The sequence below is a fragment of the Magnolia sinica genome, chromosome 1 (assembly GCF_029962835.1).
Source record: "Magnolia sinica isolate HGM2019 chromosome 1, MsV1, whole genome shotgun sequence".
In the NCBI taxonomy this organism is placed as follows: Eukaryota; Viridiplantae; Streptophyta; class Magnoliopsida; order Magnoliales; family Magnoliaceae; genus Magnolia; species Magnolia sinica.
Window position 1 is genome coordinate 99,760,323 of NC_080573.1, and position 72,089 is coordinate 99,832,411.

A 72,089-nucleotide genomic window follows, 5' to 3' on the forward strand; every position below is an offset into this window, starting at 1 on the left:
TCAATCAGCTCCCCCTTATGCTCTCCCGATAACTTATGCCGATGCTTCAGCTGCTACGATCTACCGTCTTATATATGATACTCCGATGAGGTGACCAAGGTGGTGAGAGGATGGCGGAATCTCCTACAACTATTAGATAGTCGATTTCCTAAGGGATTCACCTAGATGGGTGTTCTAGAGGGTTTAGATAAGGATTGTGCCTACAAGCTTGGGTCTAATCTCTAGAACATGGATGAGATCAAGTTTATCTTTAAAGGGAGCTTGGAATGCTCATTTAAGTGACAAATCACAAGGAAGATGACTTAGATCTCTTTGGTTTAAAGACTTAGGATGAGGGATATGAGTGGGGAATCACCTAGATGGGTGTTTTAGAGGGTTTAGATAAGGATTGTGCCTACAAGCTTGGTCTAAATCTCTAGAACATGGATGAGATCAAGTTTATCTTTAAAGGGAGCTTGGAATGCTCATTTAAGTAACAAATCACAAGGAAGATGACTTAAATCTCTTTGGTTTAAAGGCTTACGATGAGGGATATGAGTGGGGAATCACCTACGCTTCTATTGAACCAAAAACCCATCAAAATGCCCAATACCTGAATGCCCTATATAAGGAATCAAGTTCCAACGGCCATAAAATGGGCAGAAAATGGCACCTTCAACCGATCGATTAAGAGTTGTCGATCAATCGAACTCTATCGATTTAGACTGAAAAACTTTATTGGACAGTTTTAACCAGTTCGATCGATTGAGCTTGAACGTCAATCGATCGAGCTTCGCTCAAGAGTCGTCAAGATTGGTCAGAAATCTTCCTATATAATTTTGGCCAGAATCTATCGATCGAGCTTTGCTCAAGCTCTCCTATGAGTCTGTTGTTTTGGGCAGTTTGGTTTACAGCATCTTAGGACCTCTATAGCCTATCTAAGCATGTTCAAATGGAGCTCCTAAGGCTAAAAGATGATCAAATGAAGGTTTTTCTATTAAGGTTAGGATCATATAGAGGTTAGGTTGTTTTGGGTCTAAAGTTAGGGTCATCAAGGCACCTCAATTTACCTTTTTCTTCAGTCCTTTATATTTCAAGTCTTCATGTGTCTTTGGTCTTTAGCTTCCAAAGGCTCAACCGACTCACTAACACACATATGCACGTGATTGACAAATAGTTACACAAATCAATACACTAGCATTTACTTCTTATTTCTTCAATAATTTTAACATGGTGAGCACATATTTCTTTAGGATGGCCATTTATGGCCATTTTAGACATTTGCCTATTAAGGTCTTTCAATAGGTAAGCTCCTCCATGTCGAGTGTGAAATATTGCATATTTTTCCCTACTTATACCTTGGTTTTATAAACATGATAGTGCTTAATCGATTTAATTATGCATGTTTTCATGTGAGAGTTGATTTGGAGAGCTTAAGGTGAAATTGATGGCAAAAGAAAATTTTATGCTCAAAAGATTACTAAATGAAGATTTGAAAATTTGAAAGTCATTAATGAAGAATTCACATGCCAAAGATCCAAGAAAACCAAGTGAGGAATGAAGAAAATCAAAGATTTAAAGTGAAGAAAAAGAATCCTGAAATTGTCCTAGAAACAAACATAATTTGAAACTCTGGGTCATTTTGTGAAATCACACAGAGTGAAGTCTATTTTGGAAAACTGCGTAAAGTGAAGTCTATTTTAGCAAATTGCATAAATTTGAGGTAGTTTATAGAGTACGTAAATTTGAGGCGTTTTCTAGATTTTTTCAACTCGGTGCGAAAGTTGGAGTTCCACAACAATAAATAAGACTCCCTAGGATGCTCCACAGCATCTTCTAGGGTTTGGAAAGGTCTCAAGGAGCATACACAAGGGTGAAGCAGCCGCCAAAGAGTTTTTCTTCTTCCCTAGTTTATTTTTCATGCTTTGTTTAAGAGATTTGGTTTCAATCATGTCTATGGATGGTTAAACCTAGGGCTGAAAGTCGGGCAGATTCAACCCGACTGACCCGTGACCGACCCGACATTGGGTTGGGCTTAGACAGGATGTATCGGGTTTGGTCTCGGGCTTGGGCTATACAAACGCCAACCCGATAAAACTTGGGTTGGGCTCGGGTTGAGGTCTTGGGTTGCCCGACCCAACCTAAACCCGATCAATATATAAGTTCCTTATAAATTAATTATAATTGAGTGCGGAGTGTCTGTGTTGAAGCACGAGAAATTCCAATGCCATCAGGTTTTATTGGTCCACGTCATTTCCAATGACTCAAGCTAACCAGATACACCGGATTTCTCTCTCCCAAATAGATTGCTTGATGCGCAATATGACTTTTAAAGGAGTAGTTGTCCTATATTTTAGCTTGTTTGTTTAGAAAAAATGTTCTTTACAATAAATAATTACATATATAATTAATAAAATTATAGGTATAAAAAATAAGACTTGTATTGAAAATATAATAGATTAATGTAATAATGAAAATATTAGCATATATCTACCCGACCAACCCAGCCAACCCGACCGAACCCACTTGGGTTGGGCCTAGGTTGAGAATTCCCAACCCGAGGTTGGGTTGGGTTGGGCTAGGGTTGAGCACCAACCCGACCTAACCCGCCCAACTTTCAACCCTAGCTAAACTTCTTAGCTAGGGCTAAGAGGTGAAGCTTATAGTGTGTTTGGATGTTTATTTTTCCTTAATTCTTGTTTTTATTGAACTCCATTGATTTCTAGTTTGATATTAAAGGAATATTTTCAGTTTTCTATGATTTATTGTGACTCAAATTACAATAGATGCTATGATAGCTTTGGATATCTTCTTTTCCTGTTTTGAGATAGTGAGATTGGTAAATCCCGTTGTTCACGATCGTCTCTTAGGCATGGTAGGGTGATGGAATCCCTTCCAATCATCACAATTCTCTTCCATTGAGAATTAGGTCAATGAAAAGTTCAGATTTGATTTAATTGTTTTATCTTCCAATTGGATAGGATAGGACTCCAATTCCAATTGTGTTCCTTGAATCAAGTCAGGTAGCATCTTGATAGCTACAAGTGGATCCTTGGCACCCTAGTTCTCACCTTTAAATTCATAAGTTTTAATCAACATTATTCACCATTACTCTCAATTATTCAGATTTCAGTTTAGATGTTTTTCTAGTTCTATTTATTTTCAGAATACGTACAAGTTTAGTCCCAATGGATTTGACCTCGCTCTTACCAAGTTATTACTACATCGCGACCCTACACTTGGGGTTGTGAACACTTCATAAAGTACTTCTTTGACTCTATGCGGCCCATCCCAGGATCGAGACCACTTCCTGAATTCATGATTTTTCATTCTAATTAGAAGAATGGCTTCCAAACTAGGGATCCTTTGTTGAATGACTTCTCTTTAACCCACTTATTGTATGCTCTAATCACTTTTAACTTGTGAAGTTTTAATAAGTCCAAAGCCCTAAGTGTGGTTTCATCGAGTTCTTCTAACTTAATTAACATGGCCTCAGTGTACTCGGCTGGGGTCAATTAGGATTAAAATGCCACCCTTAGAAAAAGGTACATTTACTTTCATCAGTACTATGGCATCATGTCCAAATGTTAAGGTAAAAGACGATAAAGGACTAACAACATATCGAAGAAAACATGTGTGTATTAGTCAACAACCAACTCTGAGAGCTTGTAGCAGTCAAGAACCAACTTCGAGAGCTTCACCAGTGTTGAAAGGTGGTAAAGAACAAACTAAAGATCCAAGAAAACAAGCATGTTTCCTAAGGAAAGCAATCCAACAAGGTGTGTGACTTCCTTCAACAAGCCTTACATGAGGTCGTTCCTAAAAGCAAATGCATCAAGAAGCCTTTAGAGGGATAATGCAGGCTTCAACTCACTAACACTTCTTTTGGTCCAAGATCCATAACGAGTGAACTTAGACCCGATCATAGGGTGTTTCTTTTAATCGGCCTTTGAGGCCGTTAGGTTTTTTGTAATTATGTAAATATGATGAGTAAGCCATCTTTAACTTATCCTTTTTAAATATCTTGCGAACATATTTTGGTCATTCTACCAATCATTTTTGTAACTTTCCTTAAGTCAGATGTTTTAGCATGTTTATATATCTACATAGTGCATCACCGACTTTCCACTCTTATCGGTAGAAACAATAATTAGCCATTTTTTCTGGTGATCAGCTAATCATTCTTACGTACATACTTTGACCACATCGCATGCCTTTGCTTCCTATTTCTTTATTGATTTTCAAATGGTGAGCACATATTTCTTTAGGAAACGGTTGTTTATGGCCATTTTAGACACCTACCCATTAAGGTCTTTCAATAGGTAAGCTCCTCCATGAAGTACTTCTTTAACTCTATATGGCTCGTCCCAGGTTCAAGACCACTTCTCGAATTGATGATTTTTCGTTCCAATTAGAAGAATGGCCTCCAAACCAGGGATCCCTCACTGAATGACTTCTCTTTAACCCACTTATTGTATGTTTTGACTACTTATAAAGCTTCAATAAGTCTAAAGCCCTAAGCCTGGTTTCATCGAGCTCTTCCAGCTCAATTAACATGACCTTGGTGAACTCAACTAGGGTCAATTGGGATTGAAATGCCACCCTGAGCAAAGGTACATTTACTTTCAGCAATACTATGGCACATGTTCAAACATTAGGGTAAAAAGTATAATAAAAAACATAACTTTTTTATTGATGAATACTACCTTTTGGTATCGTTTAAAGTCCTACTTAGATAGTAGATTGCTTGTTCCTTTTGTTCATCATTTTCTTATGCTAATAATGTTCCAACTAAGTCTTCGTCCACTGAAATGTATAGTCAAAGTGGTCGATCTTTTGTGAAAAAATTAACACTAGTGGTTTCATTAAGAACTCCTTAATCTTCTTGAAAGCCATCTAATGGTCTTCCTTCGAATCGAATTCTTTACCTACTTTCAATTATACCAAAGGTGGCAAAGAAGTAACTTTTCCTGTCGAGTTAGAAAAATCGGTGTAAGAAATTAATTTGACAAATGAAATTCTTTCTTTTTTTAATGGTTAGGCTTTCCTTGATTCCAACCTTATTTTGGTCAACCTCAATTTCTGTTTAATGTATTAGGCATCCGAGGAAGTTTTCAGAAGATACATCGAAAGCACACTTGAGCGGGTACATTTTTAACCTATGTGGTCCTATATGCTCAAATGATTTTCTTAAATGTGTCAGATGATCGACTAAGTGAATCGATTTAACCACTATATCATCGATGTAGACTTTCATGAAATGGTCAATCATGTCATGAAAAATCACATTCATGGCCTATTACCAAGTGGCTCTAGAGTTTTTTAAACTAAAAGGCATGACAAGCCAATAGTATGTCCGTATCGCTCCAGGGCACCTGAAAGCTGTTTTTATGATGTCTTCTTTCGCAAGTAAAATTTGGTTGTATCTTGAGTGGTCGTCCATAAAAGATATCATCTTATGCCCAACCACTCTATCTCCCAATTGGTCTGCCACTAGCATTGGATATCCATCCTTCAAAGTTAGTTGATTTAGATTTTTTAAATCGATGCATATCCTCAACTTACCATTTTTGTTAATGATGAGTACTATGTTAGAGATCCACTTTAAGTACTTAATCGGTCGAATAAAGATGGCCTTCAACAACCATTCGACTTCCTCCTTGATCTTTAAGGTTACCTTGGCAGTCATCCGTTGCACGAGTTGCTTAAATGCTAGTAACCTTCCTTGATTAGGACTCGATGCTCAACTAACTTTTGTCAAGCCCTAGCATCTCATGATAATCCCAAGTGAAGTAATTGAAGTACTCTCTTAGTAGAGTAGTGATTTTCACCTGTACCTGAGGCTCGTTGATGTACATTGGTCGAGAATCATGTTCAATCCCTAAGTTGATTTCGACCAAGGGGGCATGAACGTCAACCTTAAAATCATAACTTTGCAGGTATCACCTCAAAGTCTTAAAAGACAATTCCATCATCAAAGATCTCATCCTTTTCTAAGACACATTTGGTCACATTTACAAGATAGTCGTGTTATATTCCTTCATGTTACAAATGGGTTTTTATTCTTTCAAGATGGTTGTGATTTGGCCGACACTTTAACTCGTGATGTTGCACCAATCATGGAATCTCCTTGATGATGCATTTCTTCGTCGTTGGCTGATAAGGGATGATCGCATTTTGTCGATTCAGTTTAACTTTCTTTTTTATACTTGCTGCAAGCAATAATGCATCAGTTCAAGCGGTAATACTGGTAGGTCGGCCATTTTTATCCTGTCCCATGAAGTATAATGATCCTATTTCATCTTCATATAAATAGGCCTACGCCGAATTGGAATCCACAACAAAGGGATGACTATCAACCACAACACTTCCACCTTATCCTTATTCCAGAATATTAGAAACCAATGCAGGGAAGAAGGGATGTAACAATTATAATGTATGAAATCTCTTCCAAGTAAAGCATTGTAACTTGAAGAAATTCAATAACAAAAAAAGGTCGGTAAACCCTTTATGTTGCTGACCAATAGCTCAATAGGTAAAACCCCTTGAGTATTGGTGACACCTTTAGCAAAATTGTTAACCATTACTTCAGTTGCAATTAGATTTTTTTTCTATTTTGCCTAGTTTGTTCATCATAGAAATCAATTGTATGTTCATAGTTGCACCATTGTAAACCGGGACTCTAGTTACAAGGCACCATCGAAATGTGCCATGATTTCAAATGATGAGTCATCTTATAAGTCAATTTCTCTAAGATAACCTTCTCAATCTTTTCCTAGCTCCATCGTGAGAGAGGAACATGCTTGCTTTTAAATGAATCAATAGGACTATCGATTTGCATGACCATTTTAGCCCATATTCCTTCACGTCTCCTTCCACAATATTAGGTTGGTCGAGTTCTGTTTAGAAGAATAGCAGAAGTGTGAAAACCATATTGCACCATGAGTGGTGGCAAAGTGCCAAATCTTATGTTAGTTTTCTCCTAGTTGGTTTTGGAAGAACTTTCTTCTTCATTTTTAATCAAGCCAATGGCTTCAGTCTCATCAACTTTCACCTGTTGGGGTTCAACATCATTTCCCAACAACATATCATTGGCCATTAGCTCCTCAATTAACAGTTCCTCGTCCTTAAGGAGTTTTACATCGCTTAAAAAGTCATTGAATGTGGCATCATCCTCGAACCCAATCACGAAGTCTTCTAAGCTTGCATCCATGTTTGCACATTGTTCCTTTCTATTTTCGATTGGCCTCTCTGGTTGTAGCTTTGGTTGAACATATTTTGGCCGGTCATGTTGTTTCACCATAGGCTCAAATTATGCTAAGTCTATCATTAGCCTACAACTCTTCCAAGATTCATTGTTGTCTACTTCTTGAAGTCTCAACGATGCCTGTTGTCTTTACCAGTGGCACTTGTGTTTATGTTATTTTGGTGATCTGCATAGGAAATTTTGGATGAACAACTCTTCTCCATCAATTTTCTCCTGTGTCGACCGGTTTGACCATTTTTGAATGGTCGTCAAAACAGTCATTCCTTACCATTGTTACTGCACTCCAATTCCTAGACCACCAAACACATGGTATTGAATGCGGTTGATAAGATCATCGGCATGATAATTGATTCGATCTCCACGGCCTTTCTTCCTTGACCATTTGACTAGAGTGAAAATACTAGTGACTCGTTTCAACCCCATAGCTAAAATTGCACAAGGCGATGGTGGGTCACTCGAGCTATGCTTGTGGAAGCTCGGCAGAGCTATTAAATGAACAGCTATGTCCTAATGGGGGGTGATTAGGACCAAATAAAATTTTAGCCATTTAAAACACAATTGCCTAAATTAAACTAAGGCAATCCAATTAACTCTAAGGCTTCCAATCCAATAGAAGGTCCAATCAAATTCATGTGAAGCAACTAGTCTATAAACAAGATAGTGTACATGTGTGTGTGGGATATGCTAACTATCAAATCCTAACATTCATCTAATCAAGTATAAATATAATTCATTAATTAATCATATAAGAATAATTAAACAAGTGCTCAAAGACAATCCCAAACACAAGCATGTATAGTGGTTCGGTTTTCCTACTCCACTCCCGGCAGACGCACTTAACCCATGAGTGTACTAAATTTCACTATCAGATGTTTTAAATCAAATTTACCTCTAACCTTTACAATCCTACACAAGGAACGGCTCCCTTAGAGACTTACATAGTTTTCTATAGGCTCGCCACGAACCTCAGTCCTAGTCCAAGGACCTACATTTACTCCTGCTGGAAACTCCCTTGGAGAATAACATGTACACACTTGTATCCAATGGCATGCACAAGGACTTTAATTTAGGTCCTACACAAGAACATAATCAAGTTTAGCAATCAAACTCTTACACTCGATCCTAAACAAGGAAAGAGTGTATATGAACTTACTCAATGACACTTGTCAAATTGAGCCCCATTAATGCACCATCTTGGGTTGCTTGATCGATCCTCTCATGTGTTTCAATCAGCTCCCATTTTTCTCTCCCGATCATGATGTTGATGCTTTGCCAAAGCTTTAGCTCCAAGATCAAACACGTTGCATGAAGTGCTCCTTTGAAGTGACTAAGGTAATAGGAGGTTGGGTGAATCTTCTACAGCTAATGGAAGGTTGTAATCCTAAAATATTCACCTTGATAGGTCTTTTAGAGGATTTAGACAAAGGGTATACCAATACGATTGGATCTAATCTTTTGAAAATGGTGGAGTTCAAGCTCATCTTCAAGATGGAGGTTGGAATCCTCATTAAAGTGTTAATATCAAGGGAGATAACTTAGAACTCAATGGTTTAGAGGATTAGGATGAAAGATATGAACATGGAATCACCTATGCTTTTATTGTACCAAAAACTCATCCAAATGCCCAAGAATCGAATGCCCTTTTATAACTAATTTGTAATGGTTAGTTAATGGCTCTATCGATATGATCGAAAGGGCCTTTGATGGGATCAAAGGACCTTCAATGAGATCGAACCCTCTGTCAATCCCATTGAGAAAATCTAAAATTTTCTATGATGGTTGCTGGTCACATCCTTTGATCTAATCGAGTGGAGCTTCGATTGGTTCAAGTCACATCAACAACTTGTCGTTGGGATAAAAGTTCACTCAAAAACTGTTGTTTTTGGCATACGATTTCATAGCAGTTTAGCACCTCTACTGGCCTTACTTATCACGTCCTAATTAAGATTCTAAAGTTAAGGGATGATCAACAATATTTACCTATTAAGCCAGGATCATTTAGAGGTTCAAAGGGTTATTTTGGGTCAAGGTTTGAGGTCATCAAGGCACCTCATTTACCTATTCTTTACTCCTTGATGCTCGTGTCCACTTGTGTCTTCGATCTTCAACTTCCAAGGGCTCAACTGACTACATGACACACAAACTTACGTGATTAATAAACAAGATGCACAAATCAGTGCACTAACAACAATTGCATTAGTCGCAAAGCAAGTACTCACATGGTTTTTGATTTAAAAAAAACTATGAGACTTCCTTTCCTTGACTCCCAAGTGTTTTAGGTGGCTTTGATCCTTCTCTCATGGTTGTTGTTTAGCTCATGAGTCACTAATTAGTAGTTGTTAACAAGTCAACCTTCGACCTCGGAGCATCTAACCTTCGTAGGTTGGGTGCAACGACATTTACTTCAGCCGGTTGTGGGAACTTTGATGGAATGAGGACGAGTACCAACTACTTGCATTAATACTCTATCTTTGTTAGCTCTTCGGCTGATGAAATTCTTTGATTTATAGGAAACTTAATGAATTTTCCTTCTAAGACATTATCGAAAATCTCATCAGAGGGAGCTATGTCAAAGGAGTTTTATTTTCCAACTTCAAATACATTCTTCCTTGTATTTTGGCCAAGAGTGGCCGTCTCTTTCTCAGTCAATGCTTCGTAGATAAATGGCTTTTTAGCCACTACTTTTGCCATGCCTAATTAAACATTTAGGTCCTAATAATAGGTCTTAAACGAAGAATTCTTTCTTTGGCTTTCCTCTCTAAGGAGCTACTCATATCTAGTCACTTGGGCAGATAAATTGAACCAAGTCTTCGAATGCCATGCCCTCGAACTTCTTTTAAAGCTCGATATTTAAGTCATTCTGAGCCAACTTCACGCATTCAGCCTTGGGCATGGTGACTAAGCACTAGTTCTTTTCCTTTTTGAAATGAACAATGTATTTATCAAACATATCTCCTAATAATTGTCTCAAATGGGACAAGTCGACTATAAAAACTTCCATCTCAATTCGAAAGAACACGGCATGGAATTTCTCCTCTATTTTCAACCATGTATCAATAGAATTTGTTGGTAAGTTAATATACCCCATGAAGGATGTGTTGGTTGAAAATTTTTCAAAGAGCTTACTTTCAAAAAATCATAAGTTGAAACTTTACCACATTGTATGGTGAATTGACTTATATGCTCAATAGTCAATTGGCCACATTCTCTTGAGAACAAAGTAAACTAAGGAGGTGTATATCCCATAGGCAGTTCATAATGCCAATCTATCCATTCTGGATAGGGTTCTTCAATGTTGGTTGGTTCATATGCCGACCTTGTTAGTGACCAGCAACATCTTGGATTAGGTTAATTGGATCCCCCCAACCCATCAGAGGCACTTAAGTGGGCACTTGATGTTCCTAAGTTGCCTAGTTAATCATTGGAGGAATCAAAGGCACAAGAGGTTATCCCCCAGGCTATTCAGTTCTTGGGCCAAACTGCCCCCTAAGAGTTCCATAATTAGGGGGCCTCATGGTCGTATTAGCCATTGGGTTGTCCATTTCGATTGATTATTCTATTACCAACCTGGGGTGGCAAGTTTTGGCTAAATTGATTCTGATCTAACCGATTGACCCGCAGCTCTGGAGGCATTGATTGATCTTGTGGAGGATCATTGGAGAATAGGATCTAGATTACTTAATCGATCTTCGAGAAACCTCTTAAACGAAAGGCCCGTGAGCCTATTGAGATTCTTGATCTTCTTAATTTTTATAATGCCCAGCAAACCTTCTACTCATGTTGTTGTACTATCGGATCAACAGCTACACACGAGTCCCATAGGGCATGCCAAGGAAGGTGTTTAGTTCGAATTTGGTCATGTAATGCATGTGTGTAGTGTCGGCCATGCCAAAGCCTGACGCGGCTTGAACCAAACAGAATGCCTTTGACCCCAAGTGCTGAGATAGATGGAGAGACTAAGAGCCTAGCGCATCGACCATCTATTCAGCCATATGTAATTGAAATCAGGTGATTTGTGAAGGAGAAGGTTCGTCCTTTTAATGAGTTCTTTTGCCTTGCAGCCGAAAGAACTTTTTCTCACCGCGATAGTAGTGGTCAATCAAGAACAAAACAGCAAGAGAGTAACAAAATAAAAGGAAATTGTATTTATAAATGTTATCAAAGATAAACACTTACAAATTATAGAGAAGCCCTCAGTGATCCGGCAACTGTAGCGTAGATTGCAAGGTCTTAAAGTTACAGTGGTCTTTGGTCCAATGACTAGGGCATAAACGAAGGGAATTATACTAAATGTCAGTCCAACATAATGGGCAAAATTACATTATAACTAAGCTACAGTTGGTCTAGCGTAGAAGATTAGATTGACTGGTTACACTATAATTAAGCTAAAGTTGGACCAACATAATAGCATATATGGACTGGATTACACTATGGACTAAATTAAGATAAGCATTGTTGCACTGTAGAATTGTGTTGTGTGGGGTTGGCAAGAGCTCAAAGCTCTTCAATCTTCCTCCTATTTATAAAATATATGGGCAGTTGCTGGATAGAGATCTTCGTAACCACTTCGCACGTTCACTGATGTATAAATAACTATCTAGGCCCGTAAATAGTTATGGCCTATCAAGCATTGCCATGTGTATTGGTTATTTCTTATGAGTTGATTATTGGTCGTGAACACGTCTTCAGTCCACTATATGGGTGAAAATTCTTTACATGTTGTCACATGTAGACAATCGTTTTCCTCTCTTCCACTTGAATGTGCTATGTTCACCGTGAAAATCAGCCAACTTTCCATTGATGTTATGCTACTTCATAACTCCTTTCTATTAAGCAGTTTCAACAGTAAGGATCTCTTTTGCATGATGCTATAGCACATTGGCCAAATCTGTCACTAGCCATGATTGTATTTCGGTCTTTACCCTTTATCGGCCATAAGGTCACTAAGGTTAGCACTGACTCTATCACATAAGTGAGATACTTGACATGTGTCCTATGATAGTAGCCAACCGAGCTTACTATTTTTAGGCTACTTATGACTTTTTTATTCTAATCAAATTTGGTCATCAGAGCAGCTAAAAAGATCTTTCGTTTGTCTCTTATTGTTGAGATATTGTTGCCATGTGGCATCATCTGTCTCATTAGATTTAACATGGTCAAATCAGGCGTAAACACACTCGTGGATCCGAACACAACTTTAAAATCTATAGACAACCACTGTATGACTCAATGTCATGATGTTTCCCATCCAGTGAGCATGATAGGTTGATTTTCATATATGATATCACCCACACACACAACGGGGCAGGGCTCACTTCTTTTGCTTTCTTCCTCTACTTCAGTTAGGGGTGAATGGAGTGTATTATTGACTCAAACGTGACAACGTATGTAAATTTGGAGTTGCCACTAGCTAATAAAGCTTAGAATTTACTACTTGCTAGAAATCGTAGAATTGCTTAAGGGTTAAGGAATTGTAAGACTCCTTAATTCAAGTGACTCTCACAATTGGTCTGTAGCAAAAAATTCTAGGTAAGGGCCTCGGTTATAGAAAATGAAGGGATTGGGCGCCCTTTTTTCACTCTTACTATGTCTGGTCTCTACTTTACAGGATTTTAAAAATTTTTTAAAGATTTGACTAAGCCCTAGAGATACTGAAATTACATCGATTGTCGAACACGACACCGCGTTACGCAGAAGCTTATGAAGCTTAGAATTATGGTTAAGTCCTAGAGTGGGGGGTGAATAGGAACACTTAAAAATTATGCTAATTAAATATAATTAACACTTAGGCTTCCAAGCCTAATGGGTCCAATTACATATACTATAAATAAAACAACAAGTTGAGCCACTAGTCTATGTGTGAGATAGATATCTTATATGTTCATATGCAATCAATTAGATGCCTAGCATATAATCCATTCAAGCATTTATATAATTCAACCGATTAAACTCATAAGCATGAATAGAAATGTGCACAAATCACAATCGCAAACATAAGGATATATAGTGGTTCAGCTACTTGCCTATTACACTCCCGACGGATGTACTCTCTTCAAGTGTATCGGATTTTACAATCTCGGAATTTTCTAATAGGTTCACCTCTAACCTTTAGAAGCATACACTCCTGTCAGAGGCTTCCACGGAGACTTACACACGTACACTCCTATCAAAGGCTTACATAAGGACTTAACAAACGTACACTCCCATCAAAGGCCCACACAAGGACTTAACAAACATACACTCCTATCGAAGGCCTACATAAGGACTTAACACATGTACACTTCCGTCGGAAGCTTACACAAGGACTTAACACATGTACACTTCCGTCAGAGGCCTACACAAGGACTTATTCGAGTTTGATTCTCAAACTCTATACTCAATCCTACATAAGGAAAGAGTATACAATTGACTCTAACAAATGACCCTTACTTGTTGGCCGAATTGAGCCACATTGTAGATTCTTGCTTGAGATGCGACTTCACTTGTTGAATTCACTTCTCTTGTACTCCCTTGATATTTGAAGTCGGTCTTCTTCTGCTTCCTTGAATCGGCTACCTTGCGCTTGATACTCCAATAAGGCTACCAAGGTAATGGGAGAGAGGTTAAATTTCCTACAACTATGTGATAGTTGGTTCCAAATGAAAATTCACTTAGATGGGCATTCTAAGGGTTAAAAGATAAAGGATTTACCTATTGGATTGGTGTCTATCTTTTAAATAATATAATAAATCAATTTTATCTTCATAAGAAGCTTGGAATGCCTATTAGAGTGATTATTCACATGGAAGATGACTTGGATATGTTTGAGTGAGAGCCTAGAAGTGTTGGGAAGTATTGAGACATAGTAGGGCTTCTAATTCACTCAAAAGCATCATATTCTCAAAATTTCAATTGCAAATTATATAGAGAGAGCTCCAACGGATCTATAATACCTAGTATCGATCAATCAAGCAAACCTTCGATCAATCGAACTTAATTCGATTTTGGGGCAAAATGTTGTTGGACGTTTTTGCACACCTTCGATCAATTGAGACCAATCGAAGGTTCGCTCGATTGATCAAAGATCAATCAAACTTGTGTGATTTGGTTTTCATTTTCATTTTCTTCATGCACTTTACACATGATCTAGCCTGCACACACCTGATGACTAAGGGTTTTCCTATATGGAACAAGTCATCTAAGGTAGGTTGTTTTGGACTTAAAGGAGTTTAAGGTTAAGGTCACCAAGGAACCTCAATTTACATGTTTCTTCACTCATTGATACTCCAAGTCTTTATTGTCTTCAATCTTCAGCTTCCAATGGCTCAATTGACTCACTGACACACGTGATTGACAAACAAGTGCACTTACAGATGCTATATCTAGGATTGAAATGTGAAGACTTAAGTGCTCAACGTTAGTCTAACCGACCAAAATGTAACCGAAGTAAGAAATTAAAAAGCTAAATGGTTTCCTAATTTCTATTGCGTCAGGTTCTAACTAATTGCCAAGACACTGAGCATACGTTAGGAAGATCAATGAAAGTAAAGGAAAGATGAGCAAGGGAGCATATGAGGAAGGAGATATTGCAACTTGAATATTAAAAAAAATAGGATGCAGAGTACAACTACACTAGGTAACCACGCATTACAGAGATGTAACAGAGGAAAAGAGAGATCTAATACTCTGTGCAAGAGATGGTCGAATATCTCAAATCGTTTCCTTACTCTATCAAATTTATATTGTTGAAGAGGCTCAAATTAACTGAAAACTAGGCTTGGATGTGTGGCTGGGATAGATGGTTGGGCTAGCTTCTCTCTCTCTCTCTCTCTCTCTCTCTCTCTCTCTCTCTCTCTCTCTCTCTCTCTCTCTCTCTCGGACCTCTCCTTCTGCGTCTTTATGCCTCACATAGCATAACCGAACCTACCAAATGATGGGAAATACGCTAGTTTATATAGACTTCGTTGGTAAGAAAAATATTATCGCCAGCGGGAATCAATTCTCACTGGTCTATTTTCAGTTTCCTTGAGAAGTGCTTGTGCTTTTCATCTAATAAGTACACTTTCCGGTGCGGTGATAATAATATTCATGTCAATGCACAACCTCAAAAAAATGCCTATATCTTTCTTTTTACAAATCCGTTTTTAGCGATCTTCGGCTCGTTGAAAAGATAATTCGATAAGCTTTCTAATGGGACTAGAATCATCTTATTTGGAGGTCATTTTATTCTTGAAAAGTGGGCAAAAATCTTTGATGGTGTGACCCACATTTATTGCAAAGTTAGCTTCAATAAATTGACCAAATCTCTTTCAATACTCATCAGATCTTAGTGATCTTGGGCTCATTGGAAAGATAATTTAATGAGCTTTCCAATGAGTATAAATCACATTAACTAGAGATCATTAGGTCTGTTGCACTACCTTGAGAAGACTAAGTTACAAGAAGAGTGAGTCCTGAGACAGCTTGAATCGGGTTTAGGGAGTTTCTAGTGGGTCTTTGGAAATTTGGACTTCCAGGGCTAGGGTTTCAGGTTCTAAGGTTTCTTAGGGTTAAGGGTTTTATGTTTTAGGAAATTTGGTTTTTAAGATTCCTAAGGTTCAAGTTTTCAATCTTGGATCTTGCAACTATTGTGTGTTAAAAAAGAGGGGAAAAAAGAAAAAAGAAAAAGAGTTAGAATAAGCAAGAGTAAGGAGCAATAAAGAAGAAGAGAAGATGGTATTTGAGTATAATAGATGGGAGCTCAAAAAGAATTATTCCTACTTAGCTTTTATCCGGATAAGCCAAATACCATCAATTAAAGACAAGTTATGTAAAGAAAGAAGATCAAGACCAAGGATATAAAGAAAAGATCACCCACTTTCATTTATTCTTTTTTATTTTACTTTTAAATTATTAAAATAGGTTATATTTTGTTCTTTATTTCTATTCTCGATGTAGAGACCATGAAAGTGAGCAAGAGATGCCTAATGTCGTCTTCTCTTATAAGCAGATCCTTTACCATGTCAACTTTGGGTAAATCAGTGATTGGAGTCTTGATTTTACTGATTCCACATAGTTCTAGCTCTCTCTAATGTTGGAGAACCACGGAAGCACACAGAGACGAATCAAGCAAAGTACTTCAATTGCACAACCAAGTCCAAACACAAACAATCCAAATTTAAGATGGAAAAACCCTTTCAAGAAAAAACTGAAGCACAAAGCGACGAGTAATGCACCATGAAAGCAGATATTACAAGAGATAGAGATCCCCCATTCAAACAAGCCTCGAATCTCCCTTACAAGCCCAAGCTATGCCCTTAAAACCTTTGGAACAAATTAGAAGTCCTAGAACTCATCTCTCTCAAATCCCGATTACCCAATATATAAAGTATCTCAAGTATCACAATCAGAATAGGAAACAAATCCCACACTTATGCAACTCTACGCGCGCGCTCGATGGGACTTCGATGGCATAGACAGACCCATCAAAGACTTCGATGGCATCAAACTTACTTCGATGACATCGAGTAGCAACACCAAAACATTCCGGCAACCAACACGGATTTTCTGGATTTTTCCGGTGGCATCGAGCACCCGTCAATGGCATCGACAGACCATGTTGCTTACAGATTTAAGGCATCAACAACATATAATACCACTTTACAAGAGCTAGTGGTGACTCCCATTTGTATGATTTAAGCTAAACTGTGCCCGGTTTCAAATTGTGGTCTCACAGCGACAGTATCTGAGCCAACACCACATCCCATGTTTGAGCCATGGAATGTGCAACCTGTGAAAAGGGCAATCTGGACCAGATTGAAAGCCACCACAACATGGAAAGAAATACATGGACGACCAGAGTACAGACTCAGAGGAGATTGCTACGTGGATAACCAAACTGCAGCCATCATTGCTCTCTCCAAATGGACAATAACTAGTGGAAAGCACTACCTTAAAAAAAGGCTGGAGTGCTACCACATAGTGAGCTCACTATCACAGTGGTCTAGGGAGCCTAGCTTGATGCATCCCATAAGTCCTGTGGTTAGGTTCTTAACAGTATCGAACTTGGTAAGTCAAACCATGTGTCACGTGGGACTCCACTAGTCTTAAAACTATGGTCCATACGTATTCCCTAATCAACAGCTGCTCATCTCTTGTAGAGTTGGCCACTGCAGATGGGGTTAGCAACAGGCCAGGCTAGAGCTGGGCAGGGCCTGGGTTGGCACTAGCCCTAATCAGGATGAACTGACCCTGGCCCCATATGGCTGGCCAGACCAGGGCCAATCAGACAAACAAACCACCCTGATTTGACCCCAGTCTGGAGGTGACTGAATTCCATGGCATAACCCATCCATACAATTGAAATTTATTCTTCCAATGGAATTTCATTCGTTTTTTTAAGGGGTTCAAACAAAACCATTTTCCACACATCCAAGCAACCCCATGCACACATGCACGAGTAATTTCCAAATAAATGGACGGTAAGCAACAATGCACCTTAGGAAATTGTGCTAGCATGTCGTGTTTGCATGACTTCTGGTCCATCCAAATGGTAGAATCATCGAGAAGGATTGCTTAGTACAAAAATCAGGCTGATCTACTCATCAGGTGGGCCATGCACGTGTGATGAATCACTTTCAGTTTTGCATTGCTTTCGTATGGTGTAGCCTGGAACAGCCTCATTTCTGTTCCACCTGATCTTCATGCCCTTAGAGGGAGAGATTGGTTGCTGGTCAAGACCAGTGCTAAGAGATGGTTGATCACCAATCCTTAGCGTCCCCACTATACAGATAGCATCATCTAAGGTGATCAGAAGAATGGATCCATGGACCAGCAGATACGCAAGAGAACAGAAAACGCACAAGCTCTGGAACTATTTTCACAGACGCATCAATTGCATGCAAATGGATGGAAAATGTTAAGCTAAACACCCAACAACAGGTTGAACTTCACAACAGCCAGACAGCTAGGATTTTCCTATCATCAGAATGTTTGGGTTATGGACTGTCAGGATGGTGGCCATGCACATACATACATCCATTGAATTGAGAAAGAGAGAGAGTCTATAATCAATTGCACTGACAACAACATTGGTAAAATGAAGAGGAGAGTGACAAGGTGTGAAAAAATATTCTTACTGTCTTGCTTTCTTGCGAGCCAAATACCGTTCTTTCACTGCAGCCAATGCATCTTCGCTTCTCTTGTAGCGGACCGCCAAAGCTGTTTCATCAGCCACTTGCTGTTCAGCAGCCACAGTTTCTTGTTGGGAGGTTGGCTTTTCATCTGAAGACCCAGAATTCTTCTGTGAGCTTGTGGCAGCCTCTTCTTGATTGCTCTCTCTCTCCTCCCTGATAGAATGAGGCAGTGCCTCCGCTACCGGAACATCGGCTTCTTGGGCATTATCGTCAGCTTCTCTTGCTTCCCGTTTCATTGGGTTTCTAGATCCAGCCGATTCCCCACCAAAAGCAACATTCTTTGTGAGGTTGAAGTAGAAATCGCTCAGGTCGCTCTTCTTGGTTACCTTTACATCCATGACAATCAGATTCTGTTAGAATTCCTAACAAGTAGAAACTTTTAGATCAAGCGGAACCATGAGAGAAATATGGTATTTAAAAAGGAGAGGTGATATATGGTATTTAAAATATGGTTTTTTTTTTTCAAAAAAAAAAAAAAAATAGTGGGCTTAAGTGCATGGGAACCTTCCCGTGCATATAGTTGCATTTGGGTTTTTGAAATATGTTTTTTTTTCAAAAAATATACTGGATGCAAGTGCATGGGAATCTTCCCATGCATATAGTTTGCATTTGGACTTGTTAGCATCCATATAACCTATTAGGACTGTCAGTCGGTCAACCCAACTCTTCATAAGCTGCATTGAAAAATTCATACCAATCGGATTATCCAAATTTCCTATCGGTTGCATGCAAAAATGAATGGACAAGATTGTAATTAGAAGAGGTCCAACCACGGATGTTTAGGACCATCTAATTGCCATTATTTTTGCAGTACCTAAAGAAGAGTGGAGTGGACAGTGGACAATCCAGACAGGTGATTTGGATGCTGATGAGTCCAAATACAACTATGTTGCATGGGGAAGTTTCCATACACTGAGCCTGCCAGATCATTTCTCTTTAAAAATAAGGATGATACAGCTGCTACAACAAAAAGATGAATGCAAAGGCCCAACAATCACAAACAAGACATCAAATGCATCTCTCCATCATTATTCCAGCTGGTCTAAAAATAGGTAGCAACATCCAGCGTCAAAAACTATAGAGATCTGCTAAGCCTATACGCATGTACAATAAAGCTTATGTAGACGCCACACATTTGCCAGCATGACACAATAGGTCTGAGGCCCTATCCATCCATCAGAAGGGTACAAATATGTTGATGCCCTAGCCAAAGAATCAGCTTGATCCACTGGTCAGGTGGGCCATGGTTAGTAAAATAAAAGTACGGCTCTGAAAAGCCTGGCTGAAGTTTTCTAATCCATCCAACCGTTTCCAATATTGGGGCCTACATGCTGAGTAGATCAGATTTAATTTTGGACAAACATGTCGAAGGACAGGACCAACCTGATGGATGGATTGAATCTCGTACCTATGTACAGTGCAGTGTTCACAGTATCGGTTTCGTTACATGTATCGCTGGCTAGGAATACAGAAACACATCGATATCGCTGATACCTGGAAATGCATCGCTGACTGAGGGAAACAATGGGGAAACATGAGGAAATGGTAGAATTTCTCAATGAAACTTCAGGAGATGCTAAAATACACATATTTGCATATTTGGGAAGCAAATAATTGTAAAAAAAGACGGATGCATAATAAGTTTCTCTCTTAATGGGGGTCTAAAAGTATGCCCGATCGATTACTCTATGATCTCAGAATTGGAAGCAGCCTACACTCAGTCTGGTCATTTGGAGCAGTCAAGGAGCCTCCTTTGCTTCCATCCAACGATGGCTGAGGACGCGCTGTAATCTGAGTGAGGGATCCTATGGCCTGAAGCCACTCATAAGGACGAACTTTTACCTCAACCTCCCACCAGGCTCCTGTCTTGAACCAATTATAGCAGCTGGAGCTCAGTTTTGAGATGTCCTTGTGACCTCCATCTGTAAATGGGTAAACTTGGTATCAGAGCCTAGATTTTAGCGTAATTTAGTTTATTGACAATCCCTCTTTGTGGTGAAAATTTACTAAAGAACCCCTTAACCAAAATCATAAAAAATCGTAGAGCTTTCGGGCACTCCGCCCCAAACCCTGGGCAGGGGCGCGCCGCCCCCTACACACTTGGCGAGCTAACTGCATAGCTCGACCCACATACCGGCTCTACGAAAAGGACATATTTTGTTGAGTTTAGTTAGCCATTTTCCTAGGTTTTGTTGAGTCCACACATAGATCTAAGCCATATAGGATAGTTGTGTTGCATTGGTATCAAAATTGTTTACCCCTTGTATTGCATTGGTATCAAAATTGTTTACCCCTTTTTCGCACATAGATCTAGGACCCTTCACTTTCATTCCTGGTGTATGCCTACACGCACTGGTCGTGGATTTGGTCTCCATTACACCATGAACTCCGACCAATTTGCCAAGGCTATGGAGGGCCTAACTAAGAGAATGGATCAACAGTTTCGAACCTTGAGGGATGAGATCGCGCGGCAGTTTGCGCATCAGGATAGTAGGTTCATGCGTCTAGAGGAGAGGGTTGCGCGCTTAGAGGTTGGTACTCCAACTGCCACTGTAGGTGGTGCCCAGGCAACCCCCAACACTAGGGTTGTCGATCAGTCCCAAGTTGTGGCCCTGATCCGCTTAGGAATGGTTTAGGCACAGGTCAGGCTTGTGGGCCTAGCAACGGACACGATGGGGTACATCCATTACCACCCACACACAATCGTGATCTTGTTCTTCCTGCCCAATGGGAGGGCTATGATGGAGAGCATCATCAACAACCTCAAAAATGTCATGAGCACGAGGGCCCTATTGCTAGGGTCATGAAAGGCATCAAGGTTGATGCCCCCAGTTTTAATGGGAGATTGGACCCCAAAGTTTTTTCCGACTAGTTAGCTAATACAAGGGCATTTTCACACCAGGCTCAAGTGGGGTTGCTTGTGGGATGCAAGGGCACACTTGGGGTGGGCAGGGCCCATGGGGGAGGTCTCATGTTCGAGACTCCTCATCAGGGGTGATTAATGCGCATTTCACGCCGGGCTAGAGTGGAGTAGTCCGTGGGATGCGAGGACACGCTCGGGGTAGGCAGCCCATGTGATTTGGGGCCCACGAGAGGGGTTCGGCCGAGGTCCTAAACCATGAGATGTGGGGCCTGGGCTATGAGATAAAGGGATTAATTCACCATACTCTAACAGTTCAAGCCTTTAGAGCAAGTGGTTAATTGTCCTGCATCATTAGCAGACATGGACCACTTCTTTAAGTGGCACGATCTGCCAGACCCACTACGGGTCAGGTTCGCCAAGATGAAATTAGTGGGCTAAGCAAAACTATATTGGGGAAATGTAGAGCGTTGCCGCGAGTGATCTGGAGAAGGGCCAGTTCTCTTTTGGATTAAGATGAAAGATTTGTTGCAAGAGAAGTATGTTCCCCATTCTTATAGGCAGAGGTTGTTGGATCAATGGAACATTTTGCGCTAAAGATCGGTGATGGTGACGGAATACATTGCTAAGTTCAATGAATATATGATGAGGTGTGATGTGGATGAGGACCATGCTGTGGTTCCCTCCCATTTTCGTATGGGCCTCAAGCCTGAGCTTCAGCGACAGCTCACGCTTCGCATGGTCACCAATCTAGAACATGCTTACCAGGTGTTGCAGGAACTGGATCACTATGTGTGCCAGTCCAATGTGAGGGGGATTGATTTTCAACCTACTGTGCCTGGAGTAGATCCGCAGGGAGCGAGACCCCAGGTTGGAAATCAACCCAGAGCTCAACCTGGTACCTAGTCAGTCAACAGAAATTGAAGTAACAACATGGATGGACCGAGTACTAGGCCCGCGATGCCATGGCATTGCTACCGCTGTGGTAGCATGGGTCACATCACCACGAAGTGTTCAAATAAGGGTGGGCGCATTGCCTTTGTTTCTGAACGCCCCACAAAAGAAGAAGTGGCAGATAAAGTTGATGGTGACCAAGATGATGAGGAGATCATTATCCCCTCCCTTGAACCGACTAGTGATGCCGAAGATGATACTGTGGAGACTATCCCACTTGCAGTGGTGAGGTGCACTTTGACCCAGATGAAGGAAAGCGAAGATTGGCGTAGAAACACCATTTTTCACACTTACGCTAAGTGTGGACAAAAAGCTACAAAGTGATCATAGACAGCGAGAGCTGTGAGAATGTAGTTTCCCCAGTTACCTTGAGTCGCATGGGGTTGAAGCCAGTCCCTCACCCCAACTCATACAGAGTTTCTTGGGTGGATGCGACATCCCTCCCTATAACCCAGTGATGCGTTGTTCCGATTGAGTTTGGACCATACAATGACAAGTTGTGGTATGATGTGGTTACAATGGATGTTGGTCATATCATCTTGGGAAGGCCATGGCTATATGACAAAGATGTCACAATATTCGGGCATACAAATAATTGTGTGTTTAAGCATGAAGGAAAGAAGCTTGTCTTGAGCCCGCTCCCTCCCAAATCATCCACAGGAGCGAAAGATGTTACGTCCCCAGGTGGTCTTAAGAGTCAAAGGGCGCCTCAGTTGAAGTCTCTCCACATCAAAGATGCTAAGGAGTTTGAGAGAGAGACCAAGGCGGGGACTATAGTGTACGACCTACTGGCTAGAGAGAGTAAACCCGAGGTTGTTATGGGGATACCCCAGGAGGCTCGTCCGGCCCTAGAGGAGTTTCAGGATGTCTTCTGTAGAGGTGTACACGAGTCGAACCGAGTCGAGCTTGGCACAGCTTGACTCGGCTCGGCCACTTGCCGACCCCAGCTTGAACTCGCCTCGGCTCGATCCTCGAGCTTGATTGGCTAGCTCGCCTCGGCTCGGTTCGGTTAGTAGCTCGGGCCAGTTAGAGCCAAGATCGAGCCAAGTTCGCCTCTGCGGCATTTTCACAAACACATGAACTACATCTCAAATTCTCACTGTTTGTAAAATTGCGACAACGGTTTTTACAGGTATTTCATCAAACACCTCGTAGGCATCATGAAAATCAAGAAAAAGGGGTATTTGTTTCACATATGTACCTTCCTTGCCACCAGCCGACACTTGGTTGGATCATTTCATCAAACAGTTGGTGAACAATATCAATATCAAAGTAACCGAGTCACCTAACTGGTTCAATCCAAGTCCAATTCGAGCTGGGTTCGATCTGAGCCAAGTCGAGCTCGGCCAAGCTCGAACTTGGTTCGAAATTTTTTTGAGCTCAATAAATTAGTTCGACTTGGCTCGAACTCAGTTTCAAACTGAGTCGAATCGAACTTTTTCGAGTCAAGTCAAGCGAGCTAACCGAACTAACTCTGCTCGTGTATAGCCCTAGTCTTCCATGAGGACCTTCTAGACGCGCTTCCACCGATGCGAGACATTCAGCATGCGATAGATCTCGTCTCAATGGCAACCCTATCAAACTTCCCTCACTACAGAATGGACCCCATCGAGCATGCCGAGTTGAAGAGGCAGGTGGATGAATTGCTTTAAAAGGGATTCATTCGTGAGAGTTTGAGCCCGTACACCGTGCCCGCGCTTCTTACACACAAGAAAGACTGCACGTGGCACGTGTGTTAATAGTAGAGCCATAAACAAGATCACTGTCAAATATCGGTTTCCCATCTCGAGACTTGATGACATGCTTGACATTATGACCACCTCTACTATCTTTTCGAAAATTGACATCAAGAGTGGTTATCACCAAATTCATGTTCGCCCGGGAGATGAATGGAAGACTGCCTTCAAGACGAATGAGGGGTTGTACGAGTGGCTGGTTATGCCCTTCAGGTTAACCAATGCCCCAAGTACGTTTATGAGGGTGATGACCCAGGTGCTGCGACCCTTTATGGGCAAGTTTTTAGTTGTGTACTTCGATGATATCCTCATCTATAGTGCGTCCCCTAGCCAGCACATCGAACACTTAAGGTAGGTCTGCAACGCTTTGCGCACAAAAAAGCTCTATACGAACCTCATGAAGTGTTCCTTCTTGACCTCTCGAGTTATCTTCCTGGGATTCGTTGCGTCGTCAAAGGGTATGTATGCAGACCCTGAGAAAGTCAAGGCCATTGTCGATTGGCCTGAGCCGCGTACCATACACGACGTGCGAAGCTTTCACGGCCTAGTTACGTTTTATCGGCAGTTCATCCATGGATTTAGCTCGATTATGGCACCTATCACAGATTGCATACAAAAAGGGGAGTTTCAATGGACTAAAGTCGCGGCGTAGGCTTTCTCAAAAATTAAGAAGAAGATGACGGAAGCACTAGTCATGCGTCTACCTGACTTTACCAAAATCTTTGAGGTAGCATGTGACGCGTTAGGAATTGCCATAGGCGAAGTGTTAAGCTAATAGGGACATCATATGGCCATTTTCAGTGAGACGCTGAACGAGGCTAAACAACACTACTCCACTTATGACAAGGAGTTCTGTGTAGTTCTGCAATCATTGCGCCATTGGCGACATTATTTATTACCACAAAAATTCGTTACGTTCTCTGATCATGAAGCCTTGAAATATTTTATCTCTCAAAAGAAGTTGAGCCCTAGGCATGCCAAGTGGGCACAATTTCTTCAAACATACACATTTGTGCTTAAGCACAAGGCCGGAAAAGAGAATAAGGTTGTTGACGTACTTAGTCGTCATGTCATGACGCTGCAGTCCATGAGTATTGAAGTTACAAACTTTGAGCAACTCAAGGGTGAGTACTCAAACTGTCCTGATTTTGGAATCATTTATGCATCATTGTCTAGTGACCCGCTCTCAAGGTGTGCAGAGTTCGCCCTTACAAATGGATATCTTTTTAAAGGGAACAAGCTCTGTATCCCACGCACATCCCTCCGTGATTTTCTAGCTTGGGAGCTGCATGCTGAAGGGATGGCAGGTCACTTTGGTCGAGATAAAATAGTTGCCCTTGTTTCTGATCATTTCTATTGGCCTAATCTCCAGTGAGATGTGGCTGAGATTGTAGGGCAGTGTCGAACATGTCAACTGGTGAAGCAAAAGAAGCAAAATACAAGTTTATATATTCATTTGCCAGTTCCACATGCCCCGTGGCAAGATATTAGTATGGACTTCATGCTTGGGCTTTCCAAAACTATTCGCAAGCACGATTCCATACACGTGGTTGTTGATGGATTTTCTACCATGGAACACCTTTGGGAGTCTTAACCTATCTAAGGAGACATCAAACATGATAAGAGTAATATCTGTAAACTAAAGATGTGAGACCAAAAGAGCATCCCTACTACTCTAAAACAATCTTATGAAACCAAGATTAGAATCCCTTTTACATAAAACTAGACTTCCACGACAATCAAAATCATCAAGGGAGAGAAAAGGTCTCCTTAACGGAGGCCCTTGCACCAAGAAACTCATTGGAGAACTATTGATCAAAATCATTTTAGAAAACGGCACCGAAAAGATGCACCCTTTTGTTCACATAACCCATTTCCAACCAAAACCCATCCTATAAAGAGAGAAGAACAAAAGGTCCCCAATTAACATAACCGTAAGCTTTCTCCACATCAATGCTGGCCATGATACCCCCTTCATCTTTCTTTTCCCTCAAATCAATATATTTGATAACTACAAGGATACCGTATAAAATCTGCCTGTCCATGACAAAAGCTCCTTGTGAAGAAGAGATAACATCACTTTTCAAAAAATAAAAATAAAAACGAAAAGAAGAAGAAGAAGAAGAGATAACATAACGCATAGCCTCCCTCAACCTAACCAACAAATAGTTGGCCAAGATTTTATACAATGCTCCCACCAAACCAATGGGCCAAAAGTCCTTAATATCCACGACGTCATCCACCTTGAGTAGCATAATGAAGGTAGCATTCAGCCCCTTGTACACGATCACTCTCTCTTAGAATTCCTAAATGAATCACATGAGAAATCATCCCTGACACCACACCAACAACTCTAACAAAGGCCATGGAAAAACCGCCAGCCTTAGGAGCCTTATCCCTACCCATCTCCCCAAGGACCTTGTGATCCTTCTCTTCTTCGAAACTCCTTTCAAGCCATTCAGCTATATACTATGAGATACGCTTGAAAGACAAACTGTGAAGAGTCAGCCTTCTAATATCATTTTTTTTCATATAGAGATGCAGAGATACTTGATCCGCTATCTTACCAGGTTAGAATCATTCAACATCTAGCCTGAATCTTACTTGTCTAAACAAAATTTTCTTCACCTCCCATTGACTATTTTATGGAAAAACACAATACTCATCCCCTTATGCCACGTTGCTATTGACTTTTGCAGCCACTCGCCTTCCTTTTCAGAATAGAGAGATTCACACATCAACACATCCCCCTCCACCCAATCCTTTTTTCTTTTTTCTTTTTTTGGGTTAGCTTGTTAGTACACACCCCACTATTAGTACAGACTTCAGTGTTAGCCACCCCCACTAGGGAATCGATACCAAGACCTCGATGTTGAAACGAGGTATCTTCACGCCTCCACTCATCGACTTAAATAGTTCCTCTTTTTTATGCAATCCATTATGATTAGGGCTGGACACTGAGTTGAACAGAGTCCATATGGCCACCCCCCAGCTTGATGACTAAGCCCATATGGCCAGCTCGACTCGGCTCGGTCAGCAGCTCAGGCCAAATCGAGCAGAGTTTGAGTTCGAGTTCGAGTTGAGTTTTCGAGATGAGTTCGAGTAGAGTTGTACACAAAACAAGTTAGCACGGTTAACTCGCTCGACTCAAAAAAGCTCGATTCGACTCAGTTCGAAACTGAGTTCGAACCAAGTCGAGCTGATTTTTTTAGCTCGAAAAAATTTCGAGCCGAGTTCGAGCTGGCCCGAGCTCAACTCGACTCAGATCGGTACATAACTCGAACTCGACTCAAATCGGTTTGACTCAGCTCAGCTCAGTACATTTGATATAAATACCCATCTAAAAAAACCCTACCTCTTTCCTCACATTAACAGAGCCACCCGAACGAACCCTCTCCCCTTCGGTCCTCTCTCTCTCTCTCTCTCTCTCTCTCTCTCTCTCTCTACCTGATCGGCCGAGCCACTCGTCCCGTCGTCTGGCCCTTCTATGTCTGTCAGACTCTACTCGCCCCTGCCCCACCAGTCGAGCCATCTCTGCTCACCCATTGCCCCTGCCTGGCCCGGCCATCGTTGTCGTGCTCTGCTCGCCCCTACCTTACCCGTTAGTCTGGTAAACAATCGAACCATATCCCTCCCTTTTGTTGTCGTGACTCATGAGTCGTGATTTTTGGGCATTCAGCCGGACCGGCCCGAATGCTGTCTATGGCTGGCCACCCGAGTAATAAATATATATTTATATATTATAATATATATAACATATATAATATTATTATTACAAGCATTGAAAATTCAAACTCGACTGGCCGGCGATAACCCGCTGTCCATGGCTGGCAATCCAATCGTCGGTCGTCGGTCGATGCATTGTTAATATATATTATATTTATATATTTATATTGTTATATTATATATTAATATATATATTATATAATTAAAAAATATATTATATATTATTTATTAAATAAAAAACCCTAAACCTTATATTATATATTATACATAATTATTTATTACTTATTAAATAAAAAATCCTAAACCATAAATTATATATTATACATAAAAAAAAAAGTATATATATATATATATATATATATATATATATATATATTAAAAACCCTAAAAACCTCTATAGAGATAGATGGATGGGAGGGATGGTTGGATGGATGGGAGGGACGGATGGATGGATGGACGGATGGATGTTAGGGATAATTGGATGGATGGATAGATGATGCATATTGTATAATATAAATTATATATATCATATAATAAATATATTATAATATATTAATATTATTATATATATTAATGTTAGATTGGCAAATGATTCATACATGTTAATGTTAAAATTTAGATTGTAAAAGACTTAATGTTATCATTAGTTATCATTTATCAATTATGTGATTTTAAATGTTACATTGTTAAATTAATGTTAATGTAATGTTATTTTTTTTGTTATTGTTAATGTCAATGTTAGATTGTTAATATTAATGTTAAATTAATGTTATTGATATTGTTAATTTCTTATTGTTCAATCAATTACATTAATTTTATTTTTTTTGGTTTTGTTTTATTGTTGAAGTATAAGATAATTAGTTGCCCATTCAAGCAAAATTTTCATGGGACGTAGTAAATTCATTAATCCTCAAGTTGAAAATGCCCCACGCGCTACTGTGAAGAGGGAATGCATGAAGATGTACACAAGTGAGAAAATAAAACTGAAAGCAGTTTTGGCATCAGTCTCAAGAATTAGTTTTTGACTTCTGATTTGTTGACAACGTCTAATCAAAGAAAGGGATATATTTCATTGACCGCACACTATGTTGATGAAGATTGGAAACTTTGCAAGAGAATTTTGAACTTCCGCCACCTTCCTCTCCTCATACTGGTTTGGTTATTTCAGATTGCATTTATAACTGTCTACAAAATTGGGGCATTGAAAATAAAATCTCTTCAATAACTTTAAATAATGTTTTAACAAATGACAGTGTAATATCATTCTTACGTAACCAGTTCAAGGCAACCGGCAATTTATTTTTTGAGGAAAAAATATACCAAGTTCGATGTTGTGCCCACATATTAAACCTAATTGTACATGAAAGGGTTGAAAACAATTAACCCCACTATAAAGAATATAAGGGAGAGTATAAAATACATAAAAGGGTCACTTTTAAGATTGAGTATATGGAATGATATAGTTCAACATTTGAATGTGAAGACTCAAAAAACATTGAAGTTAGATGTATGCACGCATTGGAATTTGACTTTTGAAATGTTGGATTCGGCCGTGAAATTGGAACTTGCATTTCCTGAATATGTAGCGCGTAATAGAAGGTATTCTTGGTTGCCTACTGAATATTATTGGAGCAAAGCAAAATAAGTTCACAAGTTTCTCAAGGTTTTTTATGACTGCACAAAAATATTTTCTGGAAATAAGTATCCCACACCAAATATGTTTCTTACATTTGTTTGGAAGATCAAGGAAGCCCTAGGAAAAAGTGTCAGTGACGGTCCAAATTTTCTACAACTTATGGCACTTTGTACGCAAATAACGTTCGATAAGTACTGGGACGAATGTCATTTATTAATGGCCTTAGCGGTTGTTCTTGATCCTCGATGCAAGATGAACTGTGCTAAGTTCATTTTTATGAAGATTTATTATGATCAAAGGGCAATAACCGAAACCTCCAAGGTTCGTGACGCAATCGAAGAATTGTATACTACGTACACAACCACATCAAATGATAAAAAAGTTAGAGCTCCTGTTGTTTATACAAGCGATGACAATATGCACGATGATGAATACATGTCTTTCTTAACACAAGAAAATACAGATAATGAGACGAAAGAATCACAGTTAGACTTGTATCTCAAAGAGCCAATCGTAAGGTGTCAGGTTTCAAACTTCGATGTTTTGGAGTAGTGGAAGTTGAGAGTTAGTGAAGCAAAATACATTCACTATTGGCGATGGCACGGGACATTGTCAATTCCAATTTCAACGGTGGCATCAAAATCTGCTTTTAGCACAGGGAGTAGGATCATAAGTAAGCATCGAAGCTCTCTTTTATAAAAAAAAGCAGTTGAAGCATTAATTTGTACACAAGATTGGTTACGTCCGATTTGGGGAGGTAATAGTTTTGATATTGAGGATGAGAAGGAGAACAAGTCTCAAGACAAGACTGCACATGCAACAACAGCAACGTGAATGAGGTTAGTTAAAAATTATTGTTAATTTCTTGAAACTTGAAATTGATATAATGTGTACTTCTATGTAATGTTGATGGAGGTTATATGTGCAATGCATTAATGACTTTTATTTCATTTTCATATCATGCTTTTGTTTATGTTATAATTCATATTTCATTATTGCTTTTATCTATCATATTTCTTCTTCTTCTTTTTTCTGTTTTTCATATTTCATTATTGCCAAAATACTAATTTCTCCAACACATAAAGTGTAGATATGTCTTCAACTGAACCATCGACTGACGTTTGGGACAACGGTTCCTTAGTCCACTCTCTAAAGTCCGAAAAAATTGAAGATTTTGTGTCATTTGTATGGGGCCAAGTTTGTTAACAAAATTAATCGGCTCAGGTTACACTTATCATGTCGGGGTTGAGATGCAAAATCGTGTCCTAAAGCCCTAAAGGAAGTCCAACTTCTTTTTCAGGCCTTTATTAATTCGAATAAAAAACCTCCTACTCCCCCAACCAAAGTTTCTAAGGCAAAGGAGGAAGCTAGACTATTAGCATGGAAGAAGAACAATTCCAACTAGCCTTGAAATGTAAAATATAGAAGAGGCTTCTAGAAATCAACAATGTCCTCCAAGACAACAGATGTCAAAGTAAGATCAACCTGCACGAATAAAAAGAAAAGTCACAAACCATCCAAATTTCTCTTTAGTCTTGGTGCATTTTACAGGGTGTTGAGAACTACATATAAATCAGCTCACAAAGAAAGTTCGAACAATCTAATTCAAACTATACAAGAGCATGATGAAAAGCTCTCTCCACTTTCTGATTCAAGAGAGGTGAACGAGTACGTATATGAAGAATTGGATAGCAGTTCGAGCTCGGCAAACGAATCTCCTCTCCAGTAGTAATTAGTAAATAACGACATAAAAAAATGCATCTAATGTTGTTGTAAATTTGTATGTTTGTAATTAGAATATTTTTACTTTTCAGTTTGTAAGTTGTTTTTTATTTTCAGTTTTATTGTGTCATTGATTAAATGTTACGTGCAAGTACAACCTTAACTCCAATAGGCAACCAAGAATACATTCTATCATGCATCGCATATTCAGGAAATGCGCGTTCCAATTCCACGGCCGAATCCAACATTCCAAAAGTCAAATTCTAACGTGTCCGTACATCTAACTTTGACGTTTTTTGAGTCTTCACATTCAAACGTTGGATTATATCACTCCGTATATTCAATCTTGAATGTGACCCCCTTATGTATTTTACACTCCCTTATGTTCTCTATAGTAGGGTCAATTGTTTTCAACCATTCTTGTACAATTAGGTTTAATATGTGGGCACAACATCAAACTTGGAATATTTGTCCTTTAAAAAATAAATTGTCGGTTGCCTTGAACTGGTTACGTAAGAATGATATTACACTGTCATTTGCTCAATATCTAAAGTTATTGAAGAGATTTCATTTTCGATGCCCTAATCTCGTAGACAGTTATAAATGCAATTTGAAATAACCAAACCAGTATGATGAAGAGGAAGGTGGCGGAAGTTCAAAATTTTCTTGCAAAGTTTCCAATCTTCATCAACATAGTGTGCAGTCAATGAAATGTATTACTTTCTTTGATTAGATGCCGTCCACAAATCATAAGTCAAAAACTTATTCTTGAGACTAACGTCAAAACTGCTTTCGGTTTTATTTTCTCATTGTATACATCTTCATGCACTCCTTCACAGTAACGCAAAAGGCCTTCTCAACCTGAGGATTAATAAATTTATTGTATCCCATGAAAACTCTGATCTCTATCATTCTAAATGGTTTTTCATCAACGATCACAAGTCTTGCATACCACTCTTCCAGCTTCTCTTTTTCAAACTTATGAGTGGAAAGTTTACCTTGAGACTCATCCCCTTCAGACTTGCTATATGAAAGCAATTGTTGTCCTGAAATTGGGATTTTTGGTCTTTTGGAACAACTTTGCCCATGTTTGTTTAAATTAGTTGACCCTCCAAGATTTTTGTCGTATAATGATTTGCAGTGCACACATATAATCTTCAGCACATCTTCAAAGTCATCCCACACAGCTGACCTTTATTTTCCTTTGGTTGCACTTATAGCTGAAGACCCCTCTCCCTCCACAATAAGAGGAGATATGGCCGACGCACCAGCATCAGGGGTAGTTGGGACTTCCTCACTAGTCATTTATAAATATAAAGATACAAAACTAACTTTTACACACTTATCAACACAAGTGGTGTCTATTTAAATGTCCTCTAAATTTTTTTTAAAATTTTCCAAGTGTCTAAATCAATCACCCATTCAATGTTGAATAGATTGTAATGCTTTCATTTTTCAATTTAAATGTCACACCAAAATTTTGGCACCATCTCCCCTTATCTCTTCAGATATATTAATCTTGTATTTGATTCCCACGTCAACTATCCATATAAAATGTAGATATTTGATTACAGAAACAAATATAAGAAATATACCCAGAGAGAAGAGGAAAGATGAACCAAAACAGACATGTATTTAAATTAGAATAAATGAAAACATTCTTATCTATCCAACATTGAATTGTCCAAAAAAGAAACAATTTGAGAATTTTTATGCCTCGAAAAACACAATGAATCTGTCTGGCAACATAGAAATCCTCAAATGGACAACTGATTATCCTATAATACAACAATAAAACATTAAAAAATTAATTTAACCGATTGAACAATAAGAAATTAACAATAACAATAACATTAATTTAACATTAATATTAACAATCCAACATTAACATTAACAATAACAAAAAAATAACATTAACATTAACATTAATTTAACAATATAACATTTAAAATCACATAATTGATAAATGATAACGATTCAATAATAAGAAATTAACAATAACGATAACATTAATTTAATAATATTAACAATCTAAAATTAACATTAACAATAAATAAAAATAGCATTAACATTAACATTAATTGAACAATGTAACATTTAAAATCACATAATTGATAAATAATAACTAACAATAACATTAAATCATTTACAATCTAAATTCTAACATTAACATATATGAATCACTTACCAATCTAACATTAATATATATAAAATATATTATAATATATTTATTATATAATATATAATTTATATTATACAATATGCATCATCCATCCATCCATCCAATTATCCCTCACATCCATGATCCATCCATCCGTCCATCCAACCAACCAATCATCCATCTCTATAGAGGTTTTAGGGTTTTTAACATATATATATATATATATATATGAATTTTTTATGTATAATATATAATATAGGGTTTAGGGTTTTTATTTAATAAGTAATATATAATATATATTTTTAATTATATAATATATAATATATATTTATATATTATAATATATATAATATATAATATAACAATATAAATATAATATATATTAACAATGCACCGACCAGCAACTAGGCTGCAGCCATGGACAGCGGGGCCGAATTTGATTTTTCAATACATGTAATAATAATATTAATATGTTATATATAATAATATATAATATATATCACAATATATAAATATATATTTATTAATCGGGCAGCCAACCATGGTAGCGTCCGGGCCGGTCCAGCTGAACGCCCGAAAATCAAGACTCACGAGTCACAACAACAAAAGGGAGGGATAGGGTTCGATTGTTTACCGGACGAACGAGCAGGATAGTGACGGCCGAGCAGGGCAGGGGTGAGCAAAGCACGGCAGCGACAGACGAGCCTGGCAAGGGCGAGCAGAGACGACAGCAACGAACGACCGAACTAGCAGGGCAGGGGTGAGCAAAGACTGACGGACACAGGAGGGCTGCTCAGGCAGAGAGAGAGAGAGAGAGAGAGAGAGAGAGAGAGAGAGAGAGAGAGAGGACCGGAGGGGAGAGGGTTCGTTCAGGCGGCTGGGTTAATGTGAGAGAGGGGTAGGTTTTTTTTAGGTGGGTATTTATATCAAATGTACTGAGCTGAGCCATGCCAAGTCAAACCGATTTAAGCTGAGTTTGAGTTATGCACTGATCTAAGTCAAGTTGAGCTCGGGCCAGCTTGAACTCAGCTCGAAATTTTTTCGAGCTCAAAAAATCAGCTCGAACTCAGTTTCAAACCGAGTCGAATCGAGCTTTTTCTAGTCGAGTCGAGCGAGTTAACTGAGCTAACTCGGTTCGTGTACAGCTCTAATTGTAATGAGAATTTCCTCTTTTTAACCATATCTGCCCCATGTTATACCAATCCCTCACCTTTGATGAAATGAAGATTCTTCAGACACCCAAAACCAGCCCATGATATTCATCCCACCAAGAAGCAATCATCTCAATGAAGCCTTCCTACTCAACCCACCAATTCTGAAACCTGATAGGAATAGGACTGGTAGAGATGCCAGCCAATTCCAGACATATTGGAACATGGTCATTAGTTGGTGTGGGATAATTAACTAGCCCCAGAAAGTGGGTCTCTCAATCAAATGAAATGAGGAATCAATCCAGCCAAGACATGACAAGATTCTGCTGGTTATTTGACCATGCGAACCAGCTGCCGCTGAGAGGAAGATCGATCGTATTTTGTTAGCAAAGATGCAGTCATAGTAATTACCACCTATAAATGCAGGGATTCTAGTGTCAATCCTTTGCCATGCCCTGTCTCAATCTTTGAAGGCCTGAAAAATGTTTTCCAGCCCAGGTGACTACCTTTGAAAGTTGGGCCCAAATCCTAACTGAAATCAGAGACACTCCTCCGTGGTTTTTTTTTTTTTTTTTGGTGGGAAATTTGGTGATTTTATTGATAGTGAATAACATCTTCATTTTCAAAGGCACTCTCGCAACCTATCCCCCTTTTCGGTCATACTCTGACCACTCTTCCCCTATCGACTCTGTGCCTAACCTAAGCTGCATCTGCAGTCATAGTAATTACCACCTATAGATGCAGGGATTCTAGTGTCAATCCCTTGTCATGCCCTGTCTTGATCTTTGAAGGCCTGAAAAATGTTTTGCAGCCCAGGTTGACTACCTTCGAAAGTTGGGCCCAAATCCTAACTGAAATCAGAGACACTCCACTGTGTGTTTTTTCCTTGGAAAATTGGTGATTTTATTGATAGTGAAAAACCTTATAAGGTAAGACCTGACCCAAAATAATGACCCTCTCACACTCATGCATTAAGATAGCCATAACGACACATGGGATGAAAACAATACAAAAACAACTAGGATTATATGGTTATTCCACACATCAACAAGCATTCCCAGTTCCCCAAAAGGTTTGCCTTGGAACATTGCCAGAATTCCATGAGCGCCCAATTGATTATCATATAGAGAATCCTTCTTTTGATAGCTTCAATTGTTTTTTTTTCTTTTTTAGGAAAGGTAATATAGCTTCAATCGATGATGCACGATCTCAAAAATTCTAGCATTTCTCTCCTTCCAAACCCCCCATAAGATCCCAAAGAAGCACATATTTAAGCATTTCCTTACAGCCCTTAAGTAGGGAATCCTTCTTTTCATAGCTTCAATCATTTTTTTTAGAAGGTAATGTAGCTTTAATCAATGATGCCCGATCTCAAAATTCTAGCATCTCTCCTTCCAAACTCCCCATAAGATCCCAAAGAAGCACATATTTAAGTGATTCCTCACAGCCCTTAAATAGAGAATCCTTCTTTTTTATATGTTTCAAAAAAGAAAGAAAAGAAAAAAAAAAAAAAAAAAGAATCCTTCTTTTTATAGCTTCAATCTTCTTCTTTTTTTGGAAAGGTTATATAGCTTCAATCAATGATGCGCGATCTCAAAAATTCTAGCATCTCTCCTTCCAAACCTCCCGTAAGATCCCAAAGCACATATTTAAGTGATTCCTTACAACCCTTAAATAGACCTTCTGACCATTCCTCCATGTTCACAAGCAACCCCTCATCAAGAGAGGAAGAAATTCCAAACCTCTCCAGGTACTGTACAATATAAGAATAGGTGGTCCACCGACTCCGCATCATTCACATACATGATACACATGGTGGGGAAAGCCATCTTTCTCTTTCCTAAAATAGCCAAAGGATCTTGTGCCATGATGGGCCATCAATATCAAAAAGAACTTGCCATAGCACACCATTTCCACATTTTAGAATCGTCTAATGGGTGTTGATACCCATCTCACTCAATTTGTAAAGAGATTTGCAAGCATCCTCAATTCTGCATCAGATAAATTTCTCCTCATCCTAGCATTCCAAACTATAGCTCCCCCCACCACCTCATAAGTCATAACATTCCTGAACCTTTTCCTCCTTATCAATAGCAAGCTCATATAGAGCTGAGAGAACGACTCTACAGATTTGTCACCTGACCAAGCATCCCTCCAATAACGAAATCTATTGCCTTTACCAACCACGACACATATGCCATTTCTAAATAAATTCCCAACAAATATTTGATGTGCACCTAATATGACTTTCATATCGTTTGTGCACTTCACTAATTTCCTTCCACACCAATGGGCCCCAATACCTGGAAACCATCTCCCCGTACGATGTGCCATATTTTCCACATATTACATTTCTTCATAGCACTTCCAGCTCTTCCACAAATCTCTACCACCATTTGCTCAATAGTGCCCAATTTTTTGCACTTACATTCCAATCCCAAGGACCCCTCCCTTGCAGGTTTCTGGACTTAATTCCAATTGATAAGAAACTTATTACCTTCCTTCCCATAAAAAACTTCTTGAAGCCTCTCAATTTTGAGAGCAACTGCAGCAGGAATTTTTAAAGAAGAAAGTAGATGGGAATGAGCACCCTAAGTACAATTTCTCACGGAATAGTTATGTAACTTCCGACATTCTTGGCCATGCAGGGATGGCACTTGTGTGGACATTTATCATTCTCATGGGTGGATGATTCCCCACTACTTTTTAAACACCACAAAGTTATTATTGGAAAGATAATTATCCTTGTTTATGGTAACTGTAAATGCTTAGTATAAAAGGTATCGATTTATATGTGACTGCGCGGAATTTTTGTATTACGTAGATCATTTATTTGAAAGTTCGATCGTTTTGGTCAAAACTGCAGGCTCAATACAAAATATGATCATTTTAACCATTACCATATGGTCATTTTAAAGGTAAACAAAACAGTTGCTTTATGAGGAAATGCTTAGTTTGTTTCCATTAATATGAACACCTGGTCTTGTTATATGACCGCGGAGTTATTTTACTCACCACAAAGTGATTTTTTGCATTCAACGGAAAGGTATATAAAACTTCAGCGAAACTGTGCTGTTTTCCATTCTTCTGTGTGAATGGAAATATATCACACATTGACCTTACACATTTGTGAATACCTTGAACCTCTAACAAACTATAGGACTTGTAAGAAAATTATCCAATAAACTATGAAAAAATAACATAGTAGTTCCCCATGCATACATACATACAGATTGCATGAGTCCATCCAAATGTATTCAATAAATCCACGAAAGAATGTGTGAGATGTGAAATAAAACCAAGCAATCATAAAGGGAATATGCTGCAAACATACATCATTTTTTTCCTCATGAAGTTGACGCAGTCGTTCCTCCTCTAACCATTTTGCCTGCTCAGCAAGTTTCTTTTTGTAAGCACTTGTAACAAACTTTTCCTTGTCTACAAAGAGGTGGTCGTCCTTGCTTCTTTCTTTTGCAAGTTTCCGCTCATATATAACCTCATGTTCCCGTTCACGTTCTTTAGCTTTTTCCATCAGTTTCTGTATGTATTTAGGCTGCAACAGGAAACCAACATCCCTATTAGAATCAATATATCAGTTAAAACATCCCAATCTGCAGATACTGGGAAATTAACATACTATTTTACAGATAACCTTAATCCCATTTTAGCATGATTGTTTGGGAAGAGATGCAATGACATGATAACGGAGACAATTTCCAAGTTAAAACCATAAATGAACTGTTCTGCTTGTCTGAGATAAATCATTTATCCACTATTCGCAATGAGAGAGTAATATTTCCTGTATTCTCTGAAATATTTATGGAAATTCTGCCTGGAAGTGATGTGCTAACCTGTCCCAAGCCCACTTAAAGGAGTGTTTGATATCAAGTAGGCAGCTGATTGTAGAACAATAATTCATGAAACAGGATACATAAAGCCAACCCAAATAGCTAGGACCACCAATGATGATGATGATGATTCATGAAAGGGGAATCAACCAATATAGAGAAAATGTACATAATATAGATCCATGGCCTTGATCGATCTTGTATCTTCTTTCCCCCTTTGGGGTCTTTGATAAATTTTATTTCCAATAAATATATATATATATATATATAACATGCATGACATATGACATGTATTAGAGAGGTAGAATCATCGGGGGAAGAGAAGTATAAATATGGATAACTTCAAAAACATCCAAAACTATAAAAAGGAAGCAAAGAAAGCATTCAATGAGGCAAAGTATAAAACAATCAAGATGCTTGATGTAGAGAGGAAGAATCTGACTGTGATTCTCTCAGAAATTCAGAACTTAGGCCAGCTGAGGAGAAAAAAAAGGAGAGAGAGAGAGAGAGAGAGAGAGAGAGAGAGAGAGAGAGAGAGAAGATCAGATTTGGCACTCCAGTATGCAAAGAGAGCTAAGGAAGAAGAGAAAATGGAGACAAAGATCCCGCACAATTTGGCTCCAAGAAGGAGATAAGAATACCAAATTCTCCTACATCATGGCCAATGTGAGAGCAAGGATCAACCATATAGGTAGTCTGGTGGTGAATGGCAGCCGGCTGACAGATAAGGGGGGGAATTTGTGGTCACATTGTTGATTTTTTAAAGAATCTGCTGACCAGTGAAGATTTGGTGTGGCCATTTTAAGACAATCCGGACTTCACCTCCTAATCAGAGTCTAGAGTACATGCTCTTCAAAGGCAAGTGTCGGAAGAGGAAGTGGCGGCTTAGTGGTTTTGCTGGGTAGAGACAAGGCCCCAGGGCCAGATGGTTTCCATTGGCTTTTTTCAGGTTTTTGGAGCGAGGTCAAGAATGATGTGGTAGCCTTTGTGAAAGATTCTTTGATCGGGGCAGGCTATCCAAGGAGTTGGGGTCTACATTTATAGCACTTATCCCCAAAATTGAAGGTGCAGAAAATTTGAAAGATTTCAAGGCTATCAATCCGCTGGGGAGCTCATACATGATCATAGTGAAGATTCTTGCATCCAGATTTCAAGATGTTCTCTCATCTATCATTTCTAATAATCAGAGTGCATTTGTGGTCAGACGCCAGATTATGGATTGTGTGTTGTTAGCGCATGAATGTATCAACTCGATATTTAAAGAAGGCAAAGTTTGGGTGGTTTGCAATCTTGATATAAAAAAAGCTTATGATCACATGGACTGGTATTTTCTAAACTATATGCTGGGTCGGTTGGGATGCAGTCGGAGATGGAGATCATGGATTCAAGAATGCGTGAGTTCAACCTCCTTTTCAGTATAGGTTAACGTATCCCCAAAAGGGTACTTCAAGGTTTCTAAAGGGTCATGGCAAGGCGATCCTTTATCCACCTTTTTGTTTGTAGTTGTCGAAGCTCTTGGTAAGATGCCTATGAAAGGTCAGGAAATGGGTTTTATTCGAGGTTTCAAACTTTCAGAGTCAGGCACTCATCTCCAATTTGCGGACAATACAATTCTATTTTGCGAAGCAAAGAAGAAATGATTGAAAATTTAAGGAAAATTATTAAATGTTTCGAGCTTAAAGGTGAATACCTCAAAACATGAATTGAAGCAGATTGCGTCCTGCCCCTGCCTGGATGATAATCCGTCCAAGCAGGGCTTTATGGGGCCCACCGTGATGTATGCGTTTTTATCTATGTCATCCATCCATTTTTCTAGATCATTTTCAGATATGAACCCAAAAATGAGGCAGATCCAAGGCTCAGTGAACCACAGTGGGGATTGAATTCCCACCATTAAAAACTTCTTGCGAGCGGCAAAAGTTTTGGATCAATCTGATATTTGTATTTTCCCTTCATCCAGGTCTATATGACCTTATGAACAGGTTGGATGGAAAATAAACATCACGGAGGCCCCTAGGAAGGTTTCAACAGTGAGTTTCATTATCGTCGTTACTTCCTATTGCAAACCACTTGAGCATTGGACCTACCTAATTTTTAGACTCATACCCTAAAATGATCTAAAAAAATGGATGGATGCGTGGATAAAACCCATACATCGCAAAGGGCCCCACAGAGCCCCTGCCTAGACGCATTAAGCATTTATTGTGTCCAAGCGGGGGCAGGACGCAATCCACTTCCAATGTGAATTGCTTGGAGTTCATATGTTGGAGGAGGTTTGTCAGCATACGGATATTTTTGGATGTGAAGTGGGATCTTTTCCTTCTTCATATCTTGGGCTGCCCTTGTGCATCGGAAACCCGCCTAGACATTTTTGGGACCCAGTTGTTAAAAGAATAGAGAGAAAACTATCAGCTTGGAAGAGCCAGCATCTATCCTCGGTAGATCGCTTAACTTTGATCAAAGTAGTCTTTTCCAATATGCCTCTCTATTTTACGTCATTATTTAAATGTCCCAAATCGGTGTTGGATAAGCTCGAAAAGCTCAAGCGCGACTTCCTTAGGAGTGGGAATGAGTCCAGGAAGAAGTTCCATCTTTTGAAACGGAAAGATGTGTGCAAGCCATTGTTGGAAGCGGTGCTGGGTTGCTGGTCCTAGAGCATATGAATGATGCTTTGTTGGGTAAGTGGTTATGGAGATTTGCTACGGAGGAAAATAGCTTATGGAGGGAGGCTTTGGCTAAAAATATGGTACCGAACCGGGAGGGATGATGGATTAAAGACTCTTCACGTTATAAAGCTTCAGGTTTATGGAAAGCGATTTTCTCAATTGCTATAAAATTTAAAGAAGTTGTTTCTTTTTTGCTGGGGGGCGGTACTTGCATACGCTTTTGGGAGGACTTATGAATCGAGGATTGCTTACTCAAGGAAGCCTTCCCGAACCTAGGGCTTTTGGCTCCAGATAAGGACATTTCAATGGCTAGCTATTTCACTAGATCTGGAGAGGAGATAGTGTGGTGTCTCCTTGTCATAGAGGCCTTTCAAATAATGAAGTGGAGACGTTCATTGCTCTTCTGGATAGACTGAAAAGTGTCAAGTGAACTGAATCAGAGACGGACTCTATGGTTTGGAGAGGTCTTGGCTCGGGAAGTTTCTTGATTCAGTCCTTTCATAGGCTTATCACCTCTTCCCCCTAACCCTCTTGCCACAACTACAGTTTTTGAAGGTATGATGCTCCGATGAAGATGGCGGCTTTTGTTGGTTGGTGGGCAAAAATTAGGTGCCAAGCTTTTCTTGGGTGGATCACATTTTCATACATTGTTCATTCGCAAAAAGGTTTTGGGATTGCTTCTTTGATTTGTTCGGGGTTGCACAGGTGGCGCCAAGCTCTATTAACCAGTTCATGTTGGCATGGAATGATAGAGGTAATGGGACGATAGGGAAAAAAGTGTGGCATTTGTGTTTAGTCGTGGGCTTATGGTTCATATGGTTAGAAAGAAATGATCGTTGCTTTAGGAATCAGTAAGGGGAGGTATTGGAGGTCTTCAAAAGGGCAAAATCACATATAATGGATTAGGCGATTATATCTAAAATTATTTCCCGATTCGCAATCAGTTGGCTTGAGTTGTAATTTTCTTTTTCTCGGTTCTTAGTTTTCTGTATTTTTGGCTCTGGCCTTCAATGAATAAATTTATCATCTTTCAAAAAAAAAGGGTGCTAACAATGGATAATCTTCATAAAAGAGGACTGGTGCTCCCAAATATTTGCTTATTGTGTAAGGGGGATGTCAGGCCAGTGCATCATTTATTTATTTAATGCTTTTTTTCAAGGAAGATTTAGGATGCTTTTTTATTGACTCTTAATGTCAGTTGGGTTATGTTGTGCTCCTTTCTGTCCTTCTTGGCATCATGGCATGGTAGCGGCATCGGAAAATATGGTAAAGTGGTATGCCGCTTGGTAGCTATGGCATCCCTATGGGCCATTTGGGGAGAGAGAAATAGTTGTTGTTTTGAGTCGGAGCTGTAAGGTTGGATTACTTGCAAGGCGAAGTCTTTAGTGATTAAGTTTCTGGTTTCAAGGATCCCAACGCCTTTATTCTTGATGCTCTTTGGGGATTGTAATTTCTTTTTCTTTGTCATATTCTTTTTCGGCTAGTTCAGTGTGGTTTTTAATAAATTTGTTATTTCTCAAAAAAAAAAAAAAAAATGCTTGATGCTCACCTTTGTTTGATGAGGTTTCTAATCCCATACATATGCCAACATAGCACACGTTTAGAACATCCAAGCAACCCACCATGTGGGTGTTACCATTTAGATGCCTTGCTCCAAAGATCAAAATGCTCCACTCATTCGTTAAGGCCATAGTGCAAAAAATGAGCAGATGAAATAAACATGGCTAATTTTTTTAACCATCCACGCTACGGCCAAGGTATTCAAAAACAGTTACGTAACGGCCATTACGTAACAGTAACAGCCATAACCGTTACGCGTTACGGGACCAAAACGGTTATGATGGCCATTATAGAAAAAATTGTTAGTAACATCCTCGTAACGGTCCGTAATGGCCCCGTATCGGTTTCGAAACAGATTTTTTTCAAAAGAAATAAAAAAGGTTGTAGGCCCGTATCATAACGATAACAGCAATGGCCGTTACAGCCACTGTTACCGTTATGGAACACCTTGACTATAGCCCACTTGGTGAGTGAACAAGAATGATTCTTGGGCCAAGATATGTTTAGGTTGGGACCCACTTGAGGAATGGCTTGGATCCCACACACATGTTAAGTTGGTGGTGCATGTGGACGCATCCAAGGAGACCAGCCATACAAGTGTTTGGTAATAGCAAAACATCCACCTACCCTTCTTAAAACAAAACACAATTGATGTGGCTCTCCAATCTCCTAACCTCTAAGTTGGTCTCAGTGGGGTCCCACAAGTTTGATGCTCTTACATAGTTGTCGCAACTTATTTCAAATGTGGCCCACCTTAGCGTTCACTAGTCTTGATCATAAAGCGACGAAAAACCTAATACAGGATTGATGGAGAATGTACAACAGCTTAAGCATTAGATAAGGAGAGAGAAATCTACAAACTGACAAAGTCAAAGAGAGGAAAAGTAGAGACAAACCACATTAGAAACATCAATGATAAGGATCAAATGTTCTTGATGGTTAGCGCTACTTTTAGAGGTTGTTGAATGAAGATGTAACAATGGAAATAGAATTAGGAGAGGTCTCAAAATTTGGGGTCGGGGGATCACATGTGTATTGACTTAGAATTCAAGTCGACAAAAAAAAGGTAACTTCAATAAGGATAATGAAAAAGAAAGGATGCTGGCAAAGTCGATATGCCTAAAAAACTGTGGAGGTTGTTGCGCATGAATAGACTAGTTTTGCTACCTAGTTTTCTCAATAAAATTTTGTAGGCAAACTGCAAAATGAGTGGTAGAGAAACATTGTAATACCTATTTACAAGAACGAAGGAGATGCACAAAGTTGCATGCAATGTTCAAAATATCGGTATCACGTCACGTATCGCATCCTTGGGATACAAATGCGTATCGGTTATCGCACGGGATATATCATTTGTATCAGGTAATTTATCACACTTTTTGGGAAACGTGGGGAAAATGGTTGAACTTTTCAATGGAACTTCAGAGATTGTTAAAAAAGACCTTAATACACACTTTTAAATCATAACATCTCAAAAAAAAAAGTGCACATAATAGGTTTCCTTTGTATAAGGTCAAAAGTTATGCGTTGTCTGATTGAATTAATACAACTACTTTCAAATTGAATGCATAATATTTAGAGTGTATGTGATGATCTTTTCATCAAACACTCTTAAATACTTCGAAATTAGTCTCAATTGGCGCTTTAATATGAAATGACGATTAACATACAAGGTTATAAATCTAGAGCCATATGCATGATCATGGACGTGAAGGTTATAAATCTAAAGCCATATGCATGATCATGGACATGAATAATGCTTTGTATAAAAAGTTTATTTGAGGTTTTTAGCATGTGTTGCTCTAAGATGTGTGCTCCAATCAAAGAATGTGTAGCTCATTTTAGATGCATTCCTCCAACAACCACATTGCTCAATTTATCCTAGCATGTGTTTCTTTAGCTCATCTCCGTGCACTCAACTATGGTGTGATTTATTAGTTTGATCATCCAAGAAGGTACATTTCCAATTTGATACTTGTTCTTTTGTTTTAGTTCCATCGACCTTTCATGTGCATTCATCGAGTTCAACTATTGATAGAGTGGAACAAGGGAACAGGATCATGCAGCCGACCCCCATTAATTGGGATAACACTCAGCCTCTTAGATGATGATGATGATGATCAAGTGTCGATTCTATGTTGGGTATTGAGTTCTTTGAACTTGCTCATACGAGACCAAGGTAAATGAGCTGCTGATAGTTGAAATTTGGGGTGATTGGTTGTAGTCTTGTAGTTAACTTGATTTATAGACATTTATACTCGAAAATTGCTCTAAAATTTTCTTGACCATCCAAAAACGGGCGATCAATCAAATAGTTATGAACTTCTAACAGGCAAGAGTCTAGGGTTATCAATTATCCAAGACCATCATCATCATCTAAGCCTTAACCCAATTAATAGGGTCAGTTGCATGAATCCTATTCCTCCATTCCACTCTATCAAGGGCCATAGCTGTTTTCTTACTACCTACAGCCACATCCTTTTGGGCCTTCCCCTTGCCCTCTCAGAGCCTTCAACTTCCACCAACTCCTAACCAGCGCAGCTCTTGATCTTTGTTGCACATGATCAAACCATCTGAATCTACTTTCCCTCATCTTATTACCTATTGGTGCTGCTCCTAAGTTCCCTCAAATGCATTCATTTCCAATTATATCCTCCCTTGTCTTGCCACTCATCCATCTCAACATGATCATTTCAGCTACACTCATCCTATAAACATGTTGTTCCTTAACTGCCCAACATTTTGTCTTGTAAAGAATAGATAATCTTATAGTCATCCTATAAATTTTCCCTTTTTTACAAATTGAGTGGTGCACGATGATCAAATATAACTCCGAAGGCACATCCCCATTTCTTTGACCCCTCTTGAATTCCATGGGCAACATCCTTCTCAATCTCTCTACTCAAGAACTATCAAACCAAGATATCGTAAGTGGTCATTTTAGGAAACTTATAGGTCAGCAATCTTAAATTATTCCTCATTACCACTCCTATTGTTACTAAAATTACACTTCATATACTATCTTAATCCGACTAATTTTCAATCCTTGAGATTCTAAAGCACTCCTCCATAAATCTAGCTTTGTGTTTACCCCTCCCTCATCTTGTCAATCAATACTATGCCATTTACACACAACATACACCATGGGATCTCTTCCTGCAAATGCCTCATCAACTCGTCCATAACTAATGCGAAAAGGTACAAGCTCAATGCCAACCCTTGGTGCAAGCCTAGAGTAATTAGGAACTCATTTGTCTCTCCAATAGTGGTCACACATTTGTTAATGCTACCACATAAATTTCCTTAATCATGTCAATATATTCTCTTAAAACTCATTTCTTTCCCAACACCCACCAAATTAACTCTCTAAGAACCCTATCATATGCTTTCTCTAATTCAATAAAGACCATGTAGAGATCCTTCCTTCTCTCCCTATATTTCTCCATCAATTGTTCAGGTAGGAAAATAGCTTCAATGGTAGACTTCTCAACTATGAAATCAATTTGATGTTCCGATACATTTTGCTCATGCCTTAATCTTTGCTCGATCACTCTCCCAGAGTTTCATAGTATGGCTCATAAGTCATAAGTTTAATCCCACGATAGTTAGTGCATCTTTGTATGTCTCCTTTATTCTTATCAATAGATATCACGGTACTTTTCCTCCATTCACCTAGCATTTTTTATCTTATAATCTTGTTGAACAACTTTGTCAACCAAAAATAACTCAGTAACTCCTATACACTTCCAAACCTCCATCAATATACCATTTGCCGAGGGCTTTTCCTTTTTTCATTTTTCTCGAAGCTTCTTTCACTTCATATATCCTAATCCTACAAAGGTATCTACGGTCTCCAACGCCATGGAGTTTACGGCTCCTCCTATCCCTATGCTCTCAATGTGGTTGTCATTTAACAAGTTGTAAAAAGTAGCTTCCCCATCTTTCCGTGATCTCATTGTCCTTTAATAGTACACTCGAATTATCACTCTTAATCACCCCAAGAATTTGAAGATGTCTTTTCAACATCCTTCTCGCCTTCGCTTATACATAAACCATTGTAAAGATCATTATAAGTCATAAGTTTAGCCTCACTATTTTCTTATCAATCTTTTTGGCATTTCTATATTATTCAAAATTTTCATCATTTCTAGTCCCTTGCCAGGCCTTGAAACGTGATTATATGATTGGTTTTTTTTTTCCTCTAAATACTTCTAAAACATCTTTTGCAACTTTCCTAATGAACTCGGCCATTTCATTCCACATAACATTTACTTCTTCCTCAACATTCCACTTTCCTTCTTTGACCAATTTATTCTGAAAAACATCATTCTCTCCTTTTAAATTCCCCCACCTAGTTTTTGGACACTTATTAATTTCACTCTATTTCCTACATCTCTTAGGGCCTGTTTGGATTTGTGAAAAGCATGAGAAAGGAAATAGTATTTCTTAGGAAACCTTATTTCCAAGAAACTATGGGAAAGGAAATATTGTTTTCCTCATTTGTTTTTTAACAAGATTTTCACAGATATTTAGAATCAATTTTCATGTTTGTTGTTTGGCAAAACAAAAAACTTTTCTACAAAGGATTTTAGGTAGTCACTAGCATGTGCTAGATTAGCACATGTGATGCATGTGGGATGCTTAGAGATGAATAGTAACACATTTGGCATACACGGTATATGTGGGCACTTGAAGTTGAATTGTGGCACACACGGTACATGTGAAATTGTTGAAGTTGTACAGTGGCACATGTAGCACAAGACATGCATTGGCACATTTGACATGTGGGCACTAAGGCTAGATGATGACACTTGTACACATTGGCACCATTGGCACATGGCATATTTGGAGAATTGAAGATAGACAATGGCATGTGTGGCACATTGGTGCATGTGGGGCACAACACAAGTAAGATAAATGGTGGTACATGTGGGGTGAAAGAGAAGATGGATGGTGACATATGTGGCACATTAGCACATTGGAGGCTCTTTACACATGTGAGGCATAAGATAAGATGGATGTGGCACATGTGGCATAATGGAATGTGTGGGGCATGACTGAAGATGGACAACATCTCATTTAGCACATGTGACACGACTGAACATGGATAGTAGTGCATTTGGGCCTTAACCCTTGAGAAACCAATTGTCCTTCCACCATGGGAAAATGCATTTCTTAGGGGTGGAGGTGGAAAAATAAGTTCATTTATTTTCCTACAAAGATAGAAAGTGGGAAATGGTATTTTTCACAAATTCCCACAAAGAAAGGCTTAACAAACAAAGAAAAGTGAGTTTCATGGGAAACACTATTTTATTTCCCATACTTTCCATGAATCCAAATAGGTCCTTAATGTAGACACTCATAACCACTGACCTATGTTCCACAATTAGGCGCTCTCCTAGGGTAACTGTTCAATCATTATATATTGATCATTCTAATCTCCTAAGTAGAAAGAAACCTATTTGGCTTGTACATGATTAACTTTTGAAAATTATTTAATGTCCGTCTCTCTTTTTAAAGTATGTGTTTCCTAGAGCTAGATTGTATACCATAGCAAAATCGAGGACAGCATCCCCCATCTCGTTTCTTCTCCCAAAACCAGAGTAGTGATGTAATAGACTATTACATAGGTTGATAACAATCAAGCGCTATCAAATAGTCTATCACATAGGTTGATTACAATAAACGAATTCAGTAATCATCCAAGATGCGGTCCACTAATTCAGTGCATCAGCTAAGCCTTGTCCTCGTAGAAGGAAATAATCCCCCACAACATTTATATGGAAATTCAAAGAAGCGGTTCAAAAGTTCCAACCGACCGATAAATATCAATTAATAAATATTATTAAAAAAAAGTTATATATGTTCATTCCAAAGCATTGTTTTCACTAGCACTTGAAAACGAGTGTCGCCAATACCTTTCTCTCTTGTCGGTCTTGGGCAAGAGGGCGGGCAATCTTCTGTTTCATGTCGTCATAGACACCATCGTAGTCGAAGACAGAAGGATCCTCTTCCAATGCTTTCTTGTGCTGGTTCTCGATCTGGAATGTATAGAGAGGGGCCGTAAGATAAGAGAAAATGCATGGAAAAAATTGCAGTGATGAGAATGGCATAGGGCATCCAAACCATGGAAGATGGAGAAATACTGAAATAGAGAGAGGGGGTAGAGGTGAAAAAGTTACATCTTTGAGGGCCTTGTTCTTGGTTGCATGGCGAGCGATCTCTCTCTCAACGTCATCGTCATCGTCGTCGAGGAAGGCAGCGGGAGGAGGTCGCGTCTGCTGCGGCTGCTTCTTCTGTTGCGCCGGTGGAGCCCTCAGCTGCAGACCGTACTTCTTCATCTCTCTCTCTCTCTACTCTGTTTCCTCGTCTTTTTTGAGAGAAGAAAACAAGTCTCTGCGTGTACCGCGAATTACCTGTACGGATCCTGTTGCAGAGGCGCGGATTGGATACTTACAAGGTCAGTAGCCAAATCGCCACTGAAGTGACGTAACCAAATCTGTGGACCCCACCATGATGTATGTGTTGTATCCATACCGTACAATCAGTTTTAGAGATCGTTTTATGGCATTACAGAGAAAATGAAATAGCTCTAAAACTCAAGTGGACCCCACCATGGAAAATAGTGGGGACAGTGACATCCACCGTTCAAAACTTCTTAGGGGCCACAGTAGTTTCCCATGAAGCTGGCATTTTTGTTTTCACTTCAATCTATCTCTATGTTAACTTATGAATAGGATGGATCTCAAAAATTCATCACTGTGGGTTCAATGAATATTTCAACGGTCAGTGATACGGCTCCCACGGTCTTCTGTGGTGGGTCCACTTGAAATTTAGATCTATCTCGTTCTATTTTTAATGCCATAAAACGATCTCTAAAAATGTTTGGACGGTATGGATACAACACATGCATCATGGTGGGGTCCACATAACGTGGTGACGTCACTTCAGTAGCAATTTGGCTACTGACATTGTCAGTTTCCAATCCGCGCCGCTGTTGCAGGAGTTCCTCCGAGACCTGGATTGCCTGCTGACGCGGTCAGTAGCCAGTAGCTACCGGATGGTTCTCTACGGACCTGGATGGTGCTCTACGGACCCCACCGTGATGTATGTGTTTTATCCACGCCGTCATTTTTTCCGGATCATTTTATATCGTGGGCCCAAAAACGAGGCAGATCCAAATCTCATTTGGACCCCACCAAAGGAAACAGCGATTGAACGCCCACCGTTAAAAATTACCTGCGGCCACAAAAGTTTTGGATGATTCTGATATTTTAGTTTTCCCAACGCGTGGGTCTATGAGATATCAACAACAGGTTGAATGGCAAATAAACGTTACAGTGGGCCACGAGAAGTTTTAATGACCGGCGTTCACTCACCACTGTTTTCTTCTAAAAGTGGACCCAAGTACGCTTACGCTTAGGGCCGGTTTGGCCGGGCAAATCCCATGTTATCCCGGGGGAAGGGGGCGGGGGGTAATGATTGTGGTGTGGATTGCTGGGAATCCCATGGGATGGACCAATTCCGGGATGGAATTGGACGGTCTGTTTGGGACGTCTGTAGGATGTGGGCTATACCCCGGGATTAGGGACGTCTGGCTTGTTTGGTTAGCCGTGGGATTGCAACAATCCCTCAGAATTTAAAAATCCATCTGTTTGGCCAGGCACATGACATCCCAGGATTGCTCGAACACTGCTTCAAGCCACAACCGTTGGGCGGTCAGCTGTGGGCCCCTCCATGATGTATCTGTTTTTTCCCTCCACCTGTGGCACGTACACAGACACGGATTGCGTCCTACCCCCGCACGGACGGTAATCTGTCAGGGCATAGCTTTGTGGGGCCCACCATAATGGTGGACGTTCAATCCCCACTTTATGGTCCACTTAAGCACTGAAACTACCTCAATTTTTAGATCGTACCTTAAAATAATCATATAAGAATGATTAACGATGCGGGGAAATTACTTACATCACGGTGGGCCCCACAGAACGGATTACCATCCGAGCGAGGTAGGACGCAATCTGCGTCGTACATACACGTACTCCACAATACTGTGGGCCCCAAGACCATTTCAATGGTGATAGCAAATCCATACAACACAAAGATATAAACCGTACAATCAAATAATTTTTAAAAAAAAAGTTTAGGCTTTATCATAAATCTACAATAAAATATAATTAAAAAGAACCATGCAATCAAAGATAAATAAAAAAGCCATGCAATCAAAAATAAGAACCATATAAAACTCTTATATAGGTAAACATAGCAAGAGCATACAATCAAAGATATATAAACAAAAAAGAAAATTTTAATATTCATTCAGTTATACAACCTCTACAGCTAAAATTTAATAATAATAAGTAGCGCGAAGAAAAGAACGACAATGACAATCAAAAGTCCACAGAAACTCTCTCCACAAGTTGGGCAAGATCATCAGTCGTTATGGCCCTAGAAACCATGGCCTGGGTCGTCTGATGGATAGACGAAGTTGACGAACGATGGATGTCAACCTCATCTGAATGTGAGGCGGCATGAACCGCATGAGATTCTATGGCAGGCCACAACTGTGCACTAGTCCCACCGAAGTAACTCTCCCGGCAGGAAACCGCTTCCCTCCAATTCTTGAATGCTCGGTGTCTCCCTCCACTGAATCCATCGACCTCCAGCGTAACATCGTCCCACATCAGATAAATGCCCGGTTGACGGCCCATGAGAACAACGTAATACTTCTCTTTTGTCGTCTGCATTGACACGTGCATTATTGGCATGAGATTGGTGCAACAGGTCTGAAAGTGCATTTACTAATTACGGAAAATTGTCCCGAGACCAAAAAAAAATACACTCAAAGGATTTGAATTTCAAATAACTGATATTACGTACCCTTTGTCCATACGATGTGTGTGGCTCTATCTGTCTTAACGTGCTCAACAGAAAGCATGCGGAAGCACATATATAAAATATATTAAAGTAAAAAATTAAAGAATTCTCACACCATTCAAATTGATATATACTGTATATCAATTGTATCAATCCAAAAAAATCAAGGAAAAGAATAAAACCGTTACCAGCATATAAAAAACTTATTACATTCCCACAAAATAATAGATCAAAAGAACGACGAGTAACAGCATGTCAGACCGACCCAACTCCTACATCGCCAAAGTTCTCGCGGAGTATTCTCCTCAACCACTCGACGTACCTCTCAGGTCGGAGACTAACAAAGAACGATGCCAGCTTCTCGTCCCTGCTCAACAGCCAACCAACTTCGATAAACTCTGAGTTAGTCAACCCCTGCACCTCTTCAAGAACATCAAGTACTTTACTAGTACGATTGACCTCTTTGCCTAGGCCAAAATCACGCATAGCCTCTACAACGGAATTAAAAGAGATGCCGAGTACATCACAGGGATGAGGAGGCGACATGCGTTTCTTTGATGCACTCCCACCTCGGCTACAATCAGAATCAGGAGTCCGAGTAGGAGTGCCACGAGTTTTGCGTCTTTCCATCGATGGAGTCTCCGAGGAAAAATTTTCACCTGACGAGTCCGCTACATGGTCCTGAAAGAGGTCAATGGTATCCTCATGATCATCTTCAGCGTCTCTCCAAGCCTCATTGAGATCTCACTGAATCTGAGAGGATGACGTGGTCATAGTCGTACTTCCTTATACATATCGTCCCGTTACCTGATCGGATCCGACGATAACCGCAAGGTCATCCATTCTATCAATTCTTTTCTCGTGAAGATGTGTAGCACGCGAGTAAGACTGCAACCGTAAAATAAAGTTGTAAGTTAGAAAAAATACATTTGATAGATGGGTTTGTGAAGGTATTTTAGACGATGCACTTATATAAATCATAACTTAAGGTATTCCTCCCAGACCTCATCAAGGGCTGTAAGCACCATGCCCCCATTATCCCATCCAAACCCACTAGCCGCCAACATGTCCTTGACGGCAATATATTCGCGCTTGTAATACCTCAGCTGGTTCTACACATTTTGCCAGTTAACGGATATGTCTGTATGCTTCGCAACCTCTTTTGTCGTTACTTGGTAGGCTTCCCTCTTGAAACTATTATCCGCCTTACGTCCCAAAGCAACCTATTTTAGTAGCGCACAGAGGTTCAGTGAGGGATTTGATGGTCATCCCATGTGGCGAACTTCGAGTCGGCATCGCAGGTGTCCTAACCGGTGATTGCGTCGGTATCGAACTATCATTAGACCTTGGATCTACCATGTCACCTATGCATGCAACAGGCGTCAAATACATATTAATTACATCCAATGCCAACCTTTTTTTGTGAGAAATAGAACATTGTTGATCAAAAATGTCGTTCATGCATTTGCAATTTACCCAAAATTCCATAGTTAAGTAATTAATATTACGAGCACCTAAGTATTGTTCGATCAATATGTATGTAACGCCCCGAAAATCGGGGGTCGAGCAGAAGCTCAACTCCTGAGTTCCAACGCATCACTTATGCAACATAGATAATGATGTTTAAATGTTGTCCATATTAGTATATTAAACATGAGTGAGATTATACTAAAACAGTATATCATACTCCAGAGATAATTAAGTTAAGCAAGCGGAAGATTGAGATAGGTATATAATGTATAGAAGTGTTTCTCAATCCCTAAAGTATGAGTATGTTACCAGGCTGAATATATACATGTGTTGATCTAAAATTTACAAATACAGAAATGTAAATGTCCAACTAATCCTTATAGTCCTTGTAATCCCATCGATCAGTACATGGTCTACATAGACTCGCTTGATAGCTGAATGTAGGAGAATTCTTCCTCCTTGTCTATGAAATCCCAATCAGCAATGTAGACATCATCGTCACCTGCATCTACAACAGAGTCTGGTTGGTGTTTTAAAACACCGTCCCAGAGTGGAAGTGAGTGATCATCTCAGTGGTACTATAAGGCAAAGGTTAACATGTTATCAATTCGGTTAAGCAATAATGATAAAGCAATACAACAAACATTTCCTAACTACTCTGGTTAATGCAAGGATGATATGTGGTAATGATGCATGCCCTCACCTGCACTCCCTCAGCGACACCATCTCACGGTCGTGCATACTACTCCCACTGTGCCTTCATCGCCTAAGCACATGCAGTGCAGTGCATGATCATGTTAGCCGAGTACTTGATTAGGCCTATTCATACAGCATATTCGAGAAGCAAAGGTACCTCCCTTTATATCACTTACCCAACGATGATTCATCTAGGGTCATCAATCCTAGTAATCACATACGATAGGCAAGTTATAGGGCAACATCACCCCTAATTTAAAAGCAGTGGATAGGCAAGTTCACGAGTTTACACTCGAGGTCACTACGGGAGGCTCGTCACCATTCGCGTAGGCTTATTTTATACTCGAGGTCACTACGAGAGGCTCGTCACCTGATCGTAGGCCGACAGCTCGAATACAGTGTCCCATATCACCGTATTCGGCTCACGAGTTTGGGTTGCTCACTGGTCACTACGGGGAGGCTCCTCACCCCAACGTAGGCCGACAGCTCGACCACGGTGTCCCATACCATCATGTCTAGCTCATGAGTCTTAGCGGATCGTGGTACTAAGGTTAAACGGATTTTACATTGGTAAGTGGTATCTTAGATTCAAGCAGTAGCGTCCATACATGGTAAACACACATTAAGCCAATCGGGTTACTTGACAAGTTTGATTGGTACGAGCGCACACTAAATTAATTAACATGGAGCGCATACTCACTCCTCGTGGCCCAACCACTGCTGATAATCACCATACAACTCGGATTCATCAAACGTATCCGTTGTGGCGAAACTAGTTCGGCCACTTGATCAGAAACTGTTACCAATTGCCTGGACTACGTATTAGTCCTAGTCATACTCAAATACAATAGGCATTCATATGTGACAGTCAAAACAGCATTTAACAACCAATTCAAATACAATTCTCATTCGGGCATTTTAACAACCATATTGCACATGTTATCATACATAGACATTTCATCCATACATCACGTGTAGCAAGATAGGTTACATGAAGGAAACTGTAACTATAGATAAGGTAATTGAGAATCCTATCTTAACACACTTATTAAATACATTTCAACAAGCAATTTCTCATTCAGACATTTTATCAAACACTTAGACTATACATTTCAACATACATGTAATAAATTGGTTATAACATATATTATGGCAAATCCTTTCATAAAGGGGTTGTCATACGTACAACAAACATGAATTCTAGATGAATAGTCATGGCAAGCATAAATCATAATTTCCTATTCATTCAAATATTTCAACAAACACATGAAATGCATTTAGTATACAACCTAGTTTACACATACATGATATATCGAAAAAGTCGTAACTAAGATCATATGGCAGCAATCAAGTCAAATATAAATAATTGTTGACATTGAAAGCCTTAAAAACTATAACATAAACGTTTATAGTCCACACCTTTCGTCGGTACGCTCGTTACGAACTCGATTCGCACACCACGTTTTTGTCTACGACACAACAACTACCTAAACATTGAAATAGGCTAGCTATTTCACCGGTTTCTCTATTTGCATTCCTAAAACAGATTAGAGTTAGACAATCCACGTCTGTCACCTGAATGATAGAGTTAATGAACCTCGCCCGCTCATCATCTCCGTGTCGCACCGATTGTCCGAACAAGTATACGTAACAGTATTCCCCTATAGCTGCTACGCAAGCTGCCATCGCTTACATGACAATAGCCCTTTCCATCTCTTGTTCCTCATCACTATCCATTCCAGATCCAACTGTGCACCTGCACCTAATGGATTTTGTAAGTTATAAAACACTTACATCACGATGGGCCCACACAGTGCTGCCTGGATGGATTTCTATGTCAATGAAATGACAACATTAAAACTGATTGGATCTTTATTCTATTTTCAAAGTGATCCAAATTATCCTATAATGTCTTTTAGATCCAGAGCTCCAGTGGACCCCCACCAAAGAAAACAAGTTGGATGTCAAATAAACACTGTCCACGCCGTCCTCCATTTGCTTTATGAGTTGTCATTATTCCTAAAATTATCCTAAAATGACACCTTACTCGGATGGGTCACACTAGAAAATTATCGTGATCAAACAATCCTGACCGTTTATCTTGAGGAATTTGCGGAGAGGAAATGAATGGTCATAAAACATCAAGTCATATTGGACCTTCTGATTTTTAATGTTTTTCAATCCAACGGTTAGAGGTAGGGCATAGATGATAATGTTGACCTTTATATTGGGTTATGAGCCATACGAAATCTTGGGATCATGATATGGTGATGACTAACCTGCTTGGTGGGCCCCACACACATCTTACAGCAGGTGTCGGGGTCCATATCAGTTGTCATGTGCTAATCAAATGTGTATTGGATGGTGGGCCCAAAAGGGTGAATTTGGTGATGATTAATCTTCTTGGTGGGTGGGCCCCACATCAACCTTGCAGCCAGTGGGTCTAGGATTAGCTCATCGTAGAGTTTATGGTCTATTACTGTGCATGGTGGGTACGGAGCTAAATGGGCGAACGTTGCCAGAATTGTTGATTAACCTTGTAGTGAGCCCCACATCATCACTGCAAGCAGTGGCCCTACATTTGCTCATCTGATTATATAGGTTAATAGGAAGCAGATTGGGTGGTGACCCCAACACCACCCAGCCAAGTGGTGTTGGACCCTGTGGGGTCCATCGAGATTTATGTGTTTTATATCCGCACCGTCCATCCATTTTGCCAGCTCGTTTTAGGGCATGAGTAAAAAAAATTAAGAAGATCCAAAGTTCAACTGGACCACACGCTAGGAAACAGTGGAATAATGACACCTTTTCAAAGCGATCGAAATTATCCTTATGATCATTCCAAATGTGTGGAGTAGACAATCATGCAATGTCCCAGCACATGTTAAATCTACTTACGAAAAGAATATCATTTCATGCGGTACAAACCTGGATATCAGTTGAAAGTAAGCTGTGTGCGTTGAATTTCTGAAAATCATAGTAGATCCAGTAACCTGAACTTACGGAACTAAAACAGAAAATTAGGAATAAACGGTTTACGAAGACATGTATATATAACAGAACTATTTAATCTTCTAAGAAACAAAGTTGGGCCAAAATATATAAAACACCTTATGTCACTGAAACTAAACATATATATCAGTTCAAGCTAGATCTCAAATATGAAACTGATTAACTAAACATCAATACCAGTTCAAACTTTTTCTGAAATCTGAAACTAAAACTGAATCTAAACATCTATACCAGTTCAAACTGAATTTGAAATCTGAAACTAAAACCGAAAGTGAAATTGAATGTAAACATCTATAGCAGTTCAAACTGATTCTGAAATCTGAAACTGAAACTGAATCTGAAATCTGAGAGTGAAACTAAACATATATACCAGTTCAAGCTGGATCTCAAATTTGAGACTGAATCTGAATCTGAAACTTGACACTAAACATCTATACCAGTTTAGGCTGAAACTGAAATCTAAAACTATAATTGAATTTGAAAATGAGACTGAAAATGAAACATGAAACTGAACAACCATACCACTTCAAACTGAATCTCAATTTTGAAACTGAAACTTGAAAATAAACGGCTATAGAAGTTCAAACTGTATCTGAAATCTGAAACTGAATCTAAATCTGAAACCGAGACTAAACATATATACCAGTTTAAACTGGATCTCAAATATGAGACTGAAACTTGAAACTAAACATCTATACCACTGCAAATTGTATCTTAAATCTGAAACTGAAACTAAATCTAAAACTAAGACTAAACATATATACCAGTTCACGCTGGATCTCAAATCTGAATCTGAATTTGAAATTGAAACTTGAAACTAAACATATACACCAGTGCAAACCATATCTGAAATCTGAAATTGAAACTGAATGTGAAACTGAATGTGAAACTGAGACTAAACATATACACGAGTGGATCTCAAATCTGAAACTGAAAATGAAATTGAAACATGAAACAAATCAGCTATACCACTTCAAACTGAATCTCAAATCTGAAACATGAAACTAAACATCTATACCAGCTGAAATTGAATGTGAATTCTGAATCTAAAAATCTATACCAATTCAAACTGAATCTGAAATCTGAAACTAAACATTAATACCAGTTCAAACTGAATCTGAAATCTGAAACTAAACATCCATACCAGTTCAAACTTAATCTGAAATCTTAAACTAAACATCTTGCTCAGTTAGCTAGATGTGGGTCGAACCCATCCCATTGCTAAACTAACATATTCCATGAAAATACTTAACACATTCAAAGATGAGAAATGGTCCAGTATGCTCAAAGCACTATAAGTAACAGTGCTTCTAGTTTGATCAGGTGACTTGAACAATCCAGTGTACCAATTTGAACTGTAAATCTAGGTAAGAAGAGATTTCAGGACCCACATGTATAAATAAAAAATAAAAAATAAAACACAATTATCTAATTATCAAAACCATCATTCATTTGGCCTTTTTGTTTTTAAGCCATCCAATTTACCAGCCATGGATGGATGTTTAGGATTACCAAATGAAATTAATTCTGTAGAGTAATAGACAACCATAATGGTCCCTATCAAAATCAAACAAGTGGATTGAATTGTCGACTGGACCTATAATGATTCTTGAATGTCCATTTTGTAGGCAATGGATCACATAGTTAAGATTATCAAATCTGTGTGATTTTTTGCATGATAGCCCATCAAATGTTTTGGACCTAAGTAATAGTCTAGAGTAATGAATTGATTGTTTAAGTTCCCTGTGCAACTAAGAGCACTATAACTTAATGTGTTTGAATATACAAGAGTTGAACCGTGAATCTCCTATATGTGTTGTTGTATGTACAAGGACAAGTCATGATTTCTAAGAAGGAAAACAAAGTTGCAAAAAATCATATCCATTCTTAGAATATAAACAGAGAGATTCAAATCACTTGCCAGCACTCAAGCATGATTCAAAAGGCCCAAATAACTTACTAGTAACGTGATTAGGGTCACCTGATTGTTTCAATAGCTTAGTGGATTCTCTGATCCCTTAATCCAGGTGGGGCTCTTTTTATACACCAACCTACACATGCAAGTCAGATGGCAACATCACATGATGGAGACCTCTACATCAATATAATCAATAAAAGGAACCATCATAGAGGGCTAACTAAAGACAAAGCCAGGCTAACTTACCTTTGGTGAGGGATTTCGATTGGAAAAATAAAAGAGATAAAAATTGTTGTATAACTTTCTATAAGTAAATCAAATACTAGGAAATAGTATCTGATTTCACAAAAGCAGGACCCCATTTCAAGCCATAAGCACATGATGGCCTAACGAATTGTTGCATTGACGTTAGAAGCATCAAAATCATTATGATAATAGATGAAAAGGCCCAAGAATCACAACAAGCATGGCCCCATATCAGAAATATTATCGCCCAACTTCTAAAATCACCATTACGAAAGAATCAATGGTGAAATCCCTATAAGTATTACAACAGACATATTAATTTCCATATCAGGGGATCACAACGTATAGGAGGCAAAAGCCCCAATTTCTAGCACAAATTGGTAGTTGGACCGACATATAGGTTGCGGAACCACCAATAGAATAGTAAAATCTTCAAATTAGAAGCTTCAATCCATGGTCGATTGAACATGCAGGGAGCAAAACCACCATTTGGAAAGAATCAACAGTGAAATCCATCAAAATAACAGTCCAAAACACATTTTAATTTTCATAACAGGGGATCACAACATGCAAGAGGCAGAAGCCCCAATTTCTAGCAAAAATTGGTAGTCGGAACAACATGTAGGTTGTGGAACCACCATTAGGATTGCATCAACAGTGAAATCCCTCAAAATAGAAGTCCTAAACATGTGCATGAGGCAAAAGCCCCAATCCCTAACAAAAATTGGTAGTCGGACCGACATGCAGGTTGTGGAACCACCATTAGGAGAGCATCAACAGTGAAATCCCTCAAATTAGAAGGCGAAGAACACATGCAGGAGGCAAAAGCCCCAATTTCTAACAGAAATTAGAAGTCGGACAACATGCATGAAGAAACTCCATGCCTTTCAGGAAAGCATCAGGCAACTGAGAGAGAGGGAAATACGTACCTCAGGCCAAACTGACCCACCTTAAAATCATAGTGAGGAAGACGAGCACCATGATTCAGTATTTGTAGACATACCTCGTTGGTGCCTTCTTTGCACCAAAAAATTCTTCTCGCGCCATCTTCACCACTTTCATGAGCACCTGCTAGCCTCTATCCCGTTGTTCCATACGACTGGACGGGTGATAATACCATGAGATCGGCTCGAGGACGGAAGAGGGATGGCAACGAATCTGAGAGGGATTTCACAATCCCTCACCCGAAGACTATAATCCCGCAAATGGTCTCGTGGGACTGCACCGCACCGAGGGTTATAGCGCATCCCAAACACGATCGCGAGATCGATGGGTGGGATATCGCGATCCCATCCCTCGTAATACCATGGGATCTGCCTGGCCAAACAGGCGCTTAGTAAACTCTGTGGGGTCCACCGTGATTTACATATTTTATCTACTCCGTCCATCCATTTTAACAGATAATTTGATGGCTTGATCCCAAAAATAAAATATATCCAAATCTCAAGTGAACCTAACCACGCGAAACAGCGTGAATTGAAATTCTACCGTTGAAAATTTCTTAGGGCCCACAGAATTTTTGGATGAAGCTGATATTTATGTTTTCCCTTCATCCATGTCTATGTGATCTCATGAACATGTTGGATGACAAATAAACATCACTGTGAACCCTAACATGGTTTCAACGGTGGGATTCATTATTCCCACTGTTTCCTTTGGTGTGGTTCACTTAAGCTTTTGGCATACTTCTATTTTGGACTCAACCACTAAAATGATCTGGAAAAACTAGGGCTGAAAGCCACGTAGGTTGGGTCGGGTTGGTGCTCAACCCTAGCCCAATCCAAGGTTCATATACCTCAACCCTATCCCAACCCAATCTAACCTCGGGTTGGAAATTCTCAGCCCAAGCCCAACCTAAGCAGGCTCGGTCGGGTTGGTTGGGTGTATAGATGCTAATATTTTCGTTATTACATTAGTCTATTATATTTCAATATAGGACTTATTTTTTGTATCTATAATTTTATTAATTATATATGTAATTATTCATCGTAAAGAACTTCATTTTTTTGTAAAAATTAAAAAAAAAAAAAAGCTAAAATATAGGACAACTACTCCTTTAAAAGTCATGTTGCATAGCATGTAATTTATTTGGGAGAGAGAAATCCAGCGTATCTTCTTAGCTTAAGTCATTGGAAATGACGTGGATAAATGAAGCCCGATAGCACGAGAATTTTTTGTGCCTTCAACACAAACTATCCACACTCAATTTTAATTTATAAGTAACTTATATATCGGTCAGGTTCAGCTTGGGTCAGGCAACTAGAGACCTCAACTCGACCTAAGTTTTATTGGGTTGGTGTTTGTATAGGCCAAGCATGGGATCAGACTAATACATCCTACTCGAGCCCAACCCAATGTCAGGTAGATCACGGGTCGGTCGGGTCAAACCCGCTGCCCAACTTTCAACCTTATTCGACAGTGCTCTGTGGGCCCTACCATGATATATGTGCTTTAGCTATGCCTTTCGTCATGTTTTTCAATATCATTTTAAGGTGGATCTAAATCTCACAATGATTACACCAGAAGAAAAGAAATAGGATTGCGTACAGAGTTACTCAATACGCTTTTTATTGTACTGAGTAAACTCAGTTGGGCCTACTGTGAATGTATGTGGGTTATCCACACCATGCATCCGTTTTTCCTAGGGCTGAAAGTTGGATAGGTTCAACTAGGGGTGTACACGAACCGAGCTAGCTCGGTTAGCTGTTCATAACCCTAAGTGTAGGGTCGCGGTGTAGTAATAGTCTTGGTAAGACAAACGTCGAATGACTGAAACTTGTACGTTTCTGAAATTAACTAAAAGTAGAACTAGAAGAAGATGTGAAACTAATTCTAAAGTATTTAAGAGAGTAATTGGAAATATAGTAATTAAAACTAAGAATTTATAGGTGGGAACTAGGGTGTCAAGGATCCACTTATAGTGATCAGGGAGCCCTCTTACTTGATTCAAGTAACACAATTGGAATTTGAGTCTTATCTTATCCATTTGGAAGATATATAAATAAAACTAAGTCAAAACTTTTATTGATCTAATTCTCAAAGGAGGAGAATTGTGATACTTGGTAGGGATTCCATCACCAAACCATACCCATAGGACGATGGGCGACAACAAGATTTACCAATCCCACAATCTCAAAGTAAGGAAAAGAAGATACTCAAAGCTATTGCAGATCTACTATAATTTAAGTCACAATAAATCATTAAAAACTGAAAGTATTCCTTTAAAATCAAATTAGAATCAAAGAAGGTTCAACATAAACATGCATTAAACCAAATATCTCATCACGCCACAAGCTTCACCTCTTAGGTAGGGCTAAGAGGTTTAGCCAACCACAGACATGATTGGACCAAAGTCTCTTAAGAAAAATATAAAAACAACTAGGGAAGAAGAAGAAAAACTCTTGGCAACGGCTTCTCTACCCTTTTGCTCCACTCCCTAAACCCTAAAAGATGCCTAGGAACATCCTAGGGAGTCATATTTATAGTTGTGGAACTCTAACTTTCGCACTTAGTTAGAAAACTCTAGAAACTGCCTCAAATTTACGCAGGTTACTAAAATAGACCTCACTCTACGCTGTTTCTCGAAATAAACTTTATTCTGCGCAATTTCACAAAATGATCCAGAGTTTCAGAATATGCTTTTTCAAGACAATTTCAGAATTCCTTTTGTTCACTTCAAATCTTTGATTCTCTTCATTACTCACTTAGTTTTCTTGGATCTTTGGCATGTGAATTCTTCAATCTTTGTCTCCTAAGATCCATCCATTGCCTTGGTGATTCTTAAGCATCAAATCCATGCTTTTAGCAACCTTTTCAATCCAAGCTCTTAAATTCACCTTGCAACACAAACATGAATAAAATAGAACATTAAGCATTATCATGTTTATAAAACCAAAATATACATGGGGGATAACATGTAATATTTGACCCTCAACACAATCCCCAACCAACATTTTGCTAGGCTTGAGCAAAATATGTGAAAATTATTTCGAGAACCATAAGATAATTTTTATAAACTTAAGTGGTTTTAAAAAAATCAATCCAGATAATAGAATTCTAAAATACATCAATGTTGTGCATTACGTTCTCCTAAACTCTAGCACTTGATAAATTTCATACTCAAGTTCAAAGCATTAATCCTCCAATTAGAACAATTCTAAACATTAAATTCCATGGGTGAAGGTTCAATTCTTCACTTTAATGATAACATTGATAATTAAAAGAGCATTCAGGACAATAAAAACCAAAACCAAAACTTACCTTACAGTTTATCTTTTAATTCCCTCTTTTATTCTTCTAGCTTTTGATTTTTTCATCGATGACTTTCACGTTATGCCAACCTTTTTAAAGATCTTTAATATGTGGCCTTTTCGAAGATAACTATTTTTTAGCTGGGTATTATTATTATTATTATTTTTTAAACATAATGGACAAATTCTCCAAGTGGGTTCCTTTCATGCTAAATTATCACCAAGTTAACAATTCAATGTTGACTGAAGCTTTAATGTGACTGCTAGATATGGCATGTGAAATCATGACTCAATTAATGTTTAGAACTTCTGCTCATGCATTAATAACTTGAACTTAACTTTGAAATCTCTAAGTAACTGAATTCAAGGGACATAAATCATTAACATTAAGCATCTTATACTTCTATTTTTTTTAAAAATTCCAATTTTTTGCACTGTTTTTTTCACAAATTTTGCTCAAAGATTAGGATAACAACTAATTAGGTAACCTAATCCCCCATCCCCAACCTAAAATCTACATTGTTCTCAATGTAAAAGAAATAAGCATGTAATGCAAGAGAGGCAACGAAAAGAAAAGGGAAGTGATGGAAAGATAGTATCTGAAGAAAGAATTTTAAGGCTTTTCCAATGATCTCAGTACGAAGATAGGTTAGCATAAAATACTCGAATATATAATAAGCAAACTATCCTAAAACAGCGAAAAGCAAACTATGTTAAACAGTGAAAAATAGTAAACCTAACTATACCTCTGTCAGACTAGAAGGTCAATCCTGGTAAACGGGATCATTTAGAGGTATGGATATGTCCTCTAAATCAAATTTTTCAACAAATGGCTTTAAACGGTGTCTATTCACTTTGAAATCATTGTCATTGTTTGGATTTTGAATATCGAAGACCCCATGAGGATAGACATTAGTAACAGTGAAAGGGCCAGTCCAAAGAGATCCGAGTTTACCTGGAAAAAGATGTAATCGAGAATTATACAAAAGGATTTTCTAACCTAGTGTGAATGATTTTCGAAGAATGCGTTAGTCATGAAATGCCTTCACTCTGTCCTTATAAATTCTTGAGTTCTCGTATGATCATTTTAGATTTCCTCAAGTTTATTTATTTGAAGTTTGCACAGCGAGCCAACATTCTCCAAATTAAAGTTCAGATTTTTAATCACCTAGTGGGCCCTATGTTCCAACTCCATAAGTAAGTGGCAAGCCTTCCCATAGACAAGTATAAATGGAGACATTCCAATAGGAGTCTTAAATGCAGTACAATAAGCCCATAAAGCATCGGTCAAGTGGATTGGCCAATCCTTGGGGTCATAGTTAACCATTTTTTTCAGTATGCGTTTAATTTTCCTATTAAAAATCTCAGCTTGCCCACTTGTTTGTGGGTGGTATGGAGTGCTCACTTTGTGAGAGATGTCATATTTCTTCATTAAATTTGCGAATAGCCTATTGCAAAAGTGTGATCCTCCATCACTAATGATAGCTCGAGGCGTTCCGAACCAGGAAATGATGTTTTCTTTTAAGAATTTAATGATGGTTGATTGTCATTGTTCCAGCATGGGATTACTTCGACCCATTTAATGACATAGTCTACTACTAACAAAATATATAAATTTCCAAAGGATTGGGGGAATGACCCCATTCTTCTATGATAAGAATGGGGTTTAAACGCATCATATTTCTACGGGACAATGCTCCCAATTTCTGACATCGCTAACAAGCTTTGCAAAACTCATGAGTATCCCTGAATATAACGGGCCAATAAAAGTCATACTGCAGAATTTTGACCGTGGTTTTTTTAGCAGAAAAGTGACCACTACAAGCCTGAGAGCGACAAAACGAGATGACACTTTGGTGTTCATTATCTGGCACACATCTCCTTAAGATTTGATCTGGGCAATATTTGATTAAATATGGATCATCCTAGAAGAATTTGTGTACCTCGGTAAAAAATTTCTTTTTATCTTGCACAGTCCAATATGTCAGCGTGAAACATGTGACAAGATAATTAGCAATATCCACGAACCAAGGTGATTGAGAGACTTTAAACAATTGTTCATCAGGGAACATGTCATTTATATATGTCAACTCAAGGGAATTAAAGAGATCAAGACAAGAAAGGTAGTCAGTCACTACATTTGCTACTTCCTTTTTATCTTTTATTTCTAAATCAAATTCCTAGAGTAGAAGGATTCATCTTATCAAGCGGGGCTGAATATCATTCTTAGAAGTAAATACTACAACTAAGACCTAAATTTGAGTACCTCATGATCCGTGTAGATGATGATCTTAGATCCAATCAAGTAAGACCTAAATTTGTCCAAAGTAAATACTACGGCTAAGAGTTCATTTTCCGTAGTAGTGTAATTCACTTAGGCAGGATTTAAGGTTCTACTTGCATAATGTATAACGTAGGGCCTCTTATATTTTCTCTGACCTAATACCGCCCCAAGAGCATAGTCGGACGCATCGCATATAAGTCCAAAATGGATGCTCTAATCGGGTGGCTGCATGATAGGTGAGGTGGTTAACACGCCCCTTAGCTTAGAAAAAGCTTCTTAGCATTGCTCAGTCCACTTGTATGATACATCCTTTTGAAGTAGATTGCATTAAGGATGAAAAATGTGACTAAAGTCCTTTATAAATCTTCTGTAAAATCCGGCGTGTCCTAAGAAGGATCGCACGTCATGTATGTTCTTGGGTGGAGGTAAGTCAGAGATAAGATCAATCTTAACCTTATCTACCTCAATTGCTTTAGAAGAGATGATATGTCCCAGGACAATTCCCTTATGAACCATGCAGTGACACTTCTCCCAATTAAGCACCAAATTCTTTTTCTCACATCGCTTCAGCACATTTTTAAAAATTTCCAAATTCGATGAAGGATGGACCAAAAACCGAGAAGTCATCCATGAAGACCTCTAAATATTGCCCCACCATATCAGAAAAAATACTCAACATATATCGCTGAAAAGTGGCAGGAACATTACATAGTTCGAATAGCATCATTTGGTAAGTAAAGGTGATGTAAGGACATGTAAATGTTGTCTTTTCTTGATCTTTAAGGGCTATCTCGATCTAATTGTAGCTCGAATATCCGTCAAAGAAACAGTAATAGGAATGACTAGCTAGCCTTTTTAAAATTTGATCGATGAAGGGCAAAGAAAATTGGTCTTTCCTCATGACGGTATTTAACTTCTTGTAGTCAATGCACATTCTCCAACCAGTAGTGATCCTAGTTGGCATGAGTTCATTGTCGGCATTGGCTACGATAGTGATTCCTGACTTTTTAAGAACCCCACTTGAGTTGGACTCATCCTTTGACTATCAGATATTGGGTATATGATACCCACATCTAATAGCTTGAGAACCTCGACCTTAACCACCTCCTTCATGTTTGGATTTAGTCTATGTTGTGGTTGCCGGGAGGTCTTCACATTATCCTTGAGATGAATGCAGTGAGTACAAATCAAAGGGTCAATTCCCTTGAGGTCCGTAATCGACCATCCAAGGGCTCCTTTGTGCTCAATGAGAGTAGAGATAAGCATACTCTCCTGTTCTTGCTCTAGGTGGGAAGAAATACTACCGGGTATGTCTCATCTTAACTTAAATAGACGTATTCAAATCAGAAGAGAAAGGTTTTAAGCCAAGCTTCGGTGCCTTGAGGTTAGATGGTAGAGGCGCTACATCAGTTTGGGCCAATTTTTCAAATTATGTCCTCCAAGGTTAACTTCAAGTACTGGTACAATATCAAGCATGTCACCTGTCTTCTTGATTGTATCATCATCCAAATCATGGGAATGTACCAAACACGTCTCTAGAGGGTCAGAGGATAAGGTCATTAGGGTTCTATATTCCACGAACAAATCAATCATGTTAATCTCATGGGTATCGTCATCTTCTTCCGCCTGTTTGCTCATATTGAAGAAAATATTGAGCTCTAATGTCATATTCCCGAAAGATAGATTCATAACTCCATTCCTGCAATTTATGATTGCATTTGATGTAGTAAGGAATGGGCGACCAAGGATGACAGGAATTTGAGTGCTCATGTCCACGATGTGTTAAGTATCCAGGATGATAAAATCTACTGGGTAGTAGAATTTGTCAACCTGAACCAACACATCCTCAATCATTCCTCTCAGTACATGAACTGAACGATCGGCAAGTTGTAATGTGGTCCGGGTGTGTTTTAATTCACTCAGACCTAGTTGTTCATAGACCGAGTAAGGAATCGGATTTATGCTCTCTCCTTAATCAAGAAGTATGTGCTTAATCCGGTAATTCCCAATTACACAAGTGATGGTTGGGCTACCGAGATTTTTGTATTTTTGTGGCACATCTTGCTTTAGGATGGCACTCACCTTTTCTGTCAAAAAAATTTTCTTTTTGATGCTTTGTCGCCTTTTGGTCGTGCATAGGTCTTTCAGAATTTTAGCATATAAAGGAATTTGTTTCACACATCCAGAAGAGGGATGTTGACCTTCACTTGTTTAAGCACCTCTAGAATGTCGTGAGAGTTAGAGAGAGGTTTTGGTGCAACCAACCGTTGGGGAAATGGAGCAATCGACTTGCTTTAAAGTTCCGGTTCTACCTCATGTGGAGCATCACTAGGTCTATCAATTTCATCTACTTACGGGTCATTAGGCTTTCCAGCCCTTACTGGAATAGATTTGTCAACTATCTTCCCACTCCTAAGAGTGGTGATAGACTTAGCTTGCTCCATTGAATTTAAAGAGCTTGGCAGTTTAGGGTTAGTGATAGGTTGAGCTGGAAGTATCCCTTTTTCCATAACCGGAACACACGAGTCAATCTTTTGGATGACCTTTGTGAGTTCTTATAAAGCTTGAAGAGTACTTTGCTGGATAAGCTCTTGAGGGTTTTGAACCAATTCCTCTTGAGGTTTCCCTTGATTTAAGAATTGATTAGGGATACCTCGAGGTGTAGTGATTATCCATTCCTCCAACTGAAATTTGGGTGATTTCTCTAACTAAGATTGTTGTGTTCGAAGTGAGTCCTTTGAAAGGCCTTTAGTAGTTGTTTACGACATTCGACTGCTCATTCAATATTTCTTGAAATACAGGTATTGTTGGACAATTTTCAGTTGTATGAATATTGCACGCACAAATACCACAGACAACTTCCTTACCCTTATCCTTCCTAAGTTTCATGGCTTCGAGTTTTCTTGTGAGACTGGCCACTTTAGCATTTATATCGTCATCCTCCTTCAACAAGTATATTCCACCCCTCTCCTTTGATTGATTAGGCTTAGATGTGGTGTTAGGTCTTAGGGAGTGTCCCATGATTGTGTGGTTTCAACGAGTTTATCAAGGTAATCCCACACTTCATCGACATTTTTGTTCATGAATTCCCCATTGCACATCGTCTCGACGAATTGGCGCATGGAAGATGTCAGTCCGTCATGAAAGAAACTTGTTATGTGCCACGTTTCAAAACTATGTTGTGGGCATGAACTGACAAAATCCTTGAACCGCTCCCAACATTGGAAGAATGTTTCATCTTTCTTTTGGGTGAAGTTCATAATCGACTTCCTGATGGTGTTTGTCTTATAGTATGAATTTTTTTTTTTTATGAACTCCTTCATCATGTCATTCCATGTGCCAATAGATCGCGGACGTAGTGAGTGCAACCACATCTTAGCTTTTTCTTTCAAGGAGAAAGGAAAGAGTTTCGGCCTAACCGTATCCTCAGACACGTTAGGAAAATATAAAGTGGCTATAATTTCGTCAAACTCTTTCAAGTGTAGGTATGGACTTTTAGATTCAAGTCCAAGGAACTTTCGAAGGAGTTGGATCACTCTTGGCTTGATATCCATGTTTCCTGTATTTTTTGGAAAGATCATACAGGAAGGTGTGCTTGCCCTCGCCAATTGTAAATAGTCTTGTAAAGTACGAGGCGGGGGTGCATGATGCACCTCATTCTCATCCTGGGCTTCCGTAATCGGAGGTTGCAGTTACCTTGGTAGTTGATTTTAAGGTTGATTGGCAGTCATCACTTCAATTGACGCTGAGGATCTCAAGTGGTGTCTAACCACGCAATGGATAGATATCCTCTCGACTAATCCTTCTTCACTTAAGAGACGTAGAGTGTTGTCACGGACCTACTTGCGCATGAAACACTCTTAGTCTTCAAGTTCAAATTCTAACCTAACCCTAAAAAGGAAGGAACCTGAAGTAGTAAGGAATCTAGAAATACAAAGAGACAGAATTAGAAAGATGTTATCAAATTAGAAATTTCTATATTGAGATCCTGCAAAACAAAGAAGAAAAAAATAGTTAAAAAAAAAATTAAGAAAGTTTCTAAATATGGAAATAGAAAGAAAAGGCTGTTTATATAAAAAAAAAAGTTTCTAAATTTGGAAATAGAAAGAAAAGTTAGTTTCTTAAAAAAATTAGGAAAGTTTCTAAATATGGAAATAGAAAGAAAAATTAGTTTGTAAAAAAATTAGGAAAGTTTCTAAATCTGGAAATAGAAAGAAAAGTTAATTTCTAAAAACAAAAATTAAAAAAGTTTATAAATCTAGAAATAGAAAGAAAAGTTAGTTTCTAAAAACAAATTAGAAAGAACCTTAACCTAAAAATAGAAAGTAAATAAATCTTAATCTTAACCTAATTCCAAAACTAATCAAATCCAGAAAGCGCAACCGTCACTCCCCGGCAACAGTGCTAAAAACTTGTTCACAACACCAAGTGTAGGGTCGCGATGTAGTAATAATCTCGGTAAGACCGAGGTCGAATCCACAGGGATTGAAACTTGTACGTTTTTTAAATTAACTAGAAGTAGAACTAAAAGAAGATGTGAAACTAATTTTGAAGTATTTGAGAGAGTAATTGTGAATAGAGTAATTAAAACTAAGAATTTAAAGGTGGGAACTAGGGTGTCAAGGATCCACTTGTAGTGATCAGGGAACCCTCTTACTTGATTCAAGTAACATAATTGGAATTGGAGTCCTATCCTATCAAATTGGAAGATATCTCAATAAAACTAAATCTAAACTTTCATTGATCTAATTCTCAAAGGAGGAGAATTGTGATACTTGGAAGGGATTCCATCACCAAACCATGCCCATGGGACGATGGCCGACAACAAGATTTACCAATCCCACAATCTCAAAGTAAGGAAAAGAAGATACTCAAAGCTATTGCAGATCTACTATAATTTTAAGTCACAATAAATCATTAAAAACTGAAAGTATTCCTTTAAAATCAAATTAGAATCAAAGAGGTTCAACATAAGCATGATTTAAATCAAACATCCCATCACGCTACAAGCTTCACCTCTTAGTTAGGGCTAAGAGGTTTAGCCAACCATAGATATGATTAGATCAAAGTCTCTTAAGAAAAATATGAAAACAACTAGGGAAGAAAAAAAAACTCTTGGCAACGACTTCTTCACCCTTTTGCTTCACTCCTTAAACCCTAAAAGATGCCTAGGAACATCCTAGGGAGTCCTATTTATGGTTGTGAAATTTCAACTTTCGCACGTAGTTAGAAAACTCTAGAAACTGCCTCAAATTTACGCAGTTTGCTAAAATAAACTTTACTATGCACAGTTTCTCGAAATAGACTTCACTATACGCGATTTCACAAAATTACCCAAAGTTTCAGAATATGCTTTTTTAGGACAATTTCAGGATTCCTTTTCTTCGCTTCAAATCTTTGATTCTCTTCATTCCTCACTTTGTTTTCTTGGATCTTTGGCATGTGAGTTCTTCAACTATGGTATCCTAAGATCCGTCCCTTGCCTTGGTGATTCTTGAGCATCAAATCCATACTTTTAGCATCATTTTCAATCCAAGCTCTTAAATTCACCTTGCAACACAAACATGAGTAAAATAGAACATTAAGCATTATCATATTCATAAAACCAATATATAAATAGGGGATAATATGCAATGTTTGACCCTCAACATTAGCTCGCTCCACTCGACTTGAAAAAGCTCGATTCGACTCGGTTCGAAGATGAGTTTCAGCCAAGTCGAGCTGATTTTTTAAGCTCAAAAATGTGTTCGAGTTGAGTTCAAGCGGGCCCTAGCTCGACTCGACTCGGATCGAATCCAGCTCGATTCGAACTCGGATCGAACCAGTTCAGTGACTCGATTACTTTGATATTAATGTTGCTCACCAAGTGTTTGATGAAATGACTAAATAAAGTGTGGCTAGTGGCAATGAAGGTATGTATATGAAATAAATACCCTTTTTTTTCTTGATTTTTATGTTGCTTAGAAGCTATTTGATAAAATATTCGTAAAAACCATTGTAATTGTTTTACATACAGTGTGTCACGACCCTAAATCTAGTGTCAGAAATCCATAACCTAAATCTAGTGTCAGTAATCCGTGATTACTATACACCAAATTTTAGTTGACAGCCTCCGTAGAACTTCGATTTTGGGGCTTCTAACTATTGCATACTAAGTCCCATAAGCGGGGCTCCACAAGGAGGATTTGTGAAAGTAAAGACGACACATACGTATCATTTCTCAAAATTTCATCATATTCAACATGTGTTACTCTGTACAACTGAGCACATCAAGGCAAAACTAAAACATAAACCATGTCATATTTACTATACATGCTCTACATATATAGGGTACTACAAAAAAAATATATACACTGATATGTACAAGACAAAAAGGATAACTGGAGTCTGTAACCTCTACTCCTTCAGCTCCCTACTCTTACCTATAAAAAAATAGAAAGGAAATCATGAGCTACTAAGCCCAGTGAGTGCGTGTGTGTAGTGAAAATGCATGTTTCATGTCATGCTCATATCATGCACAGGCCTACTGGGCTGATAACAATAAAGTAAAGATATAGTGCATGATGTCACTTTCCATGTTCCAAATTTTTCATATTTTTCAATTGGATCACCAAGGTCTGAAACAGAGGTGGGACTCGCATATGATTGCTACCCACTTGCACAGGCTTTTCCACCGTGGTCAACTACAGAGGTGAGACTACATAATTCTTGAGCCAAACTAGTCTAACCCACTTGTGTTGAACCTCACTATCTGCCTAACAGCGAGAAGTCATAAGTCGCCTGGCAAAACGATAGCGGACAATTTACGATCTCGTCACACACAACCTATCTTTGCTTGTCCATAAGCAGGTCAGGTTAAACCTCTCAACCAATCGACACGCGTCGGTAAGAGTCGCCACTTACTTTGGTATTTCGGC

General features: G+C 38.9%; 1 protein-coding gene and 1 non-coding gene across 2 annotated transcripts; one reads left to right on the top strand and one right to left on the bottom strand.

Annotated features, from left to right (window-relative positions):
* Positions 1 to 18,146: 18,146 nt before the first annotated feature.
* LOC131252330 (uncharacterized) lies at positions 18,147 to 48,849 on the bottom strand. Its single transcript, XM_058253068.1, has 4 exons — positions 48,602 to 48,849; positions 48,338 to 48,460; positions 37,680 to 37,898; positions 18,147 to 18,725 (listed from the first exon to the last, which is right to left on the bottom strand). Exons 1-4 carry the CDS (start codon positions 48,758 to 48,760, stop codon positions 18,339 to 18,341), a joined length of 888 nt encoding a protein of 295 aa, XP_058109051.1. The 5' UTR covers positions 48,761 to 48,849; the 3' UTR covers positions 18,147 to 18,338.
* Positions 48,850 to 68,343: 19,494 nt separating this feature from the next.
* Positions 68,344 to 68,450, top strand: LOC131222393 (small nucleolar RNA R71). Its single transcript, XR_009160025.1, has one exon. It is a non-coding gene; the product is annotated as a small nucleolar RNA R71 (small nucleolar RNA).
* Positions 68,451 to 72,089: the final 3,639 nt, after the last annotated feature.

Bases quoted from the DNA above. Each gene is read 5' to 3' on its own strand.
- LOC131252330 (XM_058253068.1), bottom strand. From the start codon at position 48,760: ATGAAGAAGTACGGTCTGCAGCTGAGGGCTCCACCGGCGCAACAGAAG. The intron at 48,461-48,601 runs GTAACTTTTTCA...TATACATTCCAG, and splicing joins AGAACAAGGCCCTCAAAGAT to ATCGAGAACCAGCACAAGAA. The intron at 18,726-37,679 runs GTATGTTTGCAG...ATGGATGTAAAG, and splicing joins TTCATGAGGAAAAAAATGAT to GTAACCAAGAAGAGCGACCT.